Here is a 70517-nt window from a genome sequence, read left to right on the forward strand (position 1 = left end):
ACGAATCCTGGCCGAATCCCGAAACGAATCCTGGATTGGGTGCATCCCTACAAAGAACATAAGAATACTATTCATAACTTGAAGGCTAACACTTATATGGATAACTCTGTATGTAGACACTTTGCTGATCCAGATATAACGTCTGAGAACTAAAATGGAGAGTCGTTCCCAAATCACCAAAAGGGGGCGACAGGAACACTCAGTTCCAAAAAGAAGTGCGTTGGATCAGACGGTTACACAGTATTTACCCTAACGGAATGAACAAACAAGAAGATTCTGACAGACAGATAGTCTCTATTTACGGATCTCCTGCCGTACAAAGTAATGGTGAGTCAAAGGTTACAGGAGATTAGATCCATAAAGATGACTTATTGTTGTGATTTTGTTGTGTTAAAGGGATCCTGTCATTGGAAAACATGTTTTTTTCAAAACACATCAGTTAATAGTGCTACTCCAGCAGAATTCTGCACTGAAATCCATTTTTCATTTCATTTTGAAATCTGACATGGGGCTAGACATATTGTCAATTTCCCAGCTGCCCCTGGTCATGTGACTTGTGCCTGCACTTTAGGAGAGAAATGCTTTCTGGCAGGCTGTTGTTTCTCCTACTCAATGTAACTGAATGTGTCTCAGTGGGACCTGGATTTTACTATTGAGTGTTGTTCTTAGATCTACCAGGCAGCTGTTATCTTGTGTTAGGGAGCTGCTATCTGGTTACCTTCCCATTGTTCTGTTGTTTGGCTGCTGGGGGGGAAAGGGAGGGGGTGATATCACTCCAACTTGCAGTACAGCAGTAAAGAGTGACTGAAGTTTATCAGAGCACAAGTCACATGACCAGGGGCAGCTGGGAAATTGACAATATGTCTAGCCCCATGTCAGATTTCAAAATTGAATATAAAAAAATCTGTTTGCTCTTTTGAGAAATGGATTTCAGTGCAGAATTCTGCTGGAGCAGCACTATTAACTGATTCATTTTGAATTATTTTTTCCCCATGACAGTATCCCTTTAATGCTGTGTTTAACAAAGTTAAGTGGACACAGAAAAAGTGGTTTCTATGTTACTATAAAGTAACAATTACATTGTAATTATGTATAGCAACTATGTTACTAAAAAAAGTGTTTGTGCTGTTGCAAATAATGTTTTGTGCCATTTACACGCCATTTACACACCATTTACATGCCATTTACACGCCAGTGCCTGGATAGGCTTAACGACAGTTCCTTTCACTACTGGAGTAATGGCCGGACGCCAAGTGAAATTTAAACTTGGACTTTTATTGATGTTTGTTCTACGCTAAGATGTTTCTACACATAAATTGATTGGTTTGGACTTTAAATCATAATGATGTAGTATAACCGGTGTTTCACCTGATTTTGCAATTACAATTGGTTAATTGGTTAATGAGCACCACAAGGATTCACCCAGAATGCACCCTGTTAGGTGAAAGGTCACTGAATGTTTAAAGGAACAGTAACACCAAAAAATGTAAGTGTTTTAAAGTAATGAAAATATCATGTAGTGTTGCCCTGTACTGGTAAAACTGATGTGTTTGCATCAGAAACACTACTATAGTTCATATGAACAAGCTGCTGGGGAGCAATGGCGGAAACACGGCTATATGGCACAGGATAACTAATGGATAACAGATAACACCATTGGACAGACAGAGTTTATCTGCTATTTGCTGTGTAACCTGAGCCTTTTCTCCTTTGAATGGTTGCCCCATGGCTACACAGCAGCTTATTTATATAAACAATAGTAGTGTTTCTTAAGCAAACACACCAGTTTTACCAGTGCAGGGCAACACTGCATTATATTTTCAACACTTTTATTTTTTGATATTACTGTTCCTTTAAATGTTTTGCAGTTTCAGACTACTGCCGTGGATTTGTCCTGCATTCTAACCCTTTATGAGCTTCTAACACCTGCCTTGTCTTGTCTGCCTTGTCCTGCTTTACCTTGTAATTTACCTTGTACCTTACCTTGTACTTTGCCTTGTTACCTTCCCTTGTTACCTTCCCTTGTTACCTTGCCTTGCTCTGATCCTGTCTTGCCTTAACCTTATTCTGCCTTGTCCTGACCTGACCTTGCCTTGTCTGTTCCTGCTTCCAGTCCTGTTCTGCCTTGTACCTTCTCTTATATCTTGTCTTGTCTTGCTCTGTATCTTGCTCTGCCTTTTCCTCCCATTTCTGCTCCAGTCCTTCTGCTCCCCAGTCTGATCTATTCTATGCCCAATCTGTCCTGTCCTATCTGATCCCGCCTGTCCTAATCTATATCTGCTCCATCCCGCTCCTGCCCAGTCTGCTCCTGCCCTGACTCCTCACTGTCATCTCCCTATCAAGTCTGATTATTCACCCTCTTCACCCTGTTCCTGCCTTTCCCTGTCCATGTCCCATGGGAACAGTCAGTCCCTGCCTCAAGGACTCACCCTTCCCTCATCAACTTCCACAGAGTCCCCTACCTAATCCTTGGCATTAAGTTGCCTGAACTGATAGTGCCTCCATGGGCTAATAGCACTGCTACTCCTGTCCTGAATTTTAGCAAGTGGGGGAACAGACAAAACTGCCCATACTGCCCCCCAATAACTGAGGGGGACTTCAGGCATTTCTCTGCCAGTTAACATACTCTAGGGAAAAACTGTCACATGTACATTAGCCTCAATTAGCTTGTACAGTAAAGGAGATATACATATATATAAATATATATATATATATATATATATATATATATATATATATATATATACACACACACAGTATTGACGTGTACATAATGTTACACTGGTTTCAGTGAACAATAACTGCACATCATAAATACATTAAATACAATGAGAGGCAATGATTTGTGATACCCCAGACCTCCTTACCCTTCCCAAAATGCAGGTTTCCTGAAGGCTGGATAAGATTTGAGCATTGTAGTGATCAAAATGAACTCAGAAATCATTGGCAGTGCTAAAATCCCTTGTGGTTGTCAGGGGAATAGCTCCCAAACAGGAAAAACTCTGATTTGCTATAACACAACTTGGGTTGTATTGAAGTACAATGAGAAGGGGAGAAACAATAGCTTATCTGAAAGCAGTTCCATTGTACAGTGCTGCCTCTTTCTGAACATTCAGGATCAGACACAATGACCTGATATGTCTCCTACTCACCAATATTACAGACACAAAATACACTTATTGGCTCATGAATAACATTTTATATGGAGTGTAAACAGTCTCATTTAGTAATGAAAATACACCATAAAATTATGACAGTATACTTTTAAAGGAGACTTTTTATGTAAAAAACAAGAATGTACCCTCTCCTACTGTGCTTCCGACAAGGAGTATTAGGACATGTCCCCTCCTCATTTGAAACAGGGACCATAGCAGCTCTATACGGGGCTCAAATAAAGGGGCCATTTTTAAAGATAATGTGAATTTTTAGCACAATGTGAAACAGCACCATATAGTATAAATAATTGCCAACAAAATTAGGGTTTTTACGGTTTATCCAATATGTCTCCTCTAAGGTTAAGTGAGTAATAAGTGGGATCAATAGAAACTGTTGGTGCAACTGTGATGCTGATGTTTGGCTGCTGGGGGTAATGTGGTTCCTGGGGGTGTTGGTGGGGTAACAATAACAGACCCCTCCTTTATTACTATTATTTTATTTATATCACTAACATATTGTGCAGCGCTGTACAGAAATTGTCCTTTGTTCCCCAAGTCCCCCCGTGATGCCACCAAACAGTGCCAATGTCCCTTCCCTTGCACAGATTTCTCTGTATGAATGTTCCACAGAGCAAACACTTTCTGCAGCTTTGTCTGTCTATCTGTCTGTCTGTTTCATCATGCAGTAGTCCATTCACTTAGTCCATGTGGCTAAACACTGCAGGGAGTGTGGGGCAGTCATTACACAGGAAATAATAGGAATCCATTTCTCTATGCTATTGGCCATTTTATAGTAGCCTTTTCTGGATTTGGTGGTCAGGCATTCGACTCTTCCACCTGCAACAGAATCAGGAGACAGTATTACACTTACAACTGCAGTACAGTTCAAAAGTGATGTCCTTATGCACTGCTCTCCTTCATGTGCTATAGGGCTTGTTGTTCAAGTGACTGTAGGCTACAATGGAGACAGTAGGTCAAGATGGAGACAGTAGGGCAAGATGGAGACAGTTGGGCAAGATGGAGACAGTAAGACAAGATGGAGACAGTAAGACAAGATGGAGACAGTAGGGCAAGATGGAGACAGTTGGGCAAGATGGAGACAGTAAGACAAGATGGAGACAGTAAGACAAGATGGAGACAGTAGGACAAGATGGAGACAGTAGGGCAAGATGGAGACAGTAGGACAAGATGGAGACAGTAGGACAAGATTGATACAGGAGAGCAAGATGGAGACAGAAGAACAAGATGGAGACAGAAGAGCAAGATGGAGACAGTAGGACAAGATGGAGACAGGAGGACAAGTTGGAGACAATAGGACAAGATGGAGACAGAAGAACAAGTTGGAGACAGAATAACAAAATGGAAACAGTAGGACAAGATGGAGACAGAAGAGCAAGATGGAGACAGTAGGACAAGATGGAGACAGTAGGACACGTTGAAGACTGTAGGACAAGATGCAGACAGTAGGACAAGATGGAGACAGTATGACAAGATGGAAAGAATAGGACAAGATGGAGACAGAAGAGCAAGATGGAGACAATAGGACAAGATGGAGACAGTAGGACACGTTGAAGACTGTAGGACAAGATGGAGACAGTAGGACAAGATGGAGACAGTAGGACAATATGGAGACAGTATGACAAGATGGAGAGAATAGGACAAGATGGAGACAGAAGAGCAAGATGGAGACAATAGGACAAGATGGAGACAGTAGGACACGTTGAAGACTGTAGGACAAGATGGAGACAGTAGGACAAGATGGAGACAGTAGGACAATATGGAGACAGTAGGGCAAGATGGAGAAAGTAGGACATGATGGAGACAGAAGAGCAAGATGGAGACAGTAGGACAAGTTGAAGACGGTAGGACAATATGGAGACAATAGGACAGGATGCAGACAGTAAGACAAGATAGAGACAGTAGAACAAGATGCAAACAAAGTGGAGGCTGTAGGTCAAGATGAAAACAGTAGGGCAAGTTGGAGACAGAAGAGCAAGATGGAGACAGTAGGGCAAGACAGAAATAGGTGCTGACTGCTGAGTGAATGAGGCTCATTGTATAGTTTTGTGCCATCTTTTATTACCCACCTATTTCAGTTGGCCTGATGGTTGCTGGCATGCCTTCCCAAACACACTTATTGGGACAATGTTCCTCACCAAACCCAAATAAAATGTTCTTACCATTGTTCACCAAATCCTGAGAATGAAACAAAAGGGGAAAATGTGAGCAGCAGCCATTTCTAGATAGGGAATCCAGAAATGGTTTGTGATAAATGAGGGATGGGCAGTAATGAAGGGCTTTTCTGAAACCCAAGATATTTGGGTTGAATGTGTAGGAAAAGGCACATAAATATTCTCTCTGGGGCAGTAACACAATAATAAATAGAAGTATTGAGCCTTTGCCCTGTGCAGCACCTCATTATCCTTCAACCAACATTTGCACCACATGATGGAATGGCTGCCCCTATGGCTACTCAGTAGCATTTATATGAATTATAGTAGAGTTTCTGAAGCAAGCACCGTAGTTGTACCAGTGCAGGGCAAAGCTACATTATATTTTATATATTTACTGTTCCTTTAATTTCTCCTTAAGTCCCACCATAACTACAAAACCTCTCAATGTAATTATCTTCTGTCTCCTTCCCTCCATTCATATTCCCAGTCCTTCAACTCTCATAGCCTTCACCATCCACTTGTCTCCTTCTCTCCATCTATATTCTCAGTTCTCCAACTTCCATAGCTTTCATCATCCACTTGTCTCAATTTCAGACCATTCATGTTGGTCGTGTTTTTTCACAGAGTCGTAATGGGGTGATGTTCTTACCACGATTGCGTTCAAGTGCAATTTGCACAAATAAGCATAATTGAGTTTGCGATTTGTTGCAAATGAGGCACAATAGCCTCCCAGGCACATGCCCCTGATTCTTTTGGCTCAGTGATTGACACCAGGGAGCTGAGGGAACTCTGATGCTATTGCCTGGTCAGGAGGTGGCAGTAGCTTCAGGTTTCACCTGCGCCAATAGGGGCAGCAGCTCCAAGTTCAGAATGGGAGGCAGGAAAGACTGAGCGGCACTGAGCAGAACTATATGGAAGTCCTTCCCCTACTCACCCTCAGTCATGTGAAGTAGTTGGTGCAGCTCTTGCTGTAGCCGCAATTCTAGAACTTCAAGAAGAATTAGTCTCCTGAGATTCTCCTGGTGAATTCCCATCCGCTTCAGCAAATCATCTGTCAGTCTTAGCAGAGCCCGACCTAGGAGGGAACATTTCATACAGTGAGCCTCTAAGGATGGAACCTCATGGAACATTCACATTCAGTGGGGAATGAAAGAGTGCCTTCCCCAGATGTCTTACCAACAACTGTACCTACTGTACTGGGACTGTGTATCCCTCCCCTCTCCCACCTGCACACAAACTACCTCCCCACATACCCACTGTACCTGCTGAGTGTATGTCCCCTCAGAAACGTACCTGAGATACTGTGAGCATATGCCGCCTGCACCAGGCCAGCTCCGTCCTGTAAGGGTCCGTACTGAAACCAGAAACAGACGTCTTGTACCGTCCACTCACTCACCGGCTTCTCCCAAACGTCCTCATCTCCTCCAGTCTGAGAGGCACCAGAAGCCAAACACAAGAGAGTGAGCTCAGTTGTACCAGGGATTGGGCACAGTCCCTAGTTGTGATACAGCGGCACATGGAATAAACTGTGGGTCAGGGAATGGGTATTTAAACCTGGGGTATTTGACTTTGATTGTTGGTGAGTGGATTAAACCTGTTTATTAGTCTAGGAGCTGGGGGAGCAATTTGAACCCTCCAGTGATCAAACACACTAACCTTCTGCCCTCAGTCGTGTCCTTCAACTATAAAAATCCCCCTGGCCGGGGTAGTTGGCCGGGGATCACTGCTCTGCCATCTTTCTTTATTTTACAGGAATTCCTTGGCAAGCTTTGGGTGGGCACGAGGTGGGTGCAGTACATGTTGCTCTACTGGGTCTGTACAAATGATACCTGGAAAATGACACAGCAGTGTCCAGCCAAGTACCCCAGACCTTGCCAGGATAGAAGGGTAGTATTTTTTTTAACTTACTAGATTGGCACCCCCACCCCCAGTGATTCTCTTTGATACCAGAGATGGTGCAGGTCAGGGCTGGCAGAGGGCACAGTGAAGTACATACACTTCATATCACGTAGGAACATCATGTATTTGTCCAGCACACTCACTGAGGCACACTCACACTCACACTCACATGACATAACTACCTGGGAAGCCTCGGCCATTGGTGGAGCAGCAAGAGGTCACTTTGGTTCCATCAGATGTTCCTCTGTATGAGATTCAGTCTCTGTCACACTGAGTGCAATGCATCAACTCCTGCTGGAAATACACTGACACTGAACACAGGGTGGTCCCTTTAAATAAAAGTGCTTATAATACTCCCATAGATACAGGCGGGGAGACGATGATGAGGAGGAGTGACGAAGTCTCACTGTGCAGTCTGAAGACTTTGATACAAACAGATGCACAACAGGTAGGGGCACGTCCAACCCCACACGTCCAACCCCACACCGACACACCCTGAAACTCACTTATCTCTCTGTGGAAAGGGCAGAACAGTCTTGTGGGTCCCTCAATGGCAATGTCCTGCTCTCCTATGTCTGAAAGGACCAAATACATTCCCACTGCACCTCTCAACTTCAGTCAGTCCTATCCTGTGCCTCCATAACAAGTTATTTATCTCTATTGTGCCTCTAATGGAAGCTATCTATCCCTCCTGTGCCTCCAATAGGAGCTTTCTATCCCTCCTGTACCTCCATACAAAACTATTTATCTCTCCTGTACCTCCATAACAAGCTGTCAATGTCTACCTTGCATCTAATAGGAGCTATCCATACCTCCTGTGCCTCCAATGGGACCTTTCTATGCATTCTGTACCTCCATTAAAAGCTTTTTATCTCCCCGGTGCCTCCAATGGAAGCTGTCTATCCATCCTTTGCCTCCAGTGGAATCTGTCTGTCTCTGCTGTCTCTTGTACAAAATGACACAGAGATGGGTGTCAACCCCATGTGCCTCAAGATAACAAGACCTATTTATGTTTAGCAGCAGCTATAAGTATATGGGAGATGTGTTTGTGTAAGGAACCTACTCAGTCAGTGCCAACCAATCTCTTCCCTCCTCCTTTATTTCTGCTCCTATTCCCAAACATTACTGTTCTGTCACTTACCTCTTTGCAGGATTTTCCTGCTCTTCACTCCGTTCTTCAGGGGTCCCACGTTGTTCTTTGCTGCCTTTGACAGGAGTTCCACAGTGTCCTTGTCTTGCTCTCTATTTTGACTGGAGGTTCCACCTTAATCTTGTCCTTCTCTGTTTCTCTGCCTTCAACTAGAGGTCCCACCTTGTTCTTGTCTTTCTCTGCCTTAAATTGAGGTCTGACAGGTCTTTTCCTCCTTTGCCCTATACTAGGGGCACCACAGTATCTTTACCTTCTGTCTTCTTCCCCAGGAACCCCCAAACTGATCTCTGACCAGGTAATTATTGATCCCAGTTCTGAGTTCCCAGCAGGAGTGCAGCAATTCACTGCTTTTCCTCTCCTTCCCTCAGGCTTATCCGGCACATCACCGCACCCTTTCCCTCACCCTCCCTCCCACCTGACAGCAGCAAATGACTGCATTCCTGTATGGCTTTACTCCAGGTGTGTGTAGGGAGGGGGCAGGAGCAGGTATATTTATTTAGCCCCAGGCACCTGCCTGCAGCTTCCAGGGATTCCAGTGAAATTTCTCAGGAACGCAGGGTTGTGGCTTCTGAAAAGGAAGAGTTGAAAACTCAGTATTTACTCAGCAGTAAATTAATTTGCCTTTAATTAACAAGAAAACACAGAGTTGGTGCATAACACGGTGACACTGCAATGGCTCATGGGAAAAGGTCTCCAGCCTGTTAGGAACCCAAACATCATTAAAATACATTAAAATACACAGATCCACAAACCTCTGTCCTGGCTTTACTCTATACTTAGCACAGGGGGCCCGGCACCCCTACAGAAGGCTACGATGAAGGGATATTCCTGAGCTAGATGAGGAGATGTGGAAGGAAGGATAAGTTGGTCCCAGAAATTACAATCTCTATGAAGGATAGGTATGTACATATAAAGTTCCTAAACAGGGCCTACCTACCCCCTTATATGGTGATGTCTCAGACCAATGTCCCAAATGTAGACTTGAGTTGTGCTCTCTGTTCCATGTGTTTTGGACATGCCCCATGATACAGAGATTCTGGAGTAATGTTCTCCAATACATAAATGAAAACGCTCTCTCCCAAATATCCCAGAGCTATGCCTGCTGCGTTTCACAGGTGATCTGCACCTCCGGACTTATTCCAGAACATACAACTTGCAGCTGCTATACCATGAAAAAAATTCAATCTTAATATCTTGGGAGTCTTTAGATCCCCCTTCCCTGCAGCTCTGCTTGAAATCCGTAAATGACTCTCTCCTACGACAAAAACGTTCGTACTTAGCGAGAGGTTCCCCAGAGAAATTTGAAGCCATATGGGGAGCTGGAGCTACAATAGTATTGGATGGGAACTGAGAATTACTATGATATGAAATAACTGGTACCCTTGCCTCTTTATTTCATCTCCTCTCTTTCTCTATCTTTTCTTCTCTGTCCCTTTCTTATTGTTAAATTTTGTATGTGTTTTGAAAAAGTAAAAATAAAAACTTTCAAAAAAATACACAGACCCAAATCGCCATGTTTTTCTCACTTTTGCCCCCTGCCTTGCCCAGAATAGCCCCAGGCCTTTGCACTATAAAATGTCCATCTCCAGCACCTGCCCCATAAATACAGCACTGTCACCTTCTTTAACTGTGCGCTGCATGAGCAGTTCCCCTTATTTGCCTAATTTTAGGGATGCACCGAATCCAGGATTCGGTTCGGGATTCAGCCAGGAATCCTTCTGCCCGGCCAAACTGAATCCAAATCCTAATTTGCATATGCAAATTAGGGTCTGGGAGGGAAATTGCATGACTTTGGTCACAAAACAAGGAAGTAAAAGATGTTTTCCCCTTCCCACCCCTAATTTGCATATGCAAATTAGGATTCATATTCGGTATTCGAATATTTAGTGAAGGATTCGGGGGTTCGGCCGAATCCAAAATAGTGGATTCAGTGCATCCCTACCTAATTTAAATTTGCAAATTATGGTTCGGATTTGGTTTGGTATTTGGCCGAATCTTTCACAAAGGATTCGGCCAAATCCTAAAATAGTGGATTTGTTGCATCCCTAGATATAACTGGAAGGTAAGTGCTGATATTACTGGAAGGTAAGTGCTGAGTGTAATGGTGCCAGGCCATGCAAGGATGTGGGCAAAGGGAAGAATCACACACACAACTCATCTAGAGTTTGCCTAGCACCCACAAGAAATGGTTCATCTAGTGCCCATAAGAAATGGACCAATGGTTCATCTAGTGCCCACAAAAAATGTCTCACCTAGAGCCCACTAGAAATGGTTCATGTAGTGCCCACAAAAAATGCCTCACCTAGAGCCCACTAGAAATGGTCCATCTACAGCCCACAAGAAATGGTCAATCTAGCACCCACAAGGAATGGTTCATCTAGAGCCAACAAAAAATGGTTCATCTAGTACCCACAAGAAATAGTTCATCTACAGCCCACAAGGAATGGTTCATCTAGAGCCAACAAGAAATGGTTCATCTAGTACCCACAAGAAATAGTTCATCTACAGCCCACAAGGAATGGTTCATCTAGAGCCAACAAGAAATGGTTCATCTAGTACCCACAAGAAATAGTTCATCTACAGCCCACAAGGAATGGTTCATCTAGAGCCAACAAGAAATGGTTCATCTAGTGCCAACAAAAAATGCCTCACCTAGAGCCCACAAGAAATTGTTCATCTAGAGCCCACAAGAAATGGTTCATCTAGAGCCCACAAGAAATGGCTCATCTAGAGCCCACAAGAAATTGTTCATCTAGAGCCCACAAGAAATGGTTCATCTAGAGCCCACAAGAAATGGCTCATCTAGAGCCCACAAGAAATTGTTCATCTAGAGCCCACAAGAAATGGTTCATCTAGAGCCCACAAGAAATGGCTCATCTAGAGCCCACAAGAAATTGTTCATCTAGAGCCCACAAGAAATTGTTCATCTAGAGCCCACAAGAAATGGTTCATCTAGAGCCCACAAGAAATGGTTCATCTAGAGCCAACAAGAAATGGTTCATCTAGAGCCCACAAGAAATTGTTCATCTAGAGCCCACAAGAAATGGTTCATCTAGAGCCCACAAGAAATGGTTCATCTAGAGCCCACAAGAAATGGTTCATCTACAGGCCACAAGAAATGGTTCATCTAGAGCCCACAAGAAATGGTTCATCTAGAGCCCACAAGAAATGGTTCATCTAGAGCCCACAAGAAATGGTTCATCTAGAGCCCACAAGAAATGGTTCATCTACAGGCCACAAGAAATGGTTCATCTAGAGCCAACAAGAAATGGTTCATCTAGAGCCAATAAAAAATGCCTCACCTAGAGCCCACAAGAAATGGTTCATCTAGAGCTCACAAGGAATAGCTCAAGAGTCCATTATAAATGCAAGGGTGTAGATATTGAGCTCAATCTGACACAAAATATGTTGCATGTGTTGCAGACTGCACAGGATTTCATAGCCTTTAGTAATATTGGTATTACATGATTGAAATGCTGCTGAGCCAGACTTGCTAAATACATAAATCCTATATCTTCATAGAAAAGCCTAAGCCTCTCTCTGATTGTTTATATTCTCTGTACTGCTGGTTCTCAGTCCTGAAAAAAAATGTAACAGAAGTAAGATGATTAACAGACCTGGTTGAGAACTGTCTACTCCTACATTATTTCTGTAGTCAGAACCAGCAGTTCTGTGAATATAAACAGAAAAACAATAGAAATGACAAGTACAGATAACTTGAAAACCATTGGATATGAGAAATGAATGGATATTGGGCAGTTGCTTAGAATTATATATCACTGCACAAACAAGTGAATCAGTTTTGTTTAAAGGAGAAGCAAACCCTTTTTTGCTATAAAGCCCTACCCCCCTACCCTACATTGACCCCCTCTCTCCACCCCACAGTCTAAGGGGCACATTTACAAAGCTCGAGTGAAGGATTCGAATTAAAAAAACTTCTAATTTCGAAGTGTTTTTTTGGCTACTTCGACCATCGAATGGGCTACTTCGACCTTCGACTACGACTTCGACTACGAATCGAACGATTCGAACTAAAAATCGTTCGACTATTCGACCATTCGATAATCGAAGTACTGTCTCTTTAAGAAAAACTTCGACCCCCTAGTTCGGCAGCTAAAAGCTACCGAACTCAATGTTAGCCTATGGGGAAGGTCCCCATAGGCTTGCCTGCGTTTTTTTGATCGAAGGAATATCCTTCGATCGATGGATTAAAATCCTTCGATCGTTCGATCGCAGGATTTGCGCTAAATCGTTCGACTTCGATATTCGAAGTCGAACGATTTTAGTTCCTGGTCGAATATCGAGGGTTAATTAACCCTCGATATTCGACCCTTAGTAAATCTGCCCCTAAGTGTTACTCCTGGCAAATGCCCCTTACTCTTTACTTACCCCTCAGTAGGAATTCAGGCATCAGACTTCACAGGCGCCATCTTCTTCTCTTCGGAAATCTTCGGAATGAGACGGGCGTAGCGGCAAATGCGCAGTTTGAGCAATTATCTGTTTAGCGGCAAATGCCCATGGGCCGAAACTCATGAAAATTGTCAAAGCGCCAGTCTCATTATGAAGATTACGGAAACGGCTGAAGATGTCGCCCGTGAACTCCGATGCACCGAGGGCTAAGTAAAGAGAAACTAGAGTGGACACCTTTTCTGGAAAAAAATTCCGGCCTTCCTATATTCTTGCCGTTTTTTTCCTATTAATCACATTGGCATCAAGTATCATTTTTACCGGCCAGATGACAACCCTAGCGGTAACACTTAGGGGCACATTTATCAAGGGTCGAATTTCTAGGGGAGAAAATCCTCGAAATTCGACCATCGAATTGAAATCCTTCAAGTGCGAATATTGAATTCGAAGGATTTAGTGCTATAACAGCATACGATTAAATCCTTCAAATCGAACGACTCGAACGATTTTTAGCGATGGATCTAAGGATTTTTATTTGATGCCAAAAACTTTAAAAAATGCACTGGAAGGTCCCCATAGGCTAATCTACTCATTCAATAGCTTTAATTTGGCAAAGTATTGAAATCCAAGGATTTTTAAAGAGACAGTACTTCGACTATCGAATGGTCGAATATTCAAAACGATTTTTACTTCAAATCAAAGTCGAAGTAAATTCAAAGTCGTAGTATCCAAAAAATTATTTCGAAATTCGAACTTTTTGGACTTCGCAAATTCACTCGAGTTTAGTAAATCTGCCCCTTAGACTGGGGGGGGAGGGAGAAAGAAGGGGGTCTATGTAGGGTAGGGGGGTAGGGGTTTTTAAGTTAGGGGTTGAATGCTCCTTTAAAGGATAAGTAAACATTTATCATAAGTGAATGTAAAATTGATGAAGCACTTTTGTCATTTGCATTCATTATTTATTTTGCTTTTATTCCAAGTTATTAAAGAGATACTGACAGCAGATATTAAACCATTTTTACATCTATCATAGTATTGGCTTTGCTTATTATTTTGCCATAAAGTATTTGTTCAAAGCTTTTACATTACCCATCTGATGCCCCATGTTCCTATATGAGGGGGGGCCATATTTGTGCAGCAGGAGTCTGTTAGCATTAGAAACTCTAACTGACAGTTTAAGAAGGGACAGTCAGGTTGGCAAAACAGTCAGGTTTAGGAACTTCAACTAACAATTACTTACAAAAGTAGAATTATCAGCGGAAAACAATCAACGTGACCTATAGGTAACTTTTAATGCACATTCATATTTTAAAAAGTCGTTTTTTAGCGTCAGTATCACTTTAAGGGAAACATGCAAGTAGTCAAGGAAGTTGTCAGGAGAAAGAAAGCGACTGATGTTCTTCTGCTTAGGAATTAGAAGAACCTCAGTCTCTTTCTTTCTCCTGACAACTTCCTTGACTACTTGCTGGATACAATTAGCGGAGCACCAAGGAAGCCGATTTAAAATGGTGAAAAGGTGAAAATGTATTTGAAGCACATTAAAGGGTTGCTGTCGTGGGAAAAAATGTTTTTTCCAAAATGAATCAGTTAATAGTGCTGCTCCAGCAGAATTCTGCACTGAAATCCATTTCTCAAAAGAGCAAACAGATTTTTTTATATTCAATTTTGAAATCTGACATGGGCTAGACATATTGTCAATTTCCCAGCTACCCCAAGTCATGTGACTTGTGCTCTGATAAACTTCAGTCACTCTTTACTGCTGTACTGCAAGTTGGAGTAATATCACCCCCTCCCTTTTTCTCCCCAGCAGCCAAACAACAGAACAATGGGAAGGTAACCAGATAACAGATCCGTAACACAAGATAACAGCTGCCTGGTAGATCTAAGAACAACACTCAATAGTAAAATCCAGGTCCCACTGAGACACATTCAGTTACATTGAGAAGGAGAAACAGCAGTCTGCCAGAAAGCATTTCTCTCCTAAAGTGCAGGCACAAGTCACATGACCAGGGGCAGCTGGGAAATTATACTATATATTGTAAAACTATATATTGACTCATTATATAACACATTATCCCATCCCTCAGTGTGAGCAATGGCCATTTATTTCAGCTACTCCAGTGACTTATTATACTAATTACACTGCTCCCATATCTCTAGTGTAGTTACAACTTGCAACTCTGTCTCTGTATCTCAAGTGTAGTTACAACTCACAACATTGTTCCCATATCACATCCCTCCACTGCTAAAATGTAACATTGATAAAGTGATGTATAAATAATACCCTAGGGGGATACAATCACCCCCAACAGAATCACAACAATACAACAAGCCATTCAGTGAAAACATCTCCCATTCTCCATTCACACCCCCATGTACTTCTATTGTTTTCCACTGATGAATCCAATGCACTTCTCTGGGTATTAGTCTCCTCTCCTTACGTCCCATTGTAGCTCATCTTTAATCTGGAATTATATGTTAATTACTCCTTCATGTCTTTCCTGAATATGCCTAGCCACCGCAGATTTCAAATCTTTCCTTCCTAAATCTGAGATGTCTTCCAAAATACATGTCCCTACTCGCCTCCCCGTCTTTCCAACACATTGGGAACCACATGAACATGTCACCAAGTAGACCACCCCCTTAGTAGAAATATCTATTGATCACTTAGGTTTTCTCATTACTGGTGGCTCTAAAGTCTTTAGATACCTTCAAAAGTTGGTGATGATTTGCACCTCAATCTGCTACACTTGTAGTTGCCTTTGTATCTTAGCCAGCAATTGGCCACTCCCAAGTCCCTGGATGTGTATAGACTCCTACATACCCATCATGCCTGGCATCTATTTTCCTTAAAAACAAAAGATGGTCGTGTGTCAAGGACCTTGTGTACCTCGGGGTCCTGGAGTAGAACGACCCAGTATCTCCTAACACTGCGTTGGATAGACCACGTATCTTTACTATACGTTGTAAAAAACCTTACGGGGACGTTTTTGCGTCCCTCTGCCTCAGCTACTTCCATTCACTATTCTTCTTGGTGGACAATAGAGTCTTCTCCTGTCCATGGCCACTGCCGATGAGAACCTGTTGTGATTCTGTTGGGGGTGATTGTATCCCCCTAGGGTATTATTTATACATCACTTTATCAATGTTACATTTTAGCAGTGGAGGGATGTGATATGGGAACAATGTTGTGAGTTGTAACTACACTTGAGATACAGAGACAGAGTTGCAAGTTGTAACTACACTAGAGATATGGGAGCAGTGTAATTAGTAGAATAAGTCACTGGAGTAGCTGAAATAAATGGCCATTGCTCACACTGAGGGATGGGATAATGTGTTATATAATGAGTCAATATATAGTTATATATATATATATATATCTGTCTGGGTACTAGGGGTTGTGTTCAGTACAAGATGGTTCTGACCTTATGGGGTTAATGGTGAGCGTGGTGGGTGGGGGTTGTGCTCATTTAAGGGAGGGGGAGTTACACTGCCAAAAGCTTCTGATGAAGTGCCTGGGGGCCACGAAATGCGTCAAGCGGGCAGCTATGGTTTTTGGTATGTTGCTGTCATTTTGGATATTTTAATGTGCTTCAAATACATGTTCATCTTTTTACCATTTTATATCGGCTTCCTTGGTGCTCCGCTAATTGTATCCAGCAAAGAAATGGAGTCACGGGTGGGATGGGGGGGGGGGGACGTGTAACACAATGAAGCTGAGAGTGTCCAGAAAGTTCTCCCACTCATTCCTTTGTGCTGGACTTGACTACTTGGTGGTCAGACTGGTGGGAAACTGACCAGCAGGTGGCGCTGTTGGAACAAAATTCATTCATATTAACAGTACATGTATCCCTTAATATCTTGGAAATAAAAGTAAATAAACAATGAATGTAAATGACAAAAGTGCTTAGAATAGCCCCCTCATCAATTTTACATTCACTTGTTATAAAGGTTTACTTGTCCTTTAAAAGCCAAATGAGGGAGAGGAATGTGCCACTTGGGGAAGAGATGGGGGTGAGGGCTGGACCATTAGGAGAGGAACATGTATAGAGACATGAATCAGTCCATCCCCCACCCCCATCTGAGTCCTGAGTGGTTTATCCCTCCCCCATCTCTCCCAAGTGGACACGCCCTGTTCCCATTGTCTCAGACAAGTGATTTCTCATTCCTTCTCTGTCTGCCCCGAGCGATTTATTCTTTGTGAGGAGGAGGCGGAGCTACATGGAGGGAGGAGTTATCAGACGTAGGTGTTTGGCACTGTCCTCGCTCAGCCCCTCCCACTCCTACCCCTGCCAGGTATAGCTCCGCCCTCTCCCGGCACATGAGCAGGGTTAGCCCCGCCTCCCGCAGACCACGTGTCCCGTGCGGTGTTTCGCAGGAAGAGATCACACATGGCTGCCGCTGCGTTTCTGCTGCTCGAGGATGGGACTCGCCTCCCCGGGAGGATGTTCGGGGCTCAGCGCTTTGTCTCCGGGGAAGTGGGTGAGAACCGGGGACTCTTATTGTCTCACTCACCTGAGTGTGTGTCTGAGTGTGTGTCTGAGTGTGTGTCTGAGTGTGAGACTGAGTGTGAGACTGAGTGTGAGACTGAGTGTGAGACTGAGTGTGTGTCTGAGTGTGTGTCTGAGTGTGTGTCTGAGTGTGTGTCTGAGTGTGTGTCTGAGTGTGTGTCTGAGTGTGTGAGACTGAGTGTGAGACTGAGTGTGGTGTGTCTGAGTGTGTGTCTGAGTGTGAGACTGAGTGTGAGACTGAGTGTGAGACTGAGTGTGAGACTGAGTGTGAGACTGAGTGTGAGACTGAGTGTGAGACTGAGTGTGAGACTGAGTGTGAGACTGAGTGTGAGACTGAGTGTGAGACTGAGTGTGAGACTGAGTGTGTGTCTGAGTGTGTGTCTGAGTGTGAGACTGAGTGTGGTGTGTCTGAGTGTGTGAGACTGAGTGTGTGAGACTGAGTGTGTGAGACTGAGTGTGTGAGACTGAGTGTGGTGTGTGTGGTGTGTGAGTGTGGTGAGACTGAGTCTGAGTGTGAGTCTGAGTGTGAGTCGCATGCAGAGCATCATGTCTGTGCTGATAATAATAATAATAATAATGGGGCTGGTTTGGGTGAGAACATGGGAGTTTTCCGTCTCTCTACTAGAGCTGCACAATATTCTGATTATTAACTAGTGATGTACAATCTATTTGTGACACTTACTGAGCATCAGAGCTTGCACTCTAAATACATCTGCTGAGGCAACTAGTATGTCAGCTTTCCTTATATTTATTCATACTAACTGGGGTAACACTCACCCCAAATCTCCCCCTAACTGACCTTCAGACTGGGCCCCCTTAGCTCATAACAAGGTTACAGATATATAGAAACATTGGGGTGTCACCCTGCTATAGTTCCAGGGGTACCCAGGGCACAAATAATCACTCACCCCAAATCTCTCCCTAACTGGCCTTCAGACTGGGCCCCCTTAGCTCATAACAAGGTTACAGATATATAGAAACATTGGGGTGTCACCCTGCTATAGTTCCAGGGGTACCCAAGGTACAAATAAACACTCACCCCAAATCTCCCCCCAACTGACCTTCAGACTGGGCCCCCTTAGCTCATAACAAGGTTACAGATATATAGAAACATTGGGGTAACAGTCACCCTGCTATAGTTCCAGGGGTACCCAGGGTACAAATAAGCACTCACCCCAAATCTCCCCCTAACTGGCCTTCAGACTGGGCCCCCTTAGCTCATAACAAGGTTACAGATATATAGAAACATTGGGGTGTCACCCTGCTATAGTTCCAGGGGTACCCAGGGTACAAATAAGCACTCACCCCAAATCTCCCCCTAACTGACCTTCAGACTGGGCCCCCTTAGCTCATAACAAGGTTACAGATATATAGAAACATTGGGGTGTCACCCTGCTATAGTTCCAGGGGTACCCAGGGTACAAATAAACACTCACCCCAAATCTCCCCCTAACTGACCTTCAGACTGGGCCCCCTTAGCTCATAACAAGGTTACAGATATATAGAAACATTGGGGTGTCACCCTGCTATAGTTCCAGGGGTACCCAGGGTACAAATAAACACTCACCCCAAATCTCCCCCTAACTGACCTTCAGACTGGGCCCCCTTAGCTCATAACAAGGTTACAGATATATAGAAACATTGGGGTGTCACCCTGCTATAGTTCCAGGGGTACCCAGGGTACAAATAAGCACTCACCCCAAATCTCCCCCTAACTGACCTTCAGACTGGGCCCCCTTAGCTCATAACAAGGTTACAGATATATAGAAACATTGGGGTGTCACCCTTGCTATAGTTCCAGGGGTACCCAGGGTACAAATAATCACTCACCCCAAATCTCCCCCTAACTGACCTTCAGACTGGGGCCCCCTTAGCTCATAACAAGGTTACAGATATATAGAAACATTGGGGTGTCACCCTGCTATAGTTCCAGGGGTACCCAGGGCACAAATAAACACTCATCCCAAATCTCCCCCTAACTGACCTTCAGACTGGGCCCCCTTAGCTTCATAACAAGGTTACAGATATATAGAAACATTGGGGTGTCACCCTGCTATAGTTCCAGGGGTACCCAGGGTACAAATAAGCACTCACCCCAAATCTCCCCCTAAACTGACCTTCAGACTGGGCCCCCTTAGCTCATAACAAGGTTACAGTTATATAGAAACATTGGGGTGTCACCCTGCTATAGTTCCAGGGGTACCCAGGGTACAAATAAGCACTCACCCCAAATCTCCCCCTAACTGACCTTCAGACTGGGCCCCCTTAGCTCGTAACAAGGTTACAGTTATATAGAAACATTGGGGTGTCACCCTGCTATAGTTCCAGGGGTACCCAGGGTACAAATAAGCACTCACCCCAAATCTCCCCCTAACTGACCTTCAGACTGGGCCCCCTTAGCTCGTAACAAGGTTACAGTTATATAGAAACATTGGGGTGTCACCCTGCTATAGTTCCAGGGGTACCCAGGGTACAAATAAGCACTCACCCCAAATCTCCCCCTAACTGACCTTCAGACTGGGCCCCCTTAGCTCATAACAAGGTTACAGATATATAGAAACATTGGGGTGTCACCCTGCTATAGTTCCAGGGGTACCCAGGGTACAAATAAGCACTCACCCCAAATCTCCCCCTAACTGACCTTCAGACTGGGCCCCCTTAGCTCATAACAAGGTTACAGATATATAGAAACATTGGGGTGTCACCCTGCTATAGTTCCAGGGGTACCCAGGGTACAAATAAGCACTCACCCCAAATCTCCCCCTAACTGGCCATTGCTCCCAGTAGAGTGAAGCTGCAGTGAGGGCCACACGTGGGTGCCATGTGCTGAGGAGACAGGGGGCACAGTGCCAGGGGATGTGGCAGCTGGAGGGGGGTGTGTGGGAGGAGTCTGTGAGTGAGTTGGCAGTTAGTAGAGGGATGACGTGGGAGGCAGGTGCTGCTGGTGCCAGGGGGTAGGTACGTGAGTGTGAGTAGTTGTGAGACACAAGAGGTTGGTGTAAGTTACACTGGGGGGGAGGGGTAGATTTCTAGGGGCGGGTCAGACATATAAGTAAGAATTGGGCAGGGGGAGAGTCATGTCCTGCTATAGATTGGGCACAACTCCTGCCCATTACCCGCTGCACTAGAACAATATCCAATGAAATGACAGAGCAGGGGGCAGGAGGGGCAGTAATAGCCAATAATAGCAGGCGTGGGGGAAGGGCAGGAGGAGATCCAGGCGCTACTTGTGCTGCATCTGGGGAGAGTGAGTGCAATGGTGTGAGCTGCATCTGGCTGTCCCTGGGGTATTGGGGTACAGAGGTGGTGTGTGGGGCTGCACATCTCTGCATTTTGATTGGTCGGTAGGGCAGGCTCCATGATTTGTGATTGGGCAGTGGGAGATTGGTCCTGGATGTGAGTGTCAGCTCTGAGGTCTCCTGTTTGTACTTGCAGTGTTCCAGACGGGCATGGTGGGCTACCCCGAGTCCCTGACCGACCCCTCATACAAGAGTCAGATCCTGGTGCTGACGTATCCGCTCATAGGGAACTATGGGATCCCCCGCGATCAACTCGACCAGTTTGGGCTCAGCCGGGTAAGAGAATGGCCCGTGTGTGGCACCTTCATACAGGAAGCAGTGCATTGTGGGCTTCAGTGGCCACTCACATACTACTTCAGCTTGTGGCTCCTGCTCAACTACAGCTCCCAGCATCCCTCTTGTCTGTAGCCTTTGGCTCATTCACTTTTGCCTCAGTGATTACCCACAATCCCAAACTGTATATATAGTGAATAAAGTAGCCCCTCTTGTAAAATATAAGGATATTATAAGTTACCGAGGAGTTTCATGACCATATAAAAGTACGAGGCCGAAGGCCGAGTTATACAGGTCATGGAACTCCGAGGTAACTTCTAATATCCTCATATTTTGCAACTGGGGGAACTTTATTTATTATAATACACAAATTTCAGTGAGTCATGTGACTGAAATGACATCAGAACTCACCGTTTATAACTGATGACATCATAACTCATCATTTATAAGAATATAATTTACAAGATATTCATGGATTTTGTGTATTATATAGTGAATAAAGTACCCCCTCTTGTAAAATATAGGGATATTATAAGTTACCGAGGAGTTTCATGACCATATAAATACACAAGGCCAAAGGTCATGGAACTCCGAGGTAACTTCTAATATCCTTATATTTTACAACTGGGGGTACTTTATTTATTATAATACACAAGTTTCAGTGAGTCATGTGACAGAAATGACATCACTAGTCACCGTTTATAAGGATATAATAAAAAGATATTCATGGCTTTTGTGTATTATATATATATACACACGTGTGTGTCTGAGGCTGGAGCTCTCCATTCAGTTTCCCAGGGAGTCTCTGTCTCCTTATCTGACATTCCTGGGGGTGACCTTGAGTGTCTGTCCCGCTCCCTCGCAGGATCTGCGCCCCCCACACACTGATGGGAACAAGGACATAGTGTGTGACTGAGGGGCTCCCTGACATTGTCACTCCCTGCCCCAAACTGCACTTTATGTAACAGCTGAAACTCACTCACTCACTTAACCTTCACAAAACTTATTGTTTTCAAATAGTTGAAATATTTCTTTATTGGTGTCTGTTTTGTACCATTTTCTGTAAGTTTGTTCCAGAACGGAAACCAATATCTATATCTCCTGTCTCACCAGCAGCCCCTACTGAGCCCCTACCGAGCCCCTACTGAGCCCCTACTGAGCCCCTACTGAGCCCCTACTGAGCCCCTACTGAGCCCCTACTGAGCAAGCTCCCTGACTCATGCTCCCTGACTGTTACTAACGCCTGTCCCATAGCAACTGTTAGTCAGTACATGAGTCGCTCCATTTCCCAGCAGCCCCAATTAGATGCATTCCTTGGTGCATTAGTTAATAAAGCTGCAGCTGAGAGTTGGTTCTTATTGGTCACTGAGTTTCTTTAGTAATTTCTCTTTCCCCTTTGGATCCAGTGGTTTGAGTCCAGTAAGATTCATGTCTCGGCGCTGATTATTGGGGAGCAATCGCAGAACCCCAGTCACTGGAGCTGTGACATCTCTTTGAACCAGTGGCTGAAGCAGCAGGGAATCCCCGGACTGGAAGGTATTGGGAGTTGTTTGTTTATCACCATGTGGTCCCAGAAAGATAAGGAAGGGAAGGTATTAGTAGCTTTGTCACTAGTTGTCTGGGCATGGTACTATAGGTACTATGGGCAGGTACTATGAGCAGGTACTATGGGCAGGTACTATGGGCAGGTACTATGGGCAGGTACTATGGGCAGGTACTATGGGCAGGTACTATGGGCGGGTACTATGGGCAGGTACTATGGGCAGGTACTATGGGCAGGTACTATGAGCAGGTACTATGAGGGGGTACTATCAGCTTTATAAGAATCTTATTTTTATTTATAATGAATTAATACTTTACTCTATATTGTAAATGATTTGGCATCTAAATGTCTGTCGTGAGAATGAAATCTCCTCCCTGTGAGCAGCAGTGATGAGGAATAAGTAATTTCTTGTCTGGATTGGCAATTAGATCATTATAATAAAACTCAGAGTTGGAATATGAGGGAAATCACAGGATTCAGTGGATCAGAGCGACACTCAGGGATTGTGGGAAACACATGAGCAGTAGGACAAGTTCTGCCGATTACTCGGTAAAGCCAAATAGTTACCGGAAATGACTCGCAAGGAAACGGCATGACCCCGGCCAGTACCAGACGCTAAAGGTAAATATGGAGGAGACGCGCCCGGTACTTGTGCCCCTGAAGAAGCCGAGAAATTGGTGAAACGCGTTGGGCGTACGGCACGGCTGGAGGGGGATTAGAGACCGGCAGGAATTTACTGGGAGACGATTGGAAGGGAGGGAAATTGAGGTTTTACCTTTAGTTCTAACTTGGAATGAAGCAGCGAGTGCTGAACAATAAGACGATCACCTTATACTCCGAGTATTTCATGTATTATATTTAGGGACACGTCCCACCCTGCTCATGTCTCTCATTGTGTCTCAACTGGAAATACTTCCTGACAATAATGGGGTCCCTGTGTGGCAGGTGTGGACACCCGGGCGCTGACCAAGAAGATCCGAGAGAAGGGCACCCTGCTGGGCAAGCTCATAGCCCCCGGCACCGACGAGACACAAGTCCCTTATGAAGATCCCGGGAAGAGGAACCTGGTGCAGGAGGTGTCACTGAAGGTGAGGGGTGATGTGGGGGAGGGGTAACCTATTGCTGGGGGTGCTCAGTGTCCATCCATCTATATGTGTGTGTATATATGTGTATATATGTGTATATATGTGTATATATGTGTGTGTGTGCGTGCATCTGTATCCCAGCTTCAGTTCAGTGGGAATATTTTCTCCATGTCTTCATGAGTTTACTATGGGCACCCATAGTAAACCAATTTGCTCCCACACTCCTAAAGAGATTGGAATTACTGTGTGATAAAACCTGAAGATTGTAAACTCACTGGGACAGGGACTGATTTGAATATGATAGGGACCTTAGATTGTAAGCTCACTGGGACAGGGACTGATGGGAATATGATAGGGACCTTAGATTGTAAACTCACTGGGGCAGGGACTGATGGGAATGTGATCGGGACCTTAGATTGTAAACTCACTGGGGCAGGGACTGATGGGAATGTGATAGGGACCTTAGATTGTAAGCTCACTGGGACAGGGACTGATGGGAATCTGATAGGGACCTTAGATTGTCAGCTCATTGGGGCAGGGACTGATGGGAATGTGATAGGGACCTTAGATTGTAAGCTCACTGGGACAGGGACTGATGGGAATGTGATAGGGACCTTAGATTGTAAGCTCACTGGGACAGGGACTGATGGGAATGTGATAGGGACCTTAGATTGTAAGCTCACTGGGACAGGGACTGATGGGAATGTGATAGGGACCTTAGATTGTAAGCTCACTGGGACAGGGACTGATGGGAATGTGATAGGGACCTTAGATTGTCAGCTCATTGGGGCAGGGACTGATGGGAATGTGATAGGGACCTTAGATTGTCAGCTCATTGGGGCAGGGACTGATGGAAATGATGTATAATGTTTGTAGAGTGCTACGGAACATGTTGTTGCTATATGAATCTGTTGCTTTGTGTAAGTTATAATATATAATAGGTTTGGTGTATTTCTGGGGGGTTGGATGAGGTTTGTGTATAACAATAATGGACATTGTGTCTCTGCAGGAGCCCCGAGTGTTCAATTCTGGGGGTGCAGTGAGGGTCGCTGCCCTGGACTGTGGGCTGAAGTTCAACCAGATCCGCTGCCTGTGCCAGAGGGGGGCCGAGGTGACGGTGCTGCCATGGGATTATCCAATCAGCGCTGCAGGTAGGGAGGGTGTCAGTTTGGGGGGTTATAAAGAGAATGTTTTGGGGCAGTTACTGCAGGAGAGGTAAGGACCAATGGGAAAGGAGGAATCTGAGCTGATTATATATTATATTATTCAGAGTTTGACGGACTGTTCCTCAGTAACGGCCCCGGGGACCCCACTTTCTGCCAGAAATCCGTGCAGAACATCAGGGGGTTCATCTCACAGGAGAAGCCAAAACCCGTATTTGGGATCTGTCTCGGCCACCAGATCCTCTCCCTGGTTATTGGAGCCAAGACCTACAAGATGAAGTGAGTGCAGGGGTGAGACTGAATATATAGTACTACTGAGTATATAGATAATGTCTCGCCATTAACCCCCGGCTCTTTGCCCCCAGGTACGGGAATCGTGGGCACAACCAGCCGTGTATACACGAGGGCTCTCAGCGCTGCTATATAACCTCCCAGAACCACGGATACGCTGTGGACCCAAACTCCTTACCTGAAGGCTGGTCTCCTCTGTTCACTAATGCCAACGACCAATCAAACGAGGGGATTATACATGACTCCAAACCCTTCTTCAGGTACTGCAGGGACTGGGGCAGGAGGTGCCATATTGATTCCCTTAGACAGTACAGTATGAGGGTATAGCTTATTGTGTGCCCAGAACATTCCTTCTCTGTATATTTATATTTATACATATGGGAGGAGGAGGTGCCATATTGATTCCCTTAGACAGTACAGTATGAGGGTCTAGCTTATTGTGTGCCCAGAACATTCCTTCTCTGTATATTTGTATTTATACATATGGGAGGAGGAGGTGCCATATTGATTCCCTTAGACAGTACAGTATGAGGGTATAGCTTATTGTGTGCCCAGAACATTCCTTCTCTGTATATTTTGTATTTATACATATGGGAGGAGGTGCCATATTGATTCCCTTAGACAGTACAGTATGAGGGTATAGCTTATTGTGTGCCCAGAACATTCCTTCTCTGTATATTTGTATTTATACATATGGGAGGAGGAGGTGCCATATTGATTCCCTTAGACAGTACAGTATGAGGGTATAGCTTATTGTGTGCCCAGAACATTCCTTCTCTGTATATTTGTATTTATACATATGGGAGGAGGGAGGTGCCATATTGATTCCCTTAGACAGTACAGTATGAGGGTATAGCTTATTGTGTGCCCAGAACATTCCTTCTCTGTATATTTGTATTTATACATATGGGAGGAGGAGGTGCCATATTGATTCCCTTAGACAGTACTGTATGAGGGTATAGCTTATTGTGTGCCCAGAACATTCCTTCTCTGTATATTTGTATTTATACATATGGGAGGAGGAGGTGCCATATTGATTCCCTTAGACAGTACAGTATGAGGGTATAGCTTATTGTGTGCCCAGAACATTCCTTCTCTGTATATTTTGTATTTATACATATGGGAGGAGGTGCCATATTGATTCCCTTAGACAGTACAGTATGAGGGTATAGCTTATTGTGTGCCCAGAACATTCCTTCTCTGTATATTTGTATTTATACATATGGGAGGAGGAGGTGCCATATTGATTCCCTTAGACAGTACAGTATGAGGGTATAGCTTATTGTGTGCCCAGAACATTCCTTCTCTGTATATTTGTATTTATACATATGGGAGGAGGAGGTGCCATATTGATTCCCTTAGACAGTACAGTATGAGGGTATAGCTTATTGTGTGCCCAGAACATTCCTTCTCTGTATATTTGTATTTATACATATGGGAGGAGGAGGTGCCATATTGATTCCCTTAGACAGTACAGTATGAGGGTATAGCTTATTGTGTGCCCAGAACATTCCTTCTCTGTATATTTGTATTTATACATATGGGAGGAGGAGGAGGTGCCATATTGATTCCCTTAGACAGTACAGTATGAAGGTATAGCTTATTGTGTGCCCAGAACATTCCTTCTCTATATATTTTGTATTTATACATATGGGAGGAGGTGCCATATTGATTCCCTTAGACAGTACAGTATGAAGGTATAGCTTATTGTGTGCCCAGAACATTCCTTCTCTATATATTTTGTATTTATACATATGGGAGGAGGTGCCATATTGATTCCCTTAGACAGTACAGTATGAGGGTATAGCTTATTGTGTGCCCAGAACATTCCTTCTCTGTATATTTGTATTTATACATATGGGAGGAGGAGGTGCCATATTGATTCCCTTAGACAGTACAGTATGAGGGTATAGCTTATTGTGTGCCCAGAACATTCCTTCTCTGTATATTTGTATTTATACATATGGGAGGAGGGAGGTGCCATATTGATTCCCTTAGACAGTACAGTATGAGGGTATAGCTTATTGTGTGCCCAGAACATTCCTTCTCTGTATATTTGTATTTATACATATGGGAGGAGGTGCCATATTGATTCCCTTAGACAGTACAGTATGAGGGTATAGCTTATTGTGTGCCCAGAACATTCCTTCTCTGTATATTTGTATTTATACATATGGGAGGAGGAGGTGCCATATTGATTCCCTTAGACAGTACAGTATCAGGGTATAGCTTATTGTGTGCCCAGAACATTCCTTCTCTGTATATTTGTATTTATACATATGGGAGGAGGAGGTGCCATATTGATTCCCTTAGACAGTACAGTATGAGGGTATAGCTTATTGTGTGCCCAGAACATTCCTTCTCTGTATATTTGTATTTATACATATGGGAGGAGGAGGAGGTGCCATATTGATTCCCTTAGACAGTACAGTATGAAGGTATAGCTTATTGTGTGCCCAGAACATTCCTTCTCTATATATTTTGTATTTATACATATGGGAGGAGGTGCCATATTGATTCCCTTAGACAGTACAGTATGAGGGTATAGCTTATTGTGTGCCCAGAACATTCCTTCTCTGTATATTTGTATTTATACATATGGGAGGAGGAGGTGCCATATTGATTCCCTTAGACAGTACAGTATGAGGGTATAGCTTATTGTGTGCCCAGAACATTCCTTCTCTGTATATTTGTATTTATACATATGGGAGGAGGGAGGTGCCATATTGATTCCCTAGACAGTACAGTATGAGGGTATAGCTTATTGTGTGCCCAGAACATTCCTTCTCTGTATATTTGTATTATACATATGGGAGGAGGTGCCATATTGATTCCCTTAGACAGTACAGTATGAGGGTATAGCTTATTGTGTGCCCAGAACATTCCTTCTCTGTATATTTGTATTTATACATATGGGAGGAGGAGGTGCCATATTGATTCCCTTAGACAGTACAGTATCAGGGTATAGCTTATTGTGTGCCCAGAACATTCCTTCTCTGTATATTTGTATTTATACATATGGGAGGAGGAGGTGCCATATTGATTCCCTTAGACAGTACAGTATGAGGGTATAGCTTATTGTGTGCCCAGAACATTCCTTCTCTGTATATTTGTATTTATACATATGGGAGGAGGGAGGTGCCATATTGATTCCCTTAGACAGTACAGTATGAGGGTATAGCTTATTGTGTGCCCAGAACATTCCTTCTCTGTATATTTGTATTTATACATATGGGAGGAGGTGCCATATTGATTCCCTTAGACAGTACAGTATGAGGGTATAGCTTATTGTGTGCCCAGAACATTCCTTCTCTGTATATTTGTATTTATACATATGGGAGGAGGAGGTGCCATATTGATTCCCTTAGACAGTACAGTATGAGGGTATAGCTTATTGTGTGCCCAGAACATTCCTTCTCTGTATATTTGTATTTATACATATGGGAGGAGGAGGTGCCATATTGATTCCCTTAGACAGTACAGTATGAGGGTATAGCTTATTGTGTGCCCAGAACATTCCTTCTCTGTATATTTGTATTTATACATATGGGAGGAGGAGGTGCCATATTGATTCCCTTAGACAGTACAGTATGAGGGTATATCTTATTGTGTGCCCAGAACATTCCTTCTCTGTATATTTGTATTTATACATATGGGAGGAGGGAGGTGCCATATTGATTCCATTAAAGGGCTTGAGTAGATGAAGCTTACGTACACCCTCTGCTGAGTACCCCGGGGGTCAGTGTAAGAGGATTCAGTAACCTGTAGTGAATGAGAAGAAAGTGCTGACACACAAGGTATCTGGTTGCAGGACTAACACTTTATTAATGCACAAGTGCAACATTTCTGGGTCAAGTCCTTTATGAAACATACAGAAACCATTGTGCAGACAGTATATAAAGGGCGACCAATTAAAAGTATTGATTCATGAAACAACCCACCCCCCAATGACAAAAAGCAAAATCCAACGCAAAAAGAGTCCAATGTGGAAGAATTGAAATGGCATTGGGGTTAAATCACTAACAAAAGTCTGTGTAGAGTGAGAGTAAATTGTACCTGTCAGAAAATAATAATAAAATAGATACAAAATAGCCAGGCCACAACCTGTTACATTTATACGAAAAAGTATCAGATGAAAAAGTGACAAAGTAGTAAAGTGACCCACTAAAGAAAGGGGAATGGTCTGTCCCGGGTGTAATTATGTCGTTATCTCATCTGTAGAAGAAGGGGAGGAATAATTAGCACATAGAACAATAATTAGCACATAGAACAAAGTTATTTCTAAAAAGCAAAATAAATTCTATTCCTCATTAAAGGGATACTGTCATGGGAAAAAAACAACAATTTTTTCAAAACACATCAGTTAATAGTGCTGCTCCAGCAGAATTCTGCACTGAAATCCATTTCTTAAAAGAGCAAACTGATTTTTTTATATTCAATTTTGAAATCTGACATGGGGCTAGACATATTGTCAATTTCCCAGCTGCCCCCAGTCATGTGACTTGTGCTCTGATAAACTTCAATCACACTTTACTGCTATACTGCAAGTTGGACTGATATCACTCCCTCCCTTTTCCCCCCCAGCAGCCTAACAACAGAACAATGGGAAGGTAACCAGATAGCAGCTCCCTAACACAAGATAACAGCTGCCTGGTAGATCTAAGAACAACACTCAATAGTAAAATCCAGGTCCCACTGAGACTCCTTCAGTTACATTGAGAAGGAAAAACAGCAGCCTGCCAGAAAGCATTTCTCTCCTAAAGTGCAGGCACAAGTCACATGACCAGGGGCAGCTGGGAAATTGACAAAATGTCTAGCCCCATGTCCGATTTCAAAATTGAATATAAAAAAATCTGTTTGCTCTTTTGAGAAATGGATTTCAGTGCAGAATTCTGCTGGAGCAGCACTATTAACTGATTCATTTTGAAAACTTTTTTTTCCCATGACAGTATCCCTTTAAGGCCATGAAGTAACATAATCCAGAAACATTCTCTCTGGAGAAGCAAACGCTTCTTGTCCTGGACTTGTTTTAACTGTCACTTTTTCCAAAATTGTGCGGCCCGCTGGCCCTGTGTTTGTCTGACCCCTGTCTTTTTCTTTATTAGCTCAGGGCAGGGGTCCCCAACCTTTTTTACTTGTGTGCCACATTTAAACGTAAAAAAGAATTGGGGAGCAACACAAGCATAAAAAAGTCCATGGGGATGTCAAATAAGGGCTGTGATTGGCTGTTTGGTGGCCTCTATATGGACTGGCAGCTACAGGAGCCTCTGTTTGGCAGAACAACTGTTTTTTATACAAAACTTGTCTCTTAACCAGGAATTCAAAAATAATCAACTGGTTTGAGGCCACTGGGAGCAACATCCAAGGGGTTGGGGAGCAACATGTTACTCACGAGCTACTGGTTGGGGATCACTGCTCTAGGGGTTCAATGGTGTAGAGGGCGGCTTATAATTTCATATTGTGCATTTGTTCTGGTTCAGCCTCATTATTATAGCTGGTTTGGCCTACGTATACCAGACTAAATGGGCATTTAATACAATACACCACCTCACAACTGTCACATATGTTTGGAGCGCTGCTGTGTGTGGGTTACCATATTGCCGGGATGATGCCATTACAATACCCACAGTTCCTACATGGGAAAGTGTCATTAGAGGGGTAGTGGCTAGGGATGCAACAAATCCACTATTTTGGATTCAGCCGAACCCCCGAATCCTTTGCGAAAGATTCGGGCAAATACCGAACCGAATCCTAATTTGCATATTCAAATTAGGGGTGGGAAGGGGAAAACATTTTTTGTTTTGTGACAAAAAGTCATACGATTTCCCTCCCTGCCCTAAATTTGTATATGCAAATTAGGATTCGGTTTGGCCAGGCAGAAGGATTCAAATCCTGCTGAAAAAGGCCGAAACCGAATCCTGTATTCAGTGCATCCCTAGTAGTGGCCACCTTGTCCCCTTTAGAGACCTAGGCTTAAAGGATAAGTAAACCTTTAAAATAAGTGAATGTAAAATCGATGAGGGTTCTATTTGAAGTACTTTTGTCATTTAGATTTTTTTTTTTTTTTTTCTCCAAGATATTAAGGGATACATGTACTGTTAATATGAATGAATTTTGTTACAACAGCGCCACCTGCTGGTCAGTTTCCCACCAGTCTGACCAGCAAGTAGTCAAGGAAATTGTCAGGAGAAAGAAAGAGGCTGATGTTCTTCTGCTTAGGAATAAAATTAGAAATCTATTTATTTCTCACACCAGACAGACATTCCCCTTTCTTTAGTAGGATTACTTTGCTACTTTATAACTTTTTCATCTGATTAATAAAAGTGCAAGTGTTAGTCCTGCAGCCTTATGCCTTGTGCGCCAGCAGTTTCTTCTGATTCCCTTAAAGGTACATACCCCTACACACTGACAGTAAGTACAGCAGGGAATGTAGAAGACCCCCAGTATTGACCTGTTCTTCCTCCCCAGTGTGCAGTTCCACCCGGAGCACAGTGCTGGGCCCATGGACCTGGTGTGTCTATTTGATGTATTTCTGGAGACTGTGAGAGACATAAAGGCCGGGAATTCGGGAGAGAAGTCAGGTGAGTTGTGTGGCTGTCAGTACTGTTTGTGTCTATAGAGTGGCACCAGGGTATGGAGCGTAGTACAAAACACGGGGGGGGTTATTACCAGCATGAAATTCAAGGCACATGTGGGATGAGGATGCTGCCCCATGGAGCTTACACTCTGTAGGAGACAACACGGCAGGTGTAAAAGCCAGACATGAGCCGCACTATGGGAATGTTCCATTAGAAAGTGTCTCCAATTCAACGACAGGCTGATGCCAAGGTCTCCCCAACCGGAACTGTCCTGGGGCTGTCGGGTGATCACTGGGTGTTTTGGGAAGGTCCAAAGTCTATTGGATGTTGTCAGGGAGGGGGTAACTGGGCTGGAGCTGATGAACCATAAGAACCCGAGTGCTGCCCCTGGGCAATACCATCAGGACAGGTGATATACACTGTAACTTGGGTGTCTGAGTCCCTCCCTCTCTTTATTGAATAGACTGCTGGAGGGACTGTCGGGCCCTTTTGAATGTTTCTGATTTAGGGATTTACCTCCGTCCCTGTGTTTCCTCCCCAGTAAAACAGCGACTGACTGAGCTGCTCACGTACAAAGACTCCCCCGGTGTCACAGACTTGGAGGCCTCTCGTCCGCAAAAAGTGCTGATCCTGGGCTCAGGGGGGCTCTCGATAGGCCAGGCCGGGGAGTTCGACTACTCTGGCTCTCAGGTACAGTTTCCTCTCGGGTAAAATGTTACTTCCCTGTTCCTTTTGCCTTTATTATTTCTGAGAGGCTGGATGTGTCCCTGCAGTGGGAGGGGCAAGCGCCGTGTCCCATAACTCCCTGCTGTCTGTCACCCTGCAGTGGGAGGGGCAAGCGCCGTGTCCCATAACTCCCTGCTGTCTGTCACTCTGCAGTGGGAGGGGCATGTTCCATAGGAGGTGGGCACACAAGTTACATTCCTTTGCCCCTTACAGGCCATTAAAGCACTGAAGGAAGAGAACATCCAGACAGTCCTGATTAACCCCAACATTGCCACAGTACAGACATCAAAAGGCCTGGCCGACAAGGTTTATTTCCTGCCAATCACCCCTGAATATGTCACTCAGGTAAGTGTGTGTCCTCTGTCTCCCTCCTCATTTTCTGTCTCCAGTGCGGAGGATTTGTTTCTCTAGGGTGTTAAGTAAATGGCTGAGCATCGTGATAATCACAGCCGGGTGCGGGGGGTAAATGTTGGCTATGGGCTTGTACCTGGGATGGACACAGGGCTCCCATGAATACACTGGTCTCGGGCATAAAGCCTGTGGGCATTCCCATAGTAACCATAGAAACACGGAGCCTTGTAGGGGAAAACATTGGGATGGGCACACGTAGGATGGAACATGAACAGTCTGATGTGTTTTCCAGGTGATAAAGAATGAGCGGCCAGATGGAATACTCCTGACGTTTGGGGGTCAGACTGCATTGAATTGTGGGGTGGAGCTGACCAAGCAGGGGGTCCTAGAAAAGTACCATGTGCGTGTTCTGGGGACCCCTGTGAAATCCATTGAAATGACAGAAGATCGCAAAGTGTTTGTGGAGAAGATGGAGGAGATTGGAGAACACGTGGCCCCCAGTGAGGCGGCTTTCTCCTTGGAGCAGGTAAGAGATCACTGTGGGCCCCTGGGAATGTGTCTGTATGATGGGAGGGAGGCACAGGCATAACTGGAACTCTCTGCTCACCTAGTGTTACTGCTGTGAGATTAGTACAGTGTTGCACATGTAGCTTCTGGGGGTCACTCACAAGAGGCAAACAATAAAGTAACATGGGGCATCAGCGATGAGGAAGGTGCAAGACGTGCTTGTTCTTTATATGAATGTGTCTGTATGAAGCACCTGCCTGCAACACGACTGGGAAACCTCTGGGTCCCTGAGATGGAAATTAAAAGCTGTTTAACCCCCACACACCTTTCCTGCTGTTCCATGAGCACCTTGCTATTGCTGAACATTCTACTTAATAATCCAATTGTGTCTCCAGGCCCAGGCTGCTGCAGAACGTCTCGGGTATCCAGTTTTGGTCCGGTCAGCTTATGCACTGGGTGGGCTAGGATCTGGATTTGCCAATAACAAGGAAGAGCTGGCTGCCCTGGTCTGCCAGGCCTTCGCACACACAACGCAGGTCCTGGTGGATAAATCCCTGAAGGGCTGGAAGGAGATTGAGTATGAAGTCGTGCGGGACGCCTATGATAACTGTGTAACGGTGAGAATGCCCCACTCTACTCACTGGATAGTGCCAAGGTGTGGGGTTATGTCCCCATCCATAGGAGCGCTGGGGTGGGCCCACCTGCTGATGTGCAGGCCAGTTCTTCATCATGAAGTGTTGGGTGTACATTGGGTAAGGTACAGCTGAATACTCCTGCTCTTCTTTTGTCAGGTTTGCAACATGGAGAACGTGGATCCCCTTGGCATTCACACTGGAGAATCCATCGTGGTAGCTCCCAGCCAGACGCTGAACGATCGAGAGTACAACATGCTGCGCAACACGGCCATTAAGGTTATCCAGCACCTCGGCATTGTGGGCGAGTGCAACATACAGTACGCCTTAAATCCAGAATCTGAGCAGGTAAGTGGCAGCTAATGTGCTGGAACTCAACTCTCAAAGGACAGTGACAGATTAGGCTTTCCTTCTTTTCCCCAGTATTATATTATTGAGGTCAACGCAAGACTGTCTCGTAGCTCAGCCCTGGCGAGTAAAGCAACCGGTTACCCCCTGGCGTATGTGGCTGCCAAGCTGGCACTGGGAATTCCACTGCCAGTTCTCAGGTACACTGCTCTCTGGTTCTTCTGGCTGCTTGTGCCCATGTATATTATGGGCTCTTAGCACATTTATGTTCTGTTTTGCCTTTTCCTTCCTTGTCCCTTCAGAGAGGAGACATCTGTCCACTCATTTGTCTTGTCCATTGAGACCCCCCCATGTTTGGGTCCCTACAGGTCACACTCACTTCTTTTGTTTGCCCCTTTGTTTGCTCAGGAACTCTGTAACCAACTCCACCACGGCTAACTTTGAGCCCAGCCTGGATTACTGTGTGGTGAAGGTTCCACGCTGGGACCTGAGCAAGTTCTCGCGAGTCAGTACCAAGATTGGAAGCTCCATGAAGAGTGTGGGTAGGTCAATATGTGGATTGTCTCCCTGAGAATAAGGAGGAGTTAATATATCTAATATATATGCTTTGCTGGAGGAGCCACGGTTAAACCATGCCCTGCTTTTCTAGGCGAGGTCATGTCTGTTGGTAGGAGCTTTGAAGAAGCCTTCCAGAAAGCTCTGCGCATGGTCGATGAGAACTGTGTGGGCTTCGATCACTGCATCAGATCTGCATCTGATGAGGTAAGTGGCACATTGCTAAGGAGTGACCTGTTATTGGGTCAAGAATATCATAGTCTGTGTTGCACGCACCCCATCACCCTCATGTCACACTCTTATACAGGAACTGGAGACACCAACAGATAAGCGAATCTTCGTGCTGGCCGCAGCCCTGAGAGTTGGTTACACCATCGAGCGCCTCTATAAGTTGACCAGGATTGACAAGTGGTTCCTCCATAAGATGAAGAACATTACTGATCACTTGGCCACACTGGAGTCTTATCACCAGGATGAGACCTTGATGCCCCGTGAGGTCCTTCTCCGAGCCAAACAGCTGGGCTTCTCCGATAAGCAGATTGCACTGGCCGTGCAAAGGTACCAGCCTGGACTCCTTCTTCCCATCTCCTTGCATTGCTATTCTACATTCCCCACTAACTATCCCCTCTGTCCCTAGCACGGAGCTGGCAGTCCGGAAGATGAGGCAGGATCTGCAGATTTTGCCTGTAGTGAAGCAGATCGACACGGTAGCAGCGGAGTGGCCGGCTCAGACCAATTACCTTTATCTGACCTACAATGGCATTGAGCATGATTTGACCTTTCATGAGCCGCATGTTATGGTCATTGGCTCTGGTGTTTACCGAATAGGTAGCAGCGTGGAGTTTGATTGGTGTGCAGTGGGCTGCATCCAGGAGCTGCGCAAGGTGAATCCAGTGTTGGAAATGGGGGGGGGGGGTTGTTAATCTTGTTGTTTTGGCACATTCCCCTCTATGTACAACCACAGGCTTTGTTCATATACCTGTTATTGCACCATCATTATTTTACCCCTGCTCTATAAACTGGGGAAAAAAATCCCTGCAGGGGTCTATACATAGCCAGGCCAACAGCATGAGAATGGATTAATCTAGTAAAAGCTCTTCCGGTTTAGTCTTGGGGGGCACCATTACCCAGGATCCCTGGTCTAGTTATATCACAACAAGCCATTGTCGCTCTTCTCTCTGTGCAGATGGGATTTAAGACCATCATGGTGAATTACAATCCCGAGACTGTCAGCACAGACTACGACATGTGTGACCGCCTGTATTTTGATGAGATCTCGTTTGAGGTAAGTGCTCAGAGCCCAGGGAAGGGGACTGTGTTTGCACGGTGTGGGTCTTGGCTTGGAATAGAAGCTATCTGCGTCCAATAACTTATATTTACACTGGTGAAATAGCTGGTGAGTTTCATGCATAGTACTTCATTATTTCCGTGCTCCGTCATGTGCACTTTCCCTTGAGTCTCTTTCTTTTATGCTCAAGGGGTATGCAAGTGATGAGCCCTCTACATCAAACTTTCCATTTTGCCCTCGTTGTGCACCATGGGGTAAATCTGGTTATTTCTGTTGGAGATACCTGAAGCCCCTCATTCTCCTCTGTCCTTAGGTGGTGATGGATATCTATGAGCTTGAGAACCCAGAGGGAATCATACTGTCCATGGGCGGCCAGCTACCCAATAACATGGCCATGTCCCTACATCGCCAGCAGTGCCGGGTACTGGGCACCTCTCCTGAGGACATTGACTCCGCTGAGAACAGATTTAAGTTTTCTCGCCTTTTGGACACAATTGGTATTAGTCAGCCGCAGTGGAAAGAGCTGTCTGACACGGAGGTACCTGACTTTCTTGCCATGTTGGGTGCTGTATATAAAGGGAACAGAGGAGACTGCAGTGGAACTGGGTCAAAACTGTAAATTGAGATATGGATCAGCTCTGTCATGTCACATTGTAATGAGGCAGTTAGAAATAGGGAGCTTTGAGCATTCGGCAGATATAGAAACGTGAATGTTGGGGAGTGGAAGGGCAGAAGGATGCCAGGGAGGGGACAACCTATCAGTATAGTATAAATCAGTGATATAGGAACTGCTGGAACAAAAAGTGTATATGGTGCTAATTGGCATTATTAAAGAAAGGCAAGCTGGGTAATAGCTCTGCTGCATTTAATAGCACGGCTCCAGCCAATCAATATTCGTACAAGTTGCTCTTTCATTTTGGTGTGTGACGGTTACAATGACAGATCTTTGCTTCCCCAGTCAGCCGTTCAGTTCTGCAACACTGTCGGCTTCCCCTGTGTTGTGCGTCCATCCTATGTGCTGAGCGGAGCCGCTATGAATGTGGCTTATTCAGATGAAGACATGGAGAAGGTGCTTAGCAATGCCGTGGCTGTATCCAAGGAGCATCCTGTGGTCATCTCTAAATTCATCCAGGAGGCCAAGGTGAGGGAACTAGGTGCAGGTTGGGTCCACCTCCATGTTGAGTCCTACTGTTGGATGACCTGTCTTTGCTCTCCTTTGGTAGGAAATTGATGTGGATGCCGTGGCCTGTGATGGAGTTGTGGTTGCCGTGGCTATTTCGGAACATGTGGAGAATGCAGGGGTACACTCTGGGGATGCAACACTGGTGACCCCGGCTCAGGATATCACCCCCAAAACCTTGGAAAGGATTAAAGCCATTGTCCACGCTGTGGGGCTGGAGCTCCAAGTCACCGGGCCCTTCAACCTGCAACTCATTGCTAAGGTATTTTATATATGGGGTGAGGGGCAATGATTGATCAGGAGTAGGGATGTTCTGTGGTACTGTCCCACCATACCCTATTGTAGCAGACTATTCGCTCCCATTATTTTCCTTTCTTAGGTTCACTAGTGTCAGACTTGAGAAGTGCACTGGATAACTGGCTGTTAATGATTATATTAAGACCAGAAGCCTTGATAAGGCAATAGCAATGATTAAATATATAGACAGAAAAATGACAAACTGCTTAAGGTGCAAAAAACGAGAGAGAAGTTCATATACAGGCCAGTGGTTGAGTTAGAGTCCAGGAACAGGCTGGGGTTCAGGGCAAGGGGAAGGCAGACAGAGGCCAAAAGACAGGCTAAAGTATGGGCAGTCAGCAGGCAAATTGAGTCCAGGAAACAGGCTAGAGTTCAAAACCAGGAGATCCAGTGGAATTGGGTTAAGGATGGGAACAGAACAGGAACCAGACAGGGACACATAGGAGTTCAGAAAAACAGGAGGATGGATCAAGCTGGAGAGCTTTAATGATGAAGCAACTGTTGTGAAGGCAGGCTTATATAGGCTCTTCATTGAGAAATTACTGACACATGATGTTAATGAGGTGGTAATTGGGCACAAGTAGGAGAAAGCTGGGTGTCCGTTCGGACAATTGACTAGTACAGCTCTGAAAGATTCCAGCAGCTCCGTAGAATAATGCAGTTGCAATGCAACAGTCCAATGATCAAATCCACACAGATCCCGACAATGTATAAAAAGACAGGTACAATGGGCCTTAAGTGTGGCCATTAAGCATGGCACCGTTTGGAGCCAATCTCTCTCTCTGTCTGTCTGCGCAGGATGACCAGCTGAAAGTGATTGAGTGCAACGTTCGTGTGTCTCGCTCCTTTCCCTTTGTGTCTAAGACTCTGGGGGTTGATCTAGTAGCTCTGGCAACGCAAGTCATTATGGGAGAAGAGGTTGAACCTGTTGGTCTGATGACTGGTACTGGCATTGTAGGGGTTAAGGTAAGTGGAAATTGAGGCTTTTCTTTCAACCAGCCATGTTAACCCATACTCACCTAATCAATGGCGTCTCTTGTCAGGTTCCACAGTTCTCGTTCTCACGCTTGGCTGGAGCAGACGTGGTCCTGGGGGTGGAGATGACCAGCACAGGGGAGGTGGCCTGCTTTGGAGAGAACCGATATGAGGCTTATCTAAAAGCCATGCTAAGTACTGGGTTCAAAATCCCACAGAAGAACATCCTGCTGACTATTGGGAGCTATAAGGTGAGAGGCAGGACACCAGTGAGACTTTGTGAGACCCAGATATAATATATAATCAGCTCTGCTGTTTCTGCAGGCCAGGGTTTCCTCCCCAGGGATCGATGGTGCCATCTCCATGGGAATGGCCTGGTCTTACAGCAGCCACCTTGGCATACAAAATCATTGTATTTTCCTGTTCTCTAACTGGTTTCCATCAAACATGAACACTACTGGGTAGATCCGAGGGGAGGCACTTATGGGCAATCATAGTGACACCTGTCTGTGTGACCTTTCCAGTCTATAGTCATTTCTCTGCCCTGCAGAACAAGAGCGAGCTCCTGCCCACTGTGCGAGCCATGGAAAGCCTTGGGTACAATCTGTATGCCAGCCTGGGAACTGCTGACTTCTACACCGAGCATGGCATCAAGGTAATCTGATTCCTGTCTTATTTCTGAAGAGAGATCCCTCTGCCAACGCAGGAGACCACCTGGGTGCATGTGCAAGGCTGACCCTGTCTTTTTATCTGCAGGTAAAGGCAATGGACTGGCCCTTTGAGGAGAGCGAGAATGATGGGCCCCTACGGGAGAAGCAGGGGAGCATCATGGACCATTTGTCAGAGAATCACTTTGATTTGGTCATTAACCTGTCCATGCGGAATTCTGGGGGTCGCCGACTTTCCTCCTTTGTTACCCGTGGGTATCGTGCCCGCCGATTGGCTGTAGACTATTCCGTGCCCCTCATCATCGATATTAAGTGTACCAAACTCTTTGTGGAGGTGAGAGGTTTGGCCAAGGGGGCTTAGAGAAGTCTGATGACTCCTCCTTGATTGGTTTGTGTTCTGTTTCCGCTCTGGTGTCCCATTTATTAAACCACATGTTCCTCATTCTCAGGCTCTGCGGCAGATTGGACGGTCGCCCCCTGTTAAGACTCACGTTGATTGTATGACCTCACAGAAGTTTATCAGGCTGCCGGGTGAGGATGATCTTCTGTACAGAGGGCTTTTGGGATAGAAAACTATTCAGTATGTTTTATTTTGCTAAAATAAAGCATCTGACCCTTTCTTGAAAGTATCTAATGTATCTGCCAATACAATCACTTCTTGTGTGGCGTATTCTCAGTAAGGGGGTGCTGAATCCTTGTCTTATGATAAGTCTATGCTCTATGATACTTTAGTGTTGCTTCTGGCCTCAGCAATGTCTATTCCATGTCTCTTGCCTGCTCAGGCCTCATTGATATCCATGTGCACCTACGGGAACCTGGAGCCACTCATAAAGAGGACTTTTCTTCTGGCACAGCGGCTGCACTGGCTGGTGGAGTCACCCTTGTATGTGCCATGCCGAACACCAATCCAGCCATCACTGATGCCAGTTCCTTCTCTCTGGCACAGAAGGTCAGATTTCTATGTGTGTTAATATGTTGATGCTAAAATATGACCTGTGTTAAATCCATGTCCATCATGACAAACCACATTCTGCTTCCTCTGTACTTTGATCTTACACTGACAGTGGTTTTTCTCTACAGCTGGCGGAGGCTGGTGCCCGCTGTGACTTTGCCCTTTTCCTTGGTGCTTCCTCAGAGAATGCCGCTTCTCTTTCTCCAATTGCCAGCTCAGCTGCTGGCCTTAAGATGTATCTGAATGACACCTACTCTCAGCTTAAGATGGACAATGTTTCTGTGTGGATGGAGGTCAGTTTTCAGACTTGTGGGCAGGGTATAGCAAATCGAAACAAGAGCAAAAGAATATAATTATGTGTTTATCCACAGCAAGTTTTTATCTGTAGGAATCAACATTGTGACATACTGAAGCAGAATGGATACTTGTAACTTTCAGTATCCTCTAACTACTTACTGCTCTGCCAACGGTTGGTTGTAGCAGTGTATGTGTGATTAGTGAGCGTTCTCTCGTTTTAATGTAATTTAATTAAAGGGTCAGATTTAACCAAGAGATACTTTGTATGTGATACACACCAAACTGATTTGCTTTGATGTGGGCAGGGTATATAGCGCTGTGCTGGAGCCTCCACATTGGGGGACATGATGTGCTGCTAGGAGTAGTGTGTTGGCTGTGAGTTTTGTGTGTACAACTGGTGCTATGCCAGACCTTGGCTATTGCCTGGGAGTCATGATACAGCATGTGTGTGGCTGGAGGCTTATTACATGGGAGAGTCTGGACGTGCCCTGTACCAGTAAATCACCCATTACCAGTAAATCTGTGCATGCCAGCCCCGTCTCACACTCTCCTCCATTTGCAGCACTTTGAGAAGTGGCCGGCTCACCTGCCCATTGTGGCACATGCAGAGAAACAGACCGTGGCTGCGATTCTCATGGTGGCCCAACTGTACCAGCGTCCTGTTCACATTTGCCACGTAGCAAAGAAAGAGGAGGTAAGTTCCGTTATGGGGGTGGTTGGACCATTGCAGGGGGTGTATGGGGATAATAGGCTTATGGGTTGCTTGGGCCAATTTATGTCTCTGACCATCTTGTTTTTTTTTTTTTTTGAAGATCCTAATTATTAAAGCCGCCAAGCAGAAGGGAATCAAAGTAACATGTGAGGTGGCCCCACATCACCTTTTCCTGTGCCTCAATGACTTGGAGAAAATAGGAGAGGCACGGGGGCAAGTACGCCCCATGCTGGGGACTCGAGAGGACCTAGAATCTCTGTGGGAAAACTTGGATATTATAGACTGTTTTGCCACTGACCACGGTAGGGACCAGGGCAAATTAAGGAGGGGAAAAGGGCAGAAAACTTTGCTGTGATGGGCAGTGACCTTCAACTTCATTGTCCTCTTCTTTCACACAGCCCCTCACTCTGTGGAGGAAAAGGATGGCCCAAACCCACCCCCTGGGTATCCAGGCTTGGAGACCATGTTGCCTCTGCTCCTCACAGCAGTCAGTGAGGGACGTCTGACCATTGATGACATCATTAAGCGTCTGTATGACAACCCCCGCAAGATCTTCTCCTTGCCTGTGCAGGAGAACACTTATGTAGAGGTGAGTGGGTCTGGCCTCTGCCAGGTTGCCTTGTTTCTAATATGTTCTGGCTCAGATATTTTATCTCCTCTGTCTTTTTTCTTTTTAACCTTCAGTCTATTCCTTTAACAACCTTTTCTTCTGTCACCTCTCAATCCTCACTTTTTCTTTCACACCCTTCTTTCCCAGCTTTTCTTCCTGCCGTAAATTAATGCTCTCCTCCCTCTCTAGGTGGACTTGGAGCAAGAGTGGGTAATCCCATCCCACATGCAGTTTACCAGGTCCAGGTGGACCCCCTTTGCTGGAATGAAGGTGAAAGGAGCCGTGCGTCGAGTTGTGCTGCGTGGGGAGGTGGCCTACATTGATGGCCAGGTACGTGAGCAGCTGGTCAACTCTCGATGCACATGGTTAATGCAGTGCTTTGCAGTAGTAAATGCTGTTCAGATATATGGGCTCTAAGTGGAACCAAGGGTTCATTGTAAGAGAAATTACAGAACTGAGATCAGGGTCCCTATGGGTGACCTTTTTCTGTTTTGTATTTTTAAGGTGTTGGTACCTGCAGGATATGGACAGGATGTCAGGAAATGGACCCCACCCGTTGTTGCCCAATCTCACCCCATGGTCAATAAAGAGATACCCAAGGTATGTTGCTTACTGCAGTTACCAAACCATTTGCACTGCCAATTCCTTTCTGCCTTTGATCAGACTAATAAACAAAAGATTTCCCCTTCAGACCCCAGAGCGGCACCGCCATGTTACAGTACAAAGTGAGACCATTCGCAGTCGAGCACCAAGCCCCCGCAGACCTGTTCAGTCGGCAGATGGGCGCTTCTACTTGCCTCCTCGGGTGCATCGTGCTTCAGATCCTGGGTTACCTGGTGAGGCTGAGTTTGGCTTATTGTGGGTATAGAGTAAGGGGTCACTCAGGAGCAGCAGTAGAACAAACTAGCTTAGCAGGTTGTGCCAACAAACAGATATTCTAACCAATCACTTTGTGTTCTTTTCCGTAATTCCTTGTGAGAGAATCATGGATCCATCCTTTTTGCTTTGGAGCACCTTAAATCGCACTATAGTGGGTACGTCACTGACTGATGTGCCTGGGGCAACAAAATGGGGAAAGGGTGTTCTGTTGGGCTCCTCTGCAGTTTGTTCTGGCAGCATGCCATCTTGCCTAGTGGTGTTACCCAAGATATTCCAGCTGCAAGTGCCTCCTGTAAGTAGAGTGCAGAGATGTAGTTAGACCCTGGTTACCCAACCCTACAAACTGGGTCACCTGTACCCTTTACTCGGCACACAGATCATTCCTGTATCTTCTAAATTTTCTGATATTTCTTTTCTTGTTGCTGTATGGCAAATGCTCAATCACAGAACCGATCAAGTACTGGCAAGATGTAATGGCTTGTAGCAGGCAGCAGGTTTACGTACAGCCTGAGACTCCAAATCAGTGGTCTGTTTGAGGCTAGTGATCAGGAGGGAGCAGGACGTTGGCACTGAGAATAAGTATTACAGCCAGGAATAAGTGCTTCATTCACAAAAATTAACAAGTCCAAGTTCAACCTATGTTATTATAAGGCATTTGGCATATTCTAAATCTTAGAGGGAAACCCCGCTTTTCTAATGATAATCCATTATATTGTTATTTATTAGTTCTTTTTAAAAGACAGCCATAAGCCTTCATCCAGATATCGTGCTCACACTTTTTGGCCAATGACCTGGGTGTTTAAACCCCAGGTCCTACGCTCCTGGATTCGAGGAGTCTTACTTCAATTTCTGCAAATTAGGGAACAGGAATAAGTGCTCATTGTCTTCATGTCCCTGACGATGGCAGATATCAATGAAGACATGCTTTGTAATTGTAGATATAAAAAAAGAAAGCTGGAGTCCTCCCCGGTAGCAATGCACACACATTCATCCTGGTACAGTCAAGCTGGGCGCCACTTGCTAGTAGATCTGATCTATCTGCAATTTATCTGCATTCTCTGAAAGCCATTCAAGTTCACTAGAATATAATCTTTTAATTATTGATTCTTGCAGAAAGTGAGGAGATCTGGGCCATGCTTGCTGGTGATATTACCCATAGCACTTGTCTAGGCAAACACTCGGTGATGCCAGTGGGTGCCATTAAGCATTGCTGGGCTGTATCATTTCCATATCCTGTCATTCATACAATCGATTTGGCCGGGGCTCAGAACCTGCTAAGCTCTGTCAGAATTAGGGCATTAATGGTAGCGAGTAGCTAAAAGTGTAACATGTCTGTTTTTAAAGAAACCACCCCCTCTGAACCCCCAGAACAATTCCTGGACTCAGGTACAGTTCTGTGCTACACTGGTTCTGCCAGTTACCCGAACTTCTTGGCCTCTCCTCTGTGCAGCTCTAGAGGTTTCTCTGGTGTTTGCTTGGACATGGCACAGTACAGGCTACTGGTATTGCCAGTTGGTGGATGAGGTGAAAGTGTCGTCACTCAAACACCATTTACCATGTGGTTCTTTCTATGGACTGCTGGTTCTATGCTGGCATCTTTGCATTGTGGCGTTGGTGCTGTAGAGCAGGAGAAATACAACCGTGTTTGTGAGGTCCATGCATGTTGATCTGCTTCCATAGCAATTGGGCATTTCCACATCAACATCAACACTCGCCTTGTGACATCATGAGAGGTGCGGGGAGCACAGTGTTAAAAGTGGAGGTGCAGTTGTGATGCTTTGGCTTTAAAGATATGCTTTTGAGTGAGTGTGCCTAGTCTGGAGACATGTCTGTCTATGTAAGCCCTGTAGCATAAAGGAGTTGTTTTTTTGTTTTTGTTTTTTTTTTACAACTACCATGTGACTCTAGATTGAAAGAGTGAGAATTTCCTCCATATAACACAATCATGTGTTTAGGTCAGATGTGCTCCCTATAGTGTGTTGTGTTGAAAGCTGTGGATGAGTGTGTGGCATATGAGTACACAGTCGTGTATTTATGTGTGTGCAAAGCCTGATAGGAAGGTATTGTGTCCTCCATGTTGTATACTTGAGTTTAACAGGAGAAACGTGAGTTCCAGGTGGTATTTCTTCACTCACCAGTTTGCACACTTTGTCTCTGTGCCAGCAGCAGAGGAGCAGAAAGAGAAGGCACCCAAGAGATCCGTGGAGCCAGGTTATTATAATTCCTACCTGCATTCATTGTGCCGAGTGTGGAAGAAAGAATTATCTCATCCAATTCATTTATATAGGGAGAGAACTTGTAGTGTTGGACTGCAGGGTGGCTGGCTGTGGGTGTCCTAGGTTACGCTTTGTGCAGCTCATTCCATCAGAAACTCATTCCATTCCATGCTTATTTCAATTCCTTCTTCTTTTCTGGTACAGGCTGACTTACTCCAGTGTATATTGGGGTGCACAGACATGATGTTTGTACTTAGGTACTAGTGTGGGCAGTCTAGTCATGCTAATTGGGCCTTAATCTTAATGTTGCATTAGCGCATCTTGCTCTCTAGTCTTTTTCACATTCACTCGCTTAAGCCTTTGATTCAGATTTCCTGGCCTTCTGAAGAGTCAAAAACACAGAAGGCATTCGTTGAGACGGAGGTCTATTACAAGGCTACACAGTGTCTGAATCTACACTCATACCCAACTGTCTATCATTCTTCTCTTTGCTTTGTGCAAGACGGGGCACTATATTATTGCCCATAAGAGTGTTCTTGATTTGGGTGCGGCTTTTCTAAGATAACATAGCTGGTAGTTAAAGGGAGATATAGATTCAGCCAGGTTTGCTTTGGGGATATTTAAGCCATGGGGTGAATGTTGATGGTAGGTTCATCAGCTGTGTGTGATGTATAGAAAAGGCCAGCGAGTGTTTGCCACTGTATTTGAATACATTTTTCTCCTTCTAATTTTAGAGCTGGTGCCCATCCAGGATGGCTATTCCCACCCTCCTCCTATTCCTAGAATTATGTCCCCCCAGAGTACGTCCATGCAAAGTGTCCCTCATGTGCAGACCTCACCCCTGTTGCACCCACTGATTGGCCAGCACATCCTGACGGTTAAGCAGTTCAGCAAAGACCAGGTGAGGTTTTGGTGGAAGAGACTATTGCTATGAGAGAGCTTTGAAGGAAATATTGAAACTATACCTGATACTATAAGTGTATTTATTTGAGTGACATTTTACTTGCAGATCTTTGGCTGGTTTCTGTTTGCTGTTCATCTTTAGTTGTAATTATTATTTAAGGAGTATTCTCTGGAGGCCTCCTCTCTAACTGCCTCTTACGATGTAATGAAAAACATACTCTCTGTCCTGTTGCAGATGTCCCACCTGTTTAACGTGGCACACACGCTGCGCATATTGGTTCAGAAGGAGAGAAACCTAGATATGCTGAAGGTAAGATGGGCTAGTGAGATCACTGAAACTCAACTCAAATAGACATTTGGAAAAACATGAAAAGCACCATATACTGTATAAGAGAAATTCTAATGACAATCTGAGGTGGTGAGAAGTTTGCATCATGTGGCAATGTGCAACATCTAGAAATGCATTTCTTCTAGTGAGGGGAAGGGCAGCATTGAGTTCTGATATGGTCCTGATTAGAGGCAGGCAGGTACTAGAATTCTAATGTCTACCTGCCAAATCTGAGGCCAAAATGTCTAGAGTACTAGACAGTCAGATCATCTTCAGAGAAGCTGGACACTGATACGAAATAGAGGACCTTTCCTGGACTATTTGTTGGTTATTTGAAATGGACAGCATGATGTATGTGGTAGAAGTGTGTTGAGAAGCCAGTGTCTCTAATCTGTGCCTGCTGAACAGGATATAGATGGCATCTGACTTCCATCCCAACCCTGTAGCTTTATTTAGGATGTTTTTAAGCATTTCAGTATAATCTAAATACATGAAAGGCTGAGCTAATACAATGTTAAGGCTTGACAGAACTGATCCATTTATTCACCATGCTGAATAATCCATGCAGCTCTCCAGACCAGTGCATTTGCACTTGTGCAGTACAAGGTGCAGTTAGACAGAGCAGGGAAAGGAGTTGGAGTGTAAAACTCTTAATTACCTGCCCAATAATAATATGCTGCTGCTTGGGTAGAGTAGCATTGCAGGTGGGAAGCCAAAAGTGCTTAAAAAATCCTGGACACTTCTGTGCCATTGCCCTGCTGAACAGGGGAGTCTGTTTGTGACACACTTGTTAATAGGTTTTTGGATCTCAATAACAAACAAGGTGCTCTGGGGTGTGGATATACTATTCCATTATAAATTAAGCCAAGTTGTACTTTTCCAGTTTAACCACTTCCTTCAGCTTTCTGTTCCGACCCTCTTGTACATTTAACATAAGCATCAATCTTTCCTCCTCCAGGGCAAGGTGATGGCCTCCATGTTTTTTGAGGCCAGCACACGTACAAGCAGCTCCTTTGCTGCAGCGATGCAACGTCTTGGGGGCTCTGTGCTCAGTTTCTGTGAGACAACCTCCTCTTCTCAAAAAGGAGAATCACTCATTGACTCTGTTCAGACAATGAGCTGCTATTCCGATGTCCTTGTGGTGAGACACCCAGAGCCTGGAGCTGTGGAGGTAAGAAGTCTGCTGCGGCTGCTACATGTGCTTTCCCAGTCAGGCGCAAGGAAGGCAATTGTAAAGCTGTTTTCCTTTGGGCTCAATTAATTATAGATTTGAATCATTGCATTGATACCGTAATTGTCGGTTATAGTAACTTGCTGGCTAGAGATTGTCTAAGACTGATGAATAGAACACTAGCAAGCTCAGCTGACATCCATCCTAGAGTTCTATGATACCATGTTCCCTATGGTCCACATTTGTGTTTCTTGTACTCCTCAGCTTGCTGCCAAGCACTGTCGGAAGCCTGTGATAAATGCTGGGGATGGAGTGGGCGAGCACCCCACACAGGCACTACTGGACATTTTCACAATCCGTGAAGAGCTGGGCACAGTCAATGGAATGATAGTAAGTGTCGCTAATGTTGACTACATTCACCTATATAAAGTAAAGCCTGCTGCCCATCAATCTGCATTCACATCATCCTGGTGCTAGTTTTTTCATCGGTGCAGACACACCACCAATGGGAGCAAATTTGTTTTCTGATTGATCGACTGAATGAGGTTTAGGGGCTTGTAGTGTTGTGAGACAATGACTCGAGCTATTGCTTCTTTCTCTTGTGACTAGATAACAATGGTCGGCGATTTGAAACATGGCAGGACAGTTCACTCCCTCGCCTGCCTTCTAACGCAGTACCGCGTGACTTTGAGATACGTGACTCCCCGCAGCCTTCGTATGCCCTCCAACATCATACACTTTGTAGCCTCCAAAGGCATTAAGCAGGTGAGAAGCTTCTATGTAACACATCAGGGATACCTTTCTGGCAAGGGCTTTTAGTTCCTGGCACAATAAGCGTATGTGTTGTGATCACTAACCTTTGTTGGCCATTTTCTTTCCTCAGGAAGAGTTTGAGAGCATTGAAGAAGCTCTGCCGGATACAGATGTGCTGTATATGACCCGAATACAGAAGGAGAGATTTAATTCTTCCGACGAGTACAATGCTGTGAGTCCTCTTTCCCAGCTGTGGCACTTTAGATGTCACTAAACTAAAACTCCTAGTCCTCCTAAGCTGGTGATCAGATGACTGCCACTTGCCTTATTGCTTGACAATCCAGGTTGCTTTTGTGAACTGTTATGGTTTTTTTCCCCCCACAGTGTTTTGGCCAATTTATCCTGACCCCACACATCATGACCAGAGCCAAGAAGAGGATGGTGGTAATGCATCCGATGCCTCGTGTGAACGAGATCAGGTAGGACGTTTTTTCATTAAGATAATGCTTGGGGGGTTGTGCACCAAAACCACATCTCTACAGTTACCCAGTTCCATTTAGTCTTCCAGACTCATTTCCCAAGAATATCTTAACTACCTTCTCACTACTTGACCCAGTTGAGCTAGCAATATTCAAACATTTAGACTGTTGCTTCCAGTTCACTGATTCTGTCTGGTGATTTTTGCTCTCTATTCATCTTATTTCTTTAATTCACATGATCTTTCTGATTTACAGTTTTGAAGTGGATTCCGACCCCCGGGCAGCTTACTTCCGCCAGGCTGAGAACGGCATGTATATCCGCATGGCTCTCTTAGCAACAGTTTTGGGAAAATACTAGTTGCCTTCATCTCCACCAACTATAGGTCTGGCCCCTCAACCTCCAAATGCTGAGCAATAGCAACAACATGAGAAACTGAAAGAGGACCTAAACTAATTAGTCTGGTGACTGTCCAGTGATCCTGAAGGGGAAGCAATAAATCCAGTCTCAGTATTAACGTGACCGTATCTGTAAGTGTCTGCAGGGTGCTGCTTAACCTCAGGGTTAATGTTGGTATCACTTTAGCTGAAAGGCCATCTGCAGTAATAATGATAGAATAAGTTGCTCAGATCTACCATGTATGATCCAAACATTTCCCTTCAAATACCCACCGAGCAGTAAAGCACAAGTGCATATGGGCTCTGTTAACTCCACTAATCCTGGAGAGATGCTGCTCATATTAATCTCTGAATCAGCTTGTAGATACATTCCATGCAGCCTAGTGTTATTGGTCTCTATCCAGCAGGTCTGTGGAAGAGCAGCACCTCTAGGCCTACGTCCTATTAACCACTCCAGTTTGATTCCGTAGGTTACAGCCAGAGAAACCAATAGATTGTACAGTGTATTGGGCATCACTCTTAGTAAGAGCCGCAATTTCCACTTGTGCTTTGCCAGGTACCGGCATAGTTTCCATGAGCGTTTAGGGCTATACAAGCCTAATTTCCGACCTGTACATGACTCGCGCATGAAGAGCTTTCAAATGGACTTGCTATTGTGTAGAACTGGCTATCATACTTGGTGGGGCCAAGAAGAGAACTTTCTTGCTACTAACCTTTTGCTGCTTTTAGCGTATGTGCTGAAAAATGATTCCTGGTGCGGGATACACACAAGTCCGAGGGCTTGGGGATTTCTGTGTTGCAGGAGTAGCTGCTACGTAACTGCCAGTGTTTTAGGGACTCAAGACTTTAGATGCTCTTGTGACCGAAGCTTCAGTTTAGCTTGCTGCAGTGATCGGGAAACAGGATGAAGAAACGATGATGGGGGTGCTGGGTCGATGGGTTTTATATTGTTACGGTGAATGAAAGTGAATTGCAACAGTTTGTTCTGTTTCTCAATAAAATGTTCAATAAATGATGAAATTCTGTCTGGTTTGTGCACATTTCTCACATAACTGTGTCAGTGTAGAACAACAAGTTGCAACCACCTCTGCTAACCTGAAAAAACAATGCTCCGGCTTTCTTTGTTTGGCCCCATAACAACTGTCTGTGGCCCCTTATCCAGTGGGAGGAGAAAGTTCTTTCTGTTCCTGGATCCTGTGCTATGGCTGTACACTCCCCAGATTCCATTACAGGTCCTTTATGGACTTCTCTGCACAAGCCCCACTGCTATTATAGTTCTGCTACCTCACTAGCTCTGGCACTACCATGACTGTATGGGTAATAATATGGAGGAAGCAGGACCGCAGTACTATGCTGCAAAGTACATGTATTGATACCATACCTTTCTTACGACTAAGTCCAATGCACTTTAGTGCACTGTTGTGTTTTTAACACTTGCACTTTTTTGCACTTTGGAGACACAAAGCAAAGGATTCAATAAAAAAATCAATAAATGAACTTTGTAGCATAGAGCTGCTGTCCTGTTTCCTCCATTCTCTCTGTATTATTATTGGTGCTATGGACACCTTGCCCTGTCACACCTGCACATGCTGAATTCTCAAAACTTTCATAAGTCTGCACTGGTCCCAGTTACCCATATGGCTCCTATATAGACATGGCTGAAAAATCCCAGTACTGTTCTAGTTATGCACTACTGGGCCCCTGGTACTGTTACAGCTATAGTTCTGCACTACTGGGCCCCTGGTACTGTTTCAGCTCTAGTTCTACACTACTGGGCCCTGGTACTGTTACATCTCTAGTTCTGCACTACTGGGCCCCTGGTACTGTTACATCTCTAGTTCTGCACTACTGGGCCCCTGGTACTGTTACAGCTCTGGTTCTGCACTGCTGGGCCCCTGGTACTGTTACAGCTCTAGTTCTGCACTACTGGGCCCTGGTACTGTTACAGCTCTGGTTCTGCACTACTGGGCCCTGGTACTGTTACAGCTCTAGTTCTGCACTACTGGGCCCCTGGTACTGTTACAGCTCTAGTTCTGCACTACTGGGCCCCTGGTACTGTTACAGCTCTAGTTCTGCACTACTGGGCCCCTGGTACTGTTACAGCTCTAGTTCTGCACTACTGGGCCCCTGGTACTGTTACAGCTCTGGTTCTGCACTACTGGGGCCCCTGGTACTGTTACAGCTCTAGTTCTGCACTACTGGGCCCCTGGTACTGTTACAGCTCTAGTTCTGCACTACTGGGCCCCTGGTACTGTTACAGCTCTATTTCTGCACTACTGGGCCCCTGGTACTGTTACAGCTCTAGTTCTGCACTACTGGGCCCCTGGTACTGTTACAGCTCTAGTTCTGCACTACTGGGGCCCTGGTACTGTTACATCTCTAGTTCAGCACTACTGGGCCCCTGGTACTGTTACATCTCTAGTTCTGCACTACTGGGCCCCTGGTACTGTTACAGCTCTGGTTCTGCACTGCTGGGCCCCTGGTACTGTTACAGCTCTAGTTCTGCACTACTGGGCCCCTGGTACTGTTACAGCTCTGGTTCTGCACTACTGGGCCCTGGTACTGTTACAGCTCTAGTTCTGCACTACTGGGCCCCTGGTACTGTTACAGATCTAGTTCTGCACTACTGGGCCCCTGGTACTGTTACAGCTCTAGTTCTGCACTACTGGGGCCCCTGGTACTGTTACAGCTCTAGTTCTGCACTACTGGGCCCCTGGTACTGTTACAGCTCTAGTTCTGCACTACTGGGCCCTGGTACTGTTACAGCTCTAGTTCTGCACTACTGGGCCCCTGGTACTGTTACAGCTCTGGTTCTGCACTACTGGGCCCCTGGTACTGTTACAGCTCTAGTTCTGCACTACTGGGCCCCTGGTACTGTTACAGCTCTAGTTCTGCACTACTGGGCCCCTGGTACTGTTACAGCTCTAGTTCTGCACTACTGGTACTGTTACAGCTCTAGTTCTGCACTACTGGGCCCCTGGTACTGTTACAGCTCTAGTTCTACACTACTGGGCCCCTGGTACTGTTACAGCTCTAGTTCTGCACTACTGGGCCCCTGGTACTGTTACAGCTCTAGTTCTGCACTACTGGGCCCTGGTACTGTTACAGCTCTAGTTCTGCACTACTGGGCCCCTGGTACTGTTACAGCTCTAGTTCTGCACTACTGGGCCCCTGGTACTGTTACAGCTCTAGTTCTGCACTACTGGGCCCTGGTACTGTTACAGCTATAGTTCTGCACTACTGGGCCCCTGGTACTGTTACAGCTCTAGTTCTGCACTACTGGGGCCCCTGGTACTGTTACAGCTCTAGTTCTGCACTACTGGGCCCTGGTACTGTTACAGCTCTAGTTCTGCACTACTGGGCCCCTGGTACTGTTACAGCTCTAGTTCTGCACTACTGGGCCCCTGGTACTGTTACAGCTCTGGTTCTGCACTACTGGCCCCTGGTACTGTTACAGCTCTAGTTCTGCACTACTGGGCCCTGGTACTGTTACAGCTCTAGTTCTGCACTACTGGGCCCCTGGTACTGTTACAGCTCTGGTTCTGCACTACTGGGCCCTGGTACTGTTACAGCTATAGTTCTGCACTACTGGCCCCTGGTACTGTTACAGCTCTAGTTCTGCACTACTGGGGCCCCTGGTACTGTTACAGCTCTAGTTCTGCACTACTGGGCCCTGGTACTGTTACAGCTCTAGTTCTGCACTACTGGGCCCCTGGTACTGTTACAGCTCTAGTTCTGCACTACTGGGCCCCTGGTACTGTTACAGCTCTAGTTCTGCACTACTGGGCCCCTGGTACTGTTACAGCTCTAGTTCTGCACTACTGGGCCCCTGGTACTGTTACAGCTCTAGTTCTGCACTACTGGGCCCCTGGTACTGTTACAGCTCTGGTTCTGCACTACTGGGCCCCTGGTACTGTTACAGCTCTAGTTCTGCACTACTGGGCCCTGGTACTGTTACAGCTCTAGTTCTGCACTACTGGGCCCCTGGTACTGTTACAGCTCTAGTTCTGCACTACTGGGCCCCTGGTACTGTTACAGCTCTAGTTCTGCACTACTGGGCCCCTGGTACTGTTACAGCTCTGGTTCTGCACTACTGGGCCCCTGGTACTGTTACATCTCTAGTTCTGCACTACTGGGCCCCTGGTACTGTTACAGCTCTAGTTCTGCACTACTGGGCCCCTGGTACTGTTACAGCTCTGGTTCTGCACTACTGGGCCCCTGGTACTGTTACAGCTCTGGTTCTGCACTACTGGGCCCCTGGTACTGTTACATCTCTAGTTCTGCACTACTGGGCCCCTGGTACTGTTACAGCTCTAGTTCTGCACTACTGGGCCCCTGGTACTGTTACAGCTCTAGTTCTGCACTACTGGGGCCCTGGTACTGTTACATCTCTAGTTCAGCACTACTGGGCCCCTGGTACTGTTACATCTCTAGTTCTGCACTACTGGGCCCTGGTACTGTTACAGCTCTGGTTCTGCACTGCTGGGCCCCTGGTACTGTTACAGCTCTAGTTCTGCACTACTGGGCCCCTGGTACTGTTACAGCTCTAGTTCTGCACTACTGGGCCCCTGGTACTGTTACAGCTCTAGTTCTGCACTACTGGGGCCCTGGTACTGTTACATCTCTAGTTCTGCACTACTGGGCCCCTGGTACTGTTACAGCTCTAGTTCTGCACTACTGGGCCCCTGGTACTGTTACAGCTCTAGTTCTGCACTACTGGGCCCCTGGTACTGTTACAGCTCTGGTTCTGCACTACTGGGCCCCTGGTACTGTTACAGCTCTAGTTCTGCACTACTGGGCCCTGGTACTGTTACAGCTCTAGTTCTGCACTACTGGGCCCTGGTACTGTTACAGCTCTAGTTCTGCACTACTGGGCCCCTGGTACTGTTACAGCTCTAGTTCTGCACTACTGGGCCCCTGGTACTGTTACAGCTCTGGTTCTGCACTACTGGGCCCCTGGTACTGTTACATCTCTAGTTCTGCACTACTGGGCCCCTGGTACTGTTACAGCTCTAGTTCTGCACTACTGGGCCCCTGGTACTGTTACAGCTCTGGTTCTGCACTACTGGGCCCTGGTACTGTTACAGCTCTGGTTCTGCACTACTGGGCCCCTGGTACTGTTACATCTCTAGTTCTGCACTACTGGGCCCCTGGTACTGTTACAGCTCTAGTTCTGCACTACTGGGCCCCTGGTACTGTTACAGCTCTAGTTCTGCACTACTGGGCCCCTGGTACTGTTACATCTCTAGTTCTGCACTACTGGGCCCCTGTACTGTTACAGCTCTGGTTCTGCACTACTGGGCCCCTGGTACTGTTACAGCTCTAGTTCTGCACTACTGGGCCCCTGGTACTGTTACAGCTCTAGTTCTGCACTACTGGGCCCCTGGTACTGTTACAGCTCTAGTTCTGCACTACTGGGCCCCTGGTACTGTTACAGCTCTAGTTCTGCACTACTGGGCCCTGGTACTGTTACAGCTCTAGTTCTGCACTACTGGGCCCCTGGTACTGTTACAGCTCTAGTTCTGCACTACTGGGCCCCTGGTACTGTTACAGCTCTAGTTCTGCACTACTGGGGCCCTGGTACTGTTACAGCTCTGGTTCTGCACTACTGGGCCCCTGGTACTGTTACATCTCTAGTTCTGCACTACTGGGCCCCTGGTACTGTTACAGCTCTAGTTCTGCACTACTGGGCCCTGGTACTGTTACAGCTCTGGTTCTGCACTACTGGGCCCCTGGTACTGTTACAGCTCTGGTTCTGCACTACTGGGCCCCTGGTACTGTTACATCTCTAGTTCTGCACTACTGGGCCCCTGGTACTGTTACAGCTCTAGTTCTGCACTACTGGGCCCTGGTACTGTTACAGCTCTAGTTCTGCACTACTGGGGCCCTGGTACTGTTACATCTCTAGTTCAGCACTACTGGGCCCCTGGTACTGTTACATCTCTAGTTCTGCACTACTGGGCCCTGGTACTGTTACAGCTCTGGTTCTGCACTGCTGGGCCCCCTGGTACGTTACAGCTCTAGTTCTGCACTACTGGGCCCCTGGTACTGTTACAGCTCTAGTTCTGCACTACTGGGCCCCTGGTACTGTTACAGCTCTAGTTCTGCACTACTGGGGCCCTGGTACTGTTACATCTCTAGTTCTGCACTACTGGGCCCCTGGTACTGTTACAGCTCTAGTTCTGCACTACTGGGCCCCTGGTACTGTTACAGCTCTAGTTCTGCACTACTGGGCCCCTGGTACTGTTACAGCTCTGGTTCTGCACTACTGGGCCCCTGGTACTGTTACAGCTCTAGTTCTGCACTACTGGGCCCTGGTACTGTTACAGCTCTAGTTCTGCACTACTGGGCCCCTGGTACTGTTACAGCTCTAGTTCTGCACTACTGGGCCCCTGGTACTGTTACAGCTCTAGTTCTGCACTACTGGGCCCCTGGTACTGTTACAGCTCTGGTTCTGCACTACTGGGCCCCTGGTACTGTTACATCTCTAGTTCTGCACTACTGGGCCCTGGTACTGTTACAGCTCTAGTTCTGCACTACTGGGCCCCTGGTACTGTTACAGCTCTGGTTCTGCACTACTGGGCCCCTGGTACTGTTACAGCTCTGGTTCTGCACTACTGGGCCCCTGGTACTGTTACAGCTCTAGTTCTGCACTACTGGGCCCCTGGTACTGTTACAGCTCTAGTTCTGCACTACTGGGCCCTGGTACTGTTACATCTCTAGTTCTGCACTACTGGGCCCCTGGTACTGTTACAGCTCTGGTTCTGCACTACTGGGCCCTGGTACTGTTACAGCTCTAGTTCTGCACTACTGGGCCCCTGGTACTGTTACAGCTCTAGTTCTGCACTACTGGGCCCTGGTACTGTTACAGCTCTAGTTCTGCACTACTGGGCCCCTGGTACTGTTACATCTCTAGTTCTGCACTACTGGGCCCCTGGTACTGTTACAGCTCTGGTTCTGCACTACTGGGCCCCTGGTACTGTTACAGCTCTAGTTCTGCACTACTGGGCCCCTGGTACTGTTACAGCTCTAGTTCTGCACTACTGGGCCCCTGGTACTGTTACAGCTCTAGTTCTGCACTACTGGGCCCCTGGTACTGTTACAGCTCTAGTTCTGCACTACTGGGCCCCTGGTACTGTTACAGCTCTGGTTCTGCACTACTGGGCCCCTGGTACTGTTACAGCAGGGAGATTTGCTCTGGGGCTGAGGTGGAGCAGCGAAAACAACAGGCACTAGATTTCCTCTCACTCTACCGGCTCCAAGACGAGAATTCAACTCTACAATCTCGCGAGAATAAGACAGAGACGTCACGTGACTGACAACGCCCAGTAAGAACGCCGTAACCATAGACACGTTAAATCGTGCGTGCAACGTCATTCCGTTCGCGGCGCCTCCTGTTCCAGTACAAGAGGGTAAGTCACTGCTCTCGGAGAGAGGTCACCATGGTAACGGGGAAGGTGTTGGCTCATAGCTCACCTGCAGGCGCTAAATATAGCGGCCCGCCCCTTTGTGTCTGTTCTTCCCCCTGTAGGGAATCTCCCCGTGTGTGCGACACTTCTGTACATTTACCCACGTGTCTACCTCACCTCTCTATAGCCACGCCCCTCTTGCTTCTCATTTGTCTCTTCCAAACGGACAATTATAACTTGTGTTTCTATATCCCACTTAATACAGAGCTCCCCCTTCTGAGCCACTCCCCCTGTGTCTGTTCCACCCTCCCCCTGCTGAGCCACTCCCTCTGTGTCTGTTCCACCCTCCCCCTTCTGAGCCACTCCCTCTGTGTCTGTTCCACCCCTCCCCCTTCTGAGCCACTCCTCTGTGTCTGTTCCACCCCTCCCCTTCTGAGCCACTCCCCCTGTGTGTGTTCCACCCCTCCCCTTCTGAGCCACTCCCCCTGTGTCTGTTCCACCCCTCCCCTTCTGAGCCACTCCCCCTGTGACTGTTCCACCCCTCCCCCTTCTGAGCCACTCCCCCTGTGTCTGTTCCACCCCCTCCCCCTGCTGAGACACTCCCACTGTGTCTGTTCCACCCCTCCCCCTGCTGAGCCACTCCCTGTGTCTGTTCCACCCCTCCCCCTGCTGAGCCACTCCCCCTGTGTCTGTTCCACCCTCCCCCTTCTGAGCCACTCCCCCTGTGTCTGTTTCACCCCTCCCCTGCTGAGCCACTCCCCTGTGTCTGTTCCACCCTCCACCTGCTGAGCCACTCCCCTGTGTCTGTTCCACCCCTCCCCTGCTGAGCCACTCCCCCTGTGTCTGTTCCACCCTCCCCCTTCTGAGCCACTCCCCTGTGTCTGTTTCACCCCTCCCCTGCTGAGCCACTCCCCTGTGTCTGTTCCACCCTCCACCTGCTGAGCCACTCCCCCTGTGTCTGTTCCACCCTCCACGCTGCTGAGCCACTCCCCCTGTGTCTGTTCCACCCCTCCCCCTGCTGGACACTCCCACTGTGTCTGTTCCACCCCTCCCCCTGCTGAGACACTCCCACTGTGTCTGTTCCACCCCTCCCCCTGCTGAGACACTCCCACTGTGGCTGTTCCACCCCTCCCCCTGCTGAGCCACTCCCCCTGTGTCTGTTCCACCCCTCCCCCCTGCTGAGCCACTCCCCCTGTGTCCTGTTCCACCCCTCCCCCTTCTGAGCCACTCCCCCTGTGTCTGTTTCACCCCCTCCCCTGCTGAGCCCACTCCCCCTGTGTCTGTTCCACCCTCCACCTGCTGAGCCACTCCCCCTGTGTCTGTTCCACCCCTCCCCCTGCTGAGCCACTCCCCCTGTGTCTGTTCCACCCTCCCCCTTCTGAGCCACTCCCCCTGTGTCTGTTTCACCCCTCCCCTGCTGAGCCACTCCCCCTGTGTCTGTTCCACCCTCCACCTGCTGAGCCACTCCCCCTGTGTCTGTTCCACCCTCCACCTGCTGAGCCACTCCCCCTGTGTCTGTTCCACCCCTCCCCCTGCTGAGACACTCCCACTGTGTCTGTTCCACCCTCCCCCTGCTGAGCCACTCCCCCTGTGTCTGTTCCACCCCTCCCCCTGCTGAGCCACTCCCCCTGTGTCTGTTCCACCCTCCCCCTTCTGAGCCACTCCCCCTGTGTCTGTTTCACCCCTCCCCTGCTGAGCCACTCCCCCTGTGTCTGTTCCACCCTCCACCTGCTGAGCCACTCCCCCTGTGTCTGTTCCACCCCTCCCCCTGCTGAGCCACTCCCCCTGTGTCTGTTCCACCCTCCCCCTTCTGAGCCACTCCCCCTGTGTCTGTTTCACCCCTCCCCTGCTGAGCCACTCCCCCTGTGTCTGTTCCACCCTCCACCTGCTGAGCCACTCCCCCTGTGTCTGTTCCACCCTCCACCTGCTGAGCCACTCCCCCTGTGTCTGTTCCACCCCTCCCCCTGCTGAGACACTCCCACTGTGTCTGTTCCACCCCTCCCCCTGCTGAGCCCACTCCCCCTGTGTCTGTTCCACCCCTCCCCCTGCTGAGCCACTCCCCCTGTGTCTGTTTCACCCCTCCCCTGCTGAGCCACTCCCCCTGTGTCTGTTCCACCCTCCACCTGCTGAGCCACTCCCTCTGTGTCTGTTCCACCCCTCCCCCTGCTGAACCACTCCCCCTGTGTCTGTTCCACCCCTCCCCCTGCTGAGCCACTCCTCCTGTGTTTGTTCCACCCCTCCCCATTCTGAGCCACTCCCCCTGCTGAGCCACTCCCCCTGTGTCTGTTCCACCCCTCCCCTTTCTGAACCCCTCCCCCTGTTTTTGTTCCACCCCTCCCCCTGCTGAACCACTCTCACTGCGTCTGTTCCACCCCTCCCCATGCTGAGCCACTCCCCTTGTCTGTTCCATCCCTCCCCCTGCATGGCCACTCCCCCTGCAGAACCACTCCCACTGTGTCTGTTCCACCCCTCCCCCTGCTGAACGACTCCCCTTGTGTCTGTTCCACCCCTCCCCCTGGATGGCCACTCCCCCTGTGTCTGTTCCACCCATGCAGAGCCACTCCCCCTCCCATCTTTGAAAACATCCTTCCCGGTATGTGACTCATGAATGTCCCTATTTATAAGTTGTGTGAGTTGTGGATAAAGAATAAGCACTTGTCTCTCATTGAGCCACAATGTTCCTCTCTAGATCAGGGGTCCGTGTGAGATTGATAGAGTGTGTTTTACTTGCCCTTTGCTCGTCTCCTGCAGGACGAATGGCCGGGCTGTGGAGGGCGTATCAGAGGCTGCTGGGGGCACATCCATGGAAAGTCCAGATTGTGACAGCAGGTGAGCTGACCAATAGGAGTAGAGATGCTGATCACTTACCTCTAATAGTGCCCCACGGTGCCTGTACTGATGCCACAAAGCTATTCACTCCCCCAGGCTGGGGGTCTCGGGGCAGAGAGACAGAGCCCTGGTCTTGTTGCCTCTCTTGGCCCCCACCAGCCACAGGCCCAGGAGTTTGCCCCCCAGCACTGGTACTGGAATGTCACGGGGCAAAGTATTTCTCTCCGCTACGTGGAAACTGATTTCCTGATGCAGAATCTGTATTTTTGTATTTTTATTAAGGAGCTTTTCCTTTCAGCCGGGTCAGGACTTTATTTCATGTCTAAGGACGAGGCTCAGTTGGAGTTTTGTGTTGGTTGTGCCCCATGTGCCACCTGACAGCAAGTATAGAAACATGGCACTTAGTCATCAGCCACACATTACTACTCACAGAGGGTTCCCCACACTAAATGCCCCTGATGTGGCAGTGGCAGGAGGAGCCACACCCACTAATGACAGATAGGGGCGGCCCATGTGCTCCAGAGAGGGGTGTATCTACAGCAACTAAACACTGCATTGGTTCTGTCTTGTTTCTAGGGTCCCTAGTGGGGGTCGGTGATGTGATTTCCCAGCAGCTGTTGGAAAGGAAGGGCCTGAAGGGCCACAGTATAGAGAGGACTGTGAAAATGATGGGAATTGGGTTCTGCTTTGTGGTAAGTGATTCCTGCGTGCCCCCTCATACCCTTGCTCTGCCCTCATCATTTCTTGCCCACCCCCGCTTCCTAGCCTTATATAGAGCACATACACTATGTATAAAGCCTGTCTCCATATAAAGATGGGACTTTGTATTCCTGGGAGATCCTCGGTTGCAGTACCACTTCTCACCACCATCAGCCGGTGGCCAGTGTTTCCCATAGGAATGCATTAGTACAGGGCCACCATCTGGTTGGTGAATGGAATAACACCAGATATGGCAGGGCCCTTACTTTTATTGGCTGACTGCTACAATGAGACTTTTATAGAAACAATTATTCAGCCCTGCTACATTGTCTCCTGCATGTGCCTCTTACTATTGGCCACTAGTAGTTACTTGGGCTTCTCCCCTCAGGGCCCTGTGGTTGGGGGCTGGTACAAGATTCTCGATCGCATAATCCCGGGGAGCGGCAAACCTGTTGCGCTAAAGAAGATGCTCCTGGATCAGGTAAAATTACAAAGTGCACACTGTCATGTTAGCTTTGCCTTCCCTATCCTTCTGTTACACACGTGTGCATGCAGAGTCCTCCTCTCAGCTCTTACATTTGCCTCCCCTATCCTTCCTTCTGTTACACACGTGTGCATGCAGATTCCTCCTCTCAGCTCTTACATTTGCCTCCCCTATCCTTCCTTCTGTTACACACGTGTGCATGCAGATTCCTCCTCTCAGCTCTTACATTTGCCTCCCCTATCCTTCCTTCTGTTACACACGTGTGCATGCAGATTCCTCCTCACAGCTCTTACATTTGCCTCCCCTATCCTTCCTTCTGTTACACACGTGTGCATGCAGATTCCTCCTCGCAGCTCTTACATTTGCCTCCCCTATCCTTCCTTCTGTTACACACGTGTGCATGCAGATTCCTCCTCTCAGCTCTTACATTTGCCTCCCCTATCCTTCCTTCTGTTACACACGTGTGCATGCAGATTCCTCCTCTCAGCTCTTACATTTGCCTCCCCTATCCTTCCTTCTGTTACACACGTGTGCATGCAGATTCCTCCTCTCAGCTCTTACATTTGCCTCCCCTATCCTTCCTTCTGTTACACACGTGTGCATGCAGATTCCTCCTCTCAGCTCTTACATTTGCCTCCCCTATCCTTCCTTCTGTTACACACGTGTGCATGCAGATTCCTCCTCGCAGCTCTTACATTTGCCTCCCCTATCCTTCCTTCTGTTACACACGTGTGCATGCAGAGTCCTCCCTCTCAGCTCTTACATTTGCCTCCCCTATCCTTCCTTCTGTTACACACGTGTGCATGCAGAGTCCTCCCTCTCAGCTCTTACATTTGCCTCCCCTATCCTTCCTTCTGTTACACACGTGTGCATGCAGATTCCTCCTCGCAGCTCTTACATTTGCCTCCCCTATCCTTCCTTCTGTTACACACGTGTGCATGCAGAGTCCTCCCTCTCAGCTCTTACATTTGCCTCCCCTATCAGTCCTTCTGTTACACACGTGTGCATGCAGAGTCCTCCCTCTCAGCTCTTACATTTGCCTCCCCTATCCTTCCTTCTGTTACACACGTGTGCATGCAGAGTCCTCCCTCTCAGCTCTTACATTTGCCTCCCCTATCCTTCTTTCTGTTACACACGTGTGCATGCAGATTCCTCCTCGCAGCTCTTACATTTGCCTCCCCTATCCTTCCTTCTGTTACACACGTGTGCATGCAGAGTCCTCCCTCTCAGCTCTTACATTTGCTTTCCCTATCAGTCCTTCTGTTACACACGTGTGCATGCAGAGTCCTCCCTCTCAGCTCTTACATTTGCTTTCCCTATCAGTCCTTCTGTTACACACGTGTGCATGCAGAGTCCTCCTCTCAGCTCTTTGCATTCTCTATCTTCTTGGCTGCTAGACATATACACATACAGAGTCTGCATGCACCTCTTACAGTCCCTTATGATCACATAAATGGATGATACTCAGCACTTGTATACGTTGCAGTATGTCAGTGAGTAAATTCCTTTCTGCAGGTTGCGTTTGCTCCTTGTTTCCTCGGCTGTTTCTTGTCCATTGCCAGTGCACTGAATGGCCTCTCTGGGGAGCAGATCTGGGGGAAACTAAAAAGGGTAAGTTACGCACTCTAAGGGGACCCCGTCATTCCATATGTATATTTATTAGTCAGAGATCCTGATGAATGAGTAAATGTGCCACTTTATAGAAATGCTCCTCAAATTTTGCTTTCTTTCTAAAAGAAAGATATATACCTTCCCAGAATCCCCCTGGCTCATACAGGCTGCTGATTCTCTCTAGCACTGAAAGGGTTAATAGCATTTCTCTATACCTTCCCAGAATCCCTTGGCTCTTAAAGGCTGCTGACTCTCTCTGACATTGAGAGGGTTAATATCCTTTCTCTAAACCTTCCCAGAATCCCCTTGGCTCATACAGGCTGCTGATTCTCTCTAGCACTGAAAGGGTTAATATCATTTTTCTATCCCTTCCCAGAATCCCTTGGCTCTTAAAAAAGGCTGCTGACTCTCTCTGACATTGAGAGGGTTAATATTCTTTCTCTAAACCTTCCCAGAATCCCCTTGGCTCTTAAAGGCTGGGAGTGTGAATGTAATTGGAAGTAGTAGGGGGACACGGAGGGGCATATTGTGAGTGGGGAGCAGAGATCCCCCCATATATTGAGGAATTCCCCTGTGATATTTGGGTCAGGGTGCAGCTGCATTAAGACATTTAATTTGGGAGGAAGATCACTGAGTAAAGAGAGAGGGTGCGGGGTGAGCAGGGAGTTGCGCTGGTGACGTCACAATCTCTGCCTTTGAACATGGAAACATTAAACAGAACAAATAGGGGTCACCAGAAACCATTAGTCGTGCAAACACTGGGGGATCCGCCAGCCGATTGTGTGCGACATCACAACAAGATCAACAGGGCTGCGGGGAGTTGTATTAGCAAATAAATGTGCCCACACACTGGAGGTAATGGCATCTCTTTACATGGGGATTTCAGGCCAAATATATCACAATTTATATTAAAATTATCGTTTATTAGCAATAATAATATCTAACAATATATTTCCACAGTGGCTGTTCGTATTAATGTAATGGAAAGCTTTGCTCTTCTCTGCACTGCTGGTTCTGACTATGTACCAATGAAACACTATAGCAATACTCAGCTTTCCTGAAGCCCTGACTTTCATTCCCACAATGCCTTGCACCCCTCTGTGATTCTCCTACAGTAAATGACAGCTCATACAGCAGAGCATCATGGGAATTGGAGTTGTTTCAGAGTTGGGCAGATTCTCCGTCTGCTCTTTATCTGCCCAAACATCTTGTCAGCTTGGCCCATAATGGGGCAGAGGGGTAATTATTTGATTTAATAATACAAATCATGAATGACCTAATAATGTCTCTCCCGCAGGATTACAAGGACGCCCTGATAACCAATTATTATGTAAGTTCTGCCCCCTGTGTATGTGTGACATTATGTAGCCCCCTAATCTGTGCCATTCTATCCCATACCCCCCTTTATTTATGTCCTGCCTTTTACTTTCTGCCCCACTCAACTTACATTTACCCCCTGCTCTCCTCACCCGCGGCTCATTCTTTTCCTACAGATCTGGCCGGCCGTGCAGGTTGCCAACTTCTACTTCATCCCGTTGTATCACAGGTACAGGGGTGCCACCCTATACACAGGGCCATTCATTACTGTAGGCCGGGATTAAAGGAGAAGCAAAACTACTGAGGCAGATTATTGCCAATAGATTAGCCACAATTAGGGATGCACCGAATCCACTATTTTGGATTCGTCCGAATCCTTCGTGAAAGATTCTGACGAATACCGATCCGAATCCTAATTTGCGTATGCAAATTAGGGGTGGGCAGGGGAAAACAATTTTTACTTCCTTGTTTTGTGACAAAAAGTCACGCAATTTCCCTCGCCGTCCCTAATTTGCATATGCAAATTAGGATTCAGATTCAGTTAGACGGGCAGAAGGATTCGGCCAAATTCAAATCCAGCTGAAAAAGGCTTTATCCGCAACCGATTCCTGGATTCGGTGCATCCCTAGCCACAATAGTGAAAGTTATAACACTATATTTATTTTGCAGAATGTTTTACCATATCTGAGTAATCAGCTCTAGAAACTCTCTCTGTTTAGGATAGCAGCTGCCATATTAGCTTGGGGTGACATCACTTCCTGCCGGAGTCTTTCCCTGCTTACTTAAGGAGGGGAGGGAGAGAGGAGCAAACTGTGCATGCTCACGCCTGGGGCAAGGAGGTTTAAGCTGAAAACAGTTAGTCTGATACAGAAGCCCATGAGTACACAATAGAAGGAAAGAAATGTGCTGTTTGACAGAGGACTCAGAGCAGCATTACTTTGAGGGGTTACTGGTGTATTTATATAGATCTTTCTGACCTTACTTACTTTTAGCCTTTCCTTCTCCTTTAAATGGGCACATGTGGGCTGGGTTTAAATGGCTATAAGTGGGATGGGCTTATATGGCTATAAGTGGGCTGGGCTTATATGTGCCGCTACCTGTCATATATGTGTCTGTAGAATCAGTGACACACAGGTAGGTGCTCTGGTTATGGGTGAATAAGACTCTCTGTTCTCCCGCCCCAGGTTGGCCGTTGTACAGTTCGTTGCCATAATCTGGAATTCTTACCTGTCCTGGAAAGCCAATAAATCCTGATGGTGCGTGTGGGGCCCAACAAGAGGGACAGTTAGTGCCTTGAATGTACAGACTCAACTGATCTCGGGTCAGGACCATGTGATCCCTCCAGTCCAATCACAATAACTCCTGCCCTGGGATCTTCTACCTCCTCTCTAGTTGCAATAAAGGCTTTGTCTATATGTGGCCCCTTGTCAATCGTGTCTGGGCCCCCCTGGGTCACATCATATACCTGCTCTTTAATCTTGATTTTCAGCCTCTCAGATGTGTATTAGGAAGGGGTACTACTATGCACCTCACTCCCTGCATTCCCAATGTGAAGCGAGTTCTGCCCAAGTATCTGCAGGATATGAAACGCGTGAGGCTACCTCCATGTCTGCCAAATATACATCAGTTTTCTACACGTCTGTCTGGAAGACTCTCTTCCCTACTCCACTTCCATACAGCTTCCATACAGCATTACTTGTGCCCCCCATGCACCATTCACACACACATAGACAGGGGCATATGGGGAGCAGACTAGAGATAGAGGGGGTATAGGGTGCAGATTGTAGGGAGAGGGGGATATGAGGAGCAGACTGTAGAGAGGGTTGATATGTGGAACAGACTTCAGGGGGAATATGGGGTGCAGACTGTAGACAGGGGTGATATGTGGAACAGACTTTGGGGGGATATGGGGAGCAGACTGCAGAGAGAGGGGCATATGGGGAGCAGACTATAGAGAGGGGTGATATGTGGAACAGACTTTGGGGGGAATATGGGGTGCAGACGGTAGAGAGAGAGGGGCGTATGGGGTGCAGACTGTACAGAGGGGTGATATGTGGAACAGACTTTGGGGGGAATATGGGGTGCAGACTGTAGGGAGAGGGGCATATGGGGTGCAGACTGTAGGGAGAGGGGCATATGGGGAGCAGACTGTAGAGAGAGAGGGACGTATGGGGTGCAGACTGTACAGAGGGGTGATATGTGGAACAGACTTTGGGGGGAATATGGGGTGCAGACTGTAGAGAGAAGGGTGTATGGGGTGCAGACTGTACAGTGGGGTGATATGTGTAACAGACTTTGGGGGGAATATCGGGTGCAGACTGTAGGGAGAGGGGCATATGGGGTGCAGACTGTAGGGAGAGGGGCATATGGGGAGCAGACTGTAGAGAGAGAGAGGGATGTATGGGGTGCAGACCATACAGAGGGGTGATATGTGGAACAGACTTTGGGGGGATATGAGGTGCAGACTGTAGGGAGAGGGGCGTATGGGGAGCAGACTGCAGGGAGGGGTGATATGTGGAACAGATTTTGGGGGGGTATGGGGAGCAGACTGTAGGGAGGGGGATATGGGGAACAGATTTTGGGGGGGTATGGGGAGCAGACTGTAGGGAGAGGGGATATGTGGAACAGATTTTGGGGGGTATGGGGAGCAGACTGTAGGGAGGGGGGATATGGGGAGCAGACTGTGGGTCTTTGCTGTATATGAGAAGAGACAGAGCAGCAGGTGGGAGCCAGTGTTGGTGAGAGATGGGTGTTTGGCTGGGGGCACTGGGCTGACACAAGGGGGGACGTGGAGGTGCTCAGGTGTGACACTAATGAGCCGTAATTGTGGAATTAAAGCCACATCCAGGAGCTGCTGGGAATCCGTCTCTGCCAGTTCCACTAATGACTCTGTGCCCACGAGAAGCTTGTGTTTGTTGTTCTTCCTGAGAAGCAGGAGGCTCACCCCGTGCCAGCTGGAACTAAATGGCGACTCAGAGCAGAGACTGGTATTGCGACTGCCACGTGTGTGAGCTAATGGCCATCTGTGCAATATGCCACTGTGGGACCAAAATGTTCAATGTTTATCCCCTGTGTGAGTGGGTGTGGGCCCCGGTGTGAGGTCTGTGGGTATTTATCCCCCCCAACGGAGAACCAAACCCTTTTTATTAAAATCCCCTACCCCCCATAGACCCCCCTCCCTGCTCCCCCCAGCCTAGGTGTTACCCCTGGTAAATGCCCCTAACTCTTCACTTGCCCCTCGTTGCAGTTACAGGGCATCAGAGTTCACGGACGCCATCTTCTTCTCTTCGGATCTTCCGACGCTTCAGCAATTTCCGTGGCTTTCGTCGCAGTTGATCGGGACAGAAGATCGTTCTAACTGCGCATGTGCCGATACCCCACTCTCTTCCCGAAGATTAATGAAGAGAATTAAATGGCGCTTGTGAACTCTGATGCCCTGAATCTGCAACGAGAGTTAGGGGCACTTACCCAGGGTTACACCTAGGCTGGGGGGGGTCTATGTAGGGTATGGGGGTAGGGGATTTTAATAAAAAGGGTTTGGTTCTCCTTTAATGACTGGGCTGCTGGGAGTTGGTCTGTTACTGGTCGTTCTCATTCTGTAGGTAACTTTAAGGTGGAACTAATTGGGTTGGGGACTGATTCCTGGCACAGTGCCATAGTGATGTCACTTAGCGGCACCTCAACCCCCCCCCAGTGACCTTGGCCTGTATGAGCCGGTGGCTAATTGTGTCGGCCTGAGAGATCTCATCACTAATCCCCCGAGCAAAGCAATTACCCAAACCACAAGGAGCTGCTCCTGGTGCCAAATGTAACAGCAGTGACGGGAGCCGAGTCAGTAATGAGGGGCGACATCGCTGGGTAATTCATCTCATGTCCCACATCAGCCACAAATTAGTCCATTAGGAGAGACACAGGCCGGCAACTCTGTGTAACTGGCAATTTCATTTGGCTGAAGGCTTATGAATGAATCTCATACTGTCCCCTCGGCACATGCCCCCTGTTTAGGTATGGCTGCCTGGGACTGGCACTCACCCCCTGGATTCCCAATGGGAAGCGAGTTCTGCCCATGATTAAGTATCTGCAGAACACAAAACGTGTGAGGCTACCTCCATGTTTAACAAATACACATGGAGATATGGGGTGCAGACTGCAGAGACAGGGTATGGGATGAGACTGTAGAGCAGAGGTCCCCAACCTTTCTTACCCGTGAGCCACATTCAAATGTAAAAAGAGTTGGGGAGCAACACTAGCATGAAAAAGTCCCTTGTGGTGCCAAATAAGGGCTGTGATTGGCCATTTGGTAGCCCCTATGTGGACTGGCAGCTACAGGAGACTCTACTAGGCAGTATAATTAGTTTTTATGCAATTAAAGCTTTCTTACAAGCCTGGAATTCAAAAATAATCACCTGCTTTGAGGCCACTGGGAGCAACATCCAAGGGGTTGAAGAGCTACATGTTACTCCTATGATACTGGTTGGGGATCACTGCTGTAGAGAGTGGGATATGGGGAAACGACTTTGGGGGGGTTATGGGGAGCAAACTGGGGAGCTTTGCTGGATATGAAATTAGGCAGTTCCAGGCAGTATTTACATGTGAGAGATGTCGGTGGGTTTTCATCTTGGAATCTGAACTGCAGACTCTAAGGGGGAACTTGCAGCACTGAGGGGCAAACGTGGGGGAGGAAAGGAGGTCACAGAGCAACCACTGGCAGGGGCTAGTGGAGTGGGGGGAGGAGAAGGGGCAGTGGAGGCTAATGAGGGAGGAAGGTTTGTGACAGTCAGGAGGGGAAGTAGGGGACAGAAGGGTAGAGGGCTGGTCCACAGTTTGTCCAAAACAGCGAATTCACCGTTTTGGCTGAAGATACTGGGGTGGAAAACTCTGAACTGGCGTGTATGGAGCAGACTGACTCTCGGAGCACCCTGGGGGCAGTGTCTCTAATACGGGTAGGGGGGTGCAAAGAAGGAAAAGGCAGGTTCTAGATATAGGGGATTCAATTATTAGAAAGGTGGATGGGGAATCTGCCGTAAGGCCCCTACATGCCCAACAGTCTGCTGCTTGCCTGGTGCTAGGGTTCCGTATGTGGTGGAATGAGTAGACAGATTATTGGGAGGGGCTGGGAAAGAATCGGTGGTTGGGGTACACATAGGTCTGTAAGCAAAATAGTCAGCACACCTTTTTTAAATCTTCTTTGTCTGGGTGTAAGTTCTCCAGTGACCACTTCCCACCAGAAAATGCAGCAGAGATTCGATATAAACAGCATTTGATATAAACAGCACCACCATATCTTGTTATAATAAAAATGCCTTTATTGCACAATTATAGGGCATTACCGTAACGTTTCAGTCCTCACTTGGCCCTTTTTCAAGCTAAACTGTCAAAACTTACACCACTATTTAAACTCATAGGGGTAAATTTATCAAAGAGTGAAGTTCCGCCACTAGAGTGAAATTCCGCCGCTCTCCATTCATTTCTATGGGATTTTGAAAAGCGTATTTATCAATGGGTGAAAGTGAAATTCCACCCTTTGATAAATACGCCTATAAAAATCCCATAGAAATGAATGGCGGAACTTCACTATAAACTTCACTCTTTGATAAATATACCTCTTAGCGCCATCTAGTGGACAATTAGTAAGAAATAACAATCATGTCAAACACATTATTACATCCCTTACAAACAGTAGCAATTTACAAAAAGTCCATCCAGTGAGAGGCGCAAACTGTGCAGGAGCACAAAGTTCATTTGTAACAGTAATGTAGGAAACCTGCAAAGAATCCAAGATAAAACCAGTATATAAGAACATTTAAAAAGAAACAGCTTTATCTAAAAATCCGTTTGAGATCATATTCTTTATTTAGACCTAATGGAGTTAATGTCTCCAATCTCAAACTGATCCAGAAGGCCTCTCTGTATAAAAGAGTTTTAATTCTATTTCCCCCACGGCATTTCAGAAGAACTGCTTCAATAACTTGAAACCTCAATATGTCCTGCTTCAATAATATGACCCACAATGTCTGGTTCCTTCTTACCAGTTTTAATCGCTGACTTATGTTCACGGATACGTTCTCAGATGCTTCTCGATGTTTGTCCCACGTAAGCTAAGCCACAAGGGCACTTGATGACATACACTGCATAGGTGGAAATGCATGAGAACCATATCGGGGTACACATAGGTACCAATGACAAAATTAGAGGAGGTGGTGAAGTCCTCAAAAATGGTTTTATTGAACTTTGTGTAAAGTTGAGGGTCGAGGACTTCCAAGGTAATTTTCTCAGAGATATTCCCTGAGCCACGAGCAACACTAAGGAGACAGCGGGAGCGTAGGGAGATTAATGTGGGGCTGAGAGATTGGTGTAGGGAGGAGGGTTTTGGGTTTTTGGAGAACTGGGCTGATTTCTCAGTCGGCTACAGGCTCTTTGCTAGGGATGGGGGCACCTCAATGATGATGGGGCAGCTGTTTTGGGAGAGAAGATGGCTAGAGGGTTGGAGGAGATTTTAAACTAGGTGTGGGGGGGGGAGGGTTCAGTAAAAGATTCAGTGGAAGACAGGTTAGATGAGATAGTGGGCAAAGAAAGGGAAAATGGGGGAGGAGATGTGGTTGGGGGTTAAGGATAGGGAGGAGCACATGTCATATGTTCAATATGGGACCAGTATTAAATGTATGTTTACAAATGCAAGAAGTCTGACTGGTAAAATGGGAGAACTGGAGCTGCTGGTGATGGAAGGAAAATATGATGTGATTGGCTGAAACATGGCTGAATGAGTCACATGACTGGGCAGTTAATATCAGTGGCTATACTTTGTTTCCAAAGGATAGAGGAGGAGGGGTATGTCTGTTTGACTATGAAGATTTTCATTCATAACTTGAAGACGGAAGTATACAGGAAACCCACTCATACGGATCAATAAATGTTTGATTCCCACCATCCCCTGGAACATAAACTGGGGGTCATTAGAACTCTGCACCACCGGGCGGAATGTGTGACAACTGATACAGAGTCCAAAGACAAAGAGCAAAAACATCTCAGAGGAGCTTTGAAAGTGTGTGGCTCCCAGACTGGGCCTTTGTCAGAACAGCAGTAACCAAGCCCAACAGGAACACCAATAGAAATAACCACCCGGAGACACATAGTAGTGAATCATAGTCATCCCATATGTAACTGGAGTGTCAGAGAAACTCAGGAGAACAAACACCACATCCCTGTATCTAATATAAGTAATTCTAAAAAAATGTGCGGTTATGATTGGATTAGTGGAAGAGTTTATATGGCCAGAACTTCCCACACCAGTCAGTTGTACTGAAGAAGCTGCTCGGATGTGAAACGTCTTCATTGATTACTCAGCAAGTCCACTTGTTATAGGTTTACTTATACTAGATAGGTCTGTCTGTTTGTTAGGCAGGGTTTAAATCTAATATAA

General features: G+C 46.7%; 3 protein-coding genes across 11 annotated transcripts; 2 read left to right on the top strand and 1 right to left on the bottom strand.

The window, feature by feature from the left end:
• Window positions 1-3635: 3635 nt before the first annotated feature.
• On the bottom strand, window positions 3636-8789 carry LOC108716076 (sterile alpha motif domain-containing protein 12). 6 transcript variants are annotated; one of them, XR_005961427.1, is made up of 6 exons: window positions 8370-8784; window positions 7411-7522; window positions 6623-6824; window positions 6264-6404; window positions 5243-5351; window positions 3636-3992 (listed from the first exon to the last, which is right to left on the bottom strand). XR_005961427.1 is itself a non-coding variant. In XM_041563699.1 (5 exons), the coding sequence occupies exons 2-5, from the start codon at window positions 7426-7428 to the stop codon at window positions 3850-3852; spliced, it is 504 nt and encodes a 167-aa protein (XP_041419633.1). In that variant the 5' UTR covers window positions 7429-7519; window positions 8370-8789; the 3' UTR covers window positions 3636-3849. The 6 variants fall into 6 exon arrangements, 4 of the variants coding, with proteins under 4 accessions (XP_041419633.1, XP_041419632.1, XP_041419635.1 ...); XR_005961428.1 differs by having other exon boundaries at window positions 6623-6758; window positions 8370-8777; XM_041563699.1 differs by lacking the exon at window positions 5243-5351 and having other exon boundaries at window positions 7411-7519; window positions 8370-8789.
• Window positions 8790-17042: 8253 nt separating this feature from the next.
• Window positions 17043-49768, top strand: cad.L (carbamoyl-phosphate synthetase 2, aspartate transcarbamylase, and dihydroorotase L homeolog). Of its 3 annotated transcripts, none has more exons than XM_041563686.1 (44): window positions 17043-17264; window positions 20729-20868; window positions 22272-22401; window positions 23354-23496; window positions 24503-24644; window positions 24764-24935; window positions 25022-25207; window positions 31416-31528; window positions 32067-32215; window positions 32465-32596; window positions 32895-33128; window positions 33505-33726; window positions 33901-34089; window positions 34165-34289; window positions 34498-34631; window positions 34739-34851; window positions 34952-35202; window positions 35282-35528; window positions 35831-35929; window positions 36246-36470; window positions 36891-37073; window positions 37156-37374; window positions 38208-38375; window positions 38453-38635; window positions 38935-39039; window positions 39141-39386; window positions 39502-39583; window positions 39835-40001; window positions 40133-40297; window positions 40864-40995; window positions 41114-41315; window positions 41412-41602; window positions 41813-41953; window positions 42128-42223; window positions 42315-42459; window positions 44666-44713; window positions 45453-45619; window positions 45857-45931; window positions 46908-47120; window positions 47385-47510; window positions 47730-47885; window positions 48004-48105; window positions 48258-48352; window positions 48608-49768. In XM_041563686.1, the coding sequence occupies exons 1-44, from the start codon at window positions 17174-17176 to the stop codon at window positions 48708-48710; spliced, it is 6747 nt and encodes a 2248-aa protein (XP_041419620.1). In that variant the 5' UTR covers window positions 17043-17173; the 3' UTR covers window positions 48711-49768. The 3 variants fall into 3 exon arrangements, with proteins under 3 accessions (XP_041419620.1, XP_018117662.1, XP_018117663.1); XM_018262173.2 differs by having other exon boundaries at window positions 44669-44713; XM_018262174.2 differs by lacking the exon at window positions 44666-44713 and having other exon boundaries at window positions 17046-17264.
• Window positions 49769-56017: 6249 nt separating this feature from the next.
• On the top strand, window positions 56018-64512 carry mpv17.L (mitochondrial inner membrane protein MPV17 L homeolog). 2 transcript variants are annotated; one of them, XM_041563696.1, is made up of 8 exons: window positions 56019-56160; window positions 58909-58986; window positions 59563-59678; window positions 60074-60166; window positions 61685-61780; window positions 63078-63110; window positions 63274-63326; window positions 64282-64512. In XM_041563696.1, the coding sequence occupies exons 2-8, from the start codon at window positions 58914-58916 to the stop codon at window positions 64349-64351; spliced, it is 534 nt and encodes a 177-aa protein (XP_041419630.1). In that variant the 5' UTR covers window positions 56019-56160; window positions 58909-58913; the 3' UTR covers window positions 64352-64512. The 2 variants fall into 2 exon arrangements, with proteins under 2 accessions (XP_041419631.1, XP_041419630.1); XM_041563697.1 differs by lacking the exon at window positions 63274-63326 and having other exon boundaries at window positions 56018-56160.
• Window positions 64513-70517: the final 6005 nt, after the last annotated feature.

Source organism: Xenopus laevis, chromosome 5L (assembly GCF_017654675.1).
Source record: "Xenopus laevis strain J_2021 chromosome 5L, Xenopus_laevis_v10.1, whole genome shotgun sequence".
NCBI lineage: Eukaryota > Metazoa > Chordata > Amphibia > Anura > Pipidae > Xenopus > Xenopus laevis.

Bases quoted from the DNA above. Each gene is read 5' to 3' on its own strand.
- mpv17.L (XM_041563696.1), top strand. From the start codon at position 58,914: ATGGCCGGGCTGTGGAGGGCGTATCAGAGGCTGCTGGGGGCACATCCA. The intron at 59,679-60,073 runs GTAAGTGATTCC...TTCTCCCCTCAG, and splicing joins GAATTGGGTTCTGCTTTGTG to GGCCCTGTGGTTGGGGGCTG. The intron at 61,781-63,077 runs GTAAGTTACGCA...TCTCTCCCGCAG, and splicing joins TCTGGGGGAAACTAAAAAGG to GATTACAAGGACGCCCTGAT.
- LOC108716076 (XM_041563699.1), bottom strand. The intron at 6,405-6,622 runs GTACGTTTCTGA...GTTCCCTCCTAG, and splicing joins ATATGCTCACAGTATCTCAG to GTCGGGCTCTGCTAAGACTG. The intron at 3,993-6,263 runs GTGAGTAGGGGA...ATTCTGTTGCAG, and splicing joins ACTACTTCACATGACTGAGG to GTGGAAGAGTCGAATGCCTG.
- cad.L (XM_041563686.1), top strand. From the start codon at position 17,174: ATGGCTGCCGCTGCGTTTCTGCTGCTCGAGGATGGGACTCGCCTCCCC. The intron at 42,460-44,665 runs GTGAGGCTGAGT...TCTCTGTGCCAG, and splicing joins TTCAGATCCTGGGTTACCTG to CAGCAGAGGAGCAGAAAGAG. The intron at 48,353-48,607 runs GTAGGACGTTTT...TCTGATTTACAG, and splicing joins CCTCGTGTGAACGAGATCAG to TTTTGAAGTGGATTCCGACC.